Here is a 72,089-nt window from a genome sequence, read left to right as displayed (position 1 = left end):
CCCACATTCGTTAATCTTCTTTATCGACATCGAATTTGTTAGCCAAGACACAGTATCACTACTTATCGCTGTCCTGAAAATACTATATGGAAATTGATCTGGGTTATTGGCTCATAATCTTTCAATTTAAAGGAATATTTCCTGAATATCATTGGAATTTTGTTTATATTGCGCAGTGTTCGTTTTTAATTGCTCATTTTTACTTTCCTGCATGAATTATTTTCTTTTCTTTAAGAACGATTCATATTTTACGATGGCTCATCCTCATATTCAAGCATACATTTATCTCCTGGTTCCTGGAACTTTTTCAGTTTTTAAAAGATATTTTCATTTTTTTTTTTTTTGGAAATAATTACGATTTTACAGCATAATTGGATTTCAACAGTGATAACTGTGCGTGGGACATTTTAGATTTATTTATTGCCGTTATTCAATATGACATTGCTCATTTTGCAACTTTTATGGGAAAATATGTTCAACTACAGGTGACGAAAGTGAGTTATTTAGTGCTCAAATTTCCTAATTTAGTGGAGATTCATCCTTATTTAATTGAGCGTATTTTATTTACTATTGCCCTTTCTGCCATTTTCACCGCTCACATTCAAATTATTAAAAGAAGCTTTTTATTTGTTTATTGCCTTTTTCTTCATTTCTATTGCAACTTGTTTTTTGTTTATTGGTGCACCCCTGTAGTATTTAGTGGCCAATTTGAGATTTTTTATTGCTTGTGCTTTGTTTATTAGGGTACGTATATATTTTAGTCATTTTATAATGTGTATAATTGTAAGCAAATCAAACTAAATGAAAAAGAGTAAATTACTGAAGCCCGTTCAGATTATGTACGGTTGATTCATGCCATCTAACATATTGGATTACAAGTTGCTACTATCAATACAATAAACCCCAAATCTAGTGGAATTATAACCGTCTGAATTAAACTTAGTACGGACATTAATGCATTCAATAAAAAATAAAACAGAATTAATTAAACATATTATTGATACTATATCGAATAAGCTCCTCTGAGAACATAGAGGATCCCGTGCTACAAAATTAAATTGCCTTAAATTTATTGCATTAATTTCCTACCAATATAATTTTGTTACCGCGAAAAGTTTTCAGAATCGAGCATGAATGGTCCAAGCTTATACTATGATTATCAGCCATTAGAACTTATGTTCACCATTTCAGCGAAAGAATGCTGGACGTTGAAAAAACTAAACGAACGAAAGATAACTTTCATCCATGGTTCAGCAAAAAAAACATATACCTATATATTGCATTGGAAATCCCTCTCAATCTCTTCAGCTTAGACCAAATGATTTTCATCGATTTTCGTTTCAGCTTGGTAGCGTTTTTATGCGCACCGAAACCATTCAATGTGCTGTCATGAAGTGCCAGAGGCAAACTCTCATTCCTGCCCGTTCCTGTTGGGTGGTAAAACACTTCAACGCGTGGGTGGTTTAGCCCACTTCAATCGATCTTTATATACTGTATGTACCGAGTTGAAAAAGCAGTGGTATATATTTTCAAAAGCTTGAGCAACCAGAGAGAAGACGTAACAATTTGCGTCACATGTTTGCTACGCAGGAATATTTATGTTGCAAATAAACGGCGTGTGTAGTTCCATAATGTGTTCCGCGATTGAGGTCAAAGAATGGACGATGGCTTCGGGATATCATAGAAATTATTCCTTTGGTGTTGTCATAAAATTATATTTAAAAAGTTTCTCTACAACATTTAATGACTGTTTGATGCGTTATCAGTATCATAAGCAATTTCATCGCTGTTATGAAACTGATGGGTCCATTTGCGTTCATCGAGATTGGAGGACAATGCATGTTGAAACGAACAACGATATCTGCGTGCACTTTGATTTTTTTTTTCAATAGATCGGTCTGGAATAAAAAAGGTGATTAAAGGTTGGATTGGTGGGTATTTTAGGGAAAGACAACATGCAAAAATATTCCTCGTGATATCACAGTAATGACTGGTGTGTTAGGTCTATTTAATAAATAAACCTAACCTATGGTGAGTTTGATCAATTTCCTCTTCACTTTGAGCTTCCTATTCATAATTGCCTAAAATTCTCCAATTGGCCATAAATTAAATCCAGGCTTTTTTCATATTTGATTTTTTATGCTCGAAGGGTGCTACAGCTAACGCTAAGGGTAACAAAAACATGAACATTTGCTTTTGCATATACATAATTTTAAATGTTCCGTAAAAAAATAAAAACGCTCCTAAAACACCCAGATGACCTCTTACAATCGCGGTGAAAATCCCTAAAACGTGTGAATGATCCATAATACATATAAATATGATCCATATTTAGCAACACCATTTTTAAAATGTACCGCTAAATTTCTAAAGAATGGGCATTGAAAATATACGAATTACCCAGTGAGTTTTGCAAGTGATACTGGGCTTGTAGTGATTAAACTACTTTGCTGAAGACTGCATCACGATTCAAGTTAGTGTTATTAAGATATTTGCATTTGCATGTACCTAAAAATTGTGTTCGAACGCATTTTTCTGAACTAAACCGAGTAAATAAACCAAATTTATGATCGCACTCTATCGATCGATGATAGAGATAACGTTTTCTCATACATTTTGACCAAAAACTCCATACAAACTTGGAACCAAAATCGCCAGCAGCTTAAAATACTGACAATTGTATGAGCTAAGTAATGTTGTAATGTTGCATTCGTCTCTGACTTATTGCATATTGCATTGCATATCACATATTGCAGCTTAGTTTATTTTTAAGCACATCCACAGTTACTAATTTAGAGCTTTCAATATTATTGACAATAATCGTACTGTCCATACTTCCGTCAATCACATTAAACGCATAGCAGCACAACCAAACACTGCTGGCCATTGGAGTAAATAAGGGGGACCGTTGGAGGGGGGGCTGCTCCCCCAGTCCAAGAGCTGAGCCATCCAAGAGAATTAAAAAATAAATACCGGTGCAATCTATTTTTGCATTGCATGGCTGAATAACGATATTTTTTTAAGCACTTTTTTGCCATGCGCAAACGTTTCATATAAAAGTTGAATTTCTTCACTCATTTTGAAGATATGTCATAATTTTGAAAACATTTGAAATTCTGCGAAGAAGCTTTACAGATCATCATAATAATACTGAAAAAAAACCTTTACATTTGTCAAGACATTAAAACATTTGAAAAGAACTTTATTTAAACCATATAAAAAATCCATGGATATCAACTAAGTTCTATAAAACTTATACGAAGGTACTTTGACTATATGTTTTAGTATTACTTCTGCGTGAAGTAAACGATTTACATAGTTGAAGATGCTAATTTCAAATAACAGACTAAAGTGGTAATTTTTATACGATAAATGAGGAGATGAAAGTATAGTATTGATAGTTCCGTTAAGAGTGGCAAACATACTTTTGAACATAAAAACCAATAAATGATCCATAAAATATTCGAAAACGTTCCATAAAAAACATCCAAATGATCCATAAAACTTCGGAGAAAATCCTTAAAAAAGTGTGAATGAACCATAAAAAATATAAATATGATCCATATTTAATGTAAAATTTAGCAACACAATTGTAAAAATGTACCGCTAAATTTCTAAGGAATGATCATTGAAATTGTACGAATTACCCATAAACATATTGCAATTGATCCATAATACATTCAGCAGTGAACCTTAAACTAAAGAAAGTGATCCATAGAAAATCATGTTTGCGCACTTAAAAATATAGCCATGTTCGTATTAATGAAAGCAACTTCCTCAGAGCAGTCTCGTTTTGGACAGCTTGAAGCTGAAATAGGTTTTATTAAACTAATATAAAATCAAAACCAATCTTAATGCTTATAATAAAACCTATTTCAGCTTCAAGCTGTCCAAAACGAGACTGCTCTGAGGAAGTTGCTTTCATTAATCCGAACATTATTGAAGAACAACATCGGATATAACCTCAAAATAACACCACCATTGAGTGAAGAACAGAACAGCGATAGAAATAGATGATATGGTCCAGTGTGATGTCTGCGATTTCTGGACCCATTATAGTTGTGCTGGTAAGACAACAGCTGTAAAGGAGGTTCCGTAGACGTGCTCTAAGTGCACAAATATGCTGAAGGTGGCAAAAGGAACCAAGAAGTATGTCCCAAAGAAACCACCTAGCAGAAATAATAGAGCGAGGAGTGATGCCGCACCGAATCTGGAAAAGGAAGTACCAATGAGGTCAGCCTGGAAGAATCCCTAGACCAGTAGGAGAAAAGCGCAAATAAGAAAGCGCTGGAGGAAGAGAAATTCCTCCATGAAGAGCGATAGGAGGCTGAGCGGGAGATATTCAAACCGAGAGTTATCTTCCGTCACTCTTTCAACAAAGATTAGGCTAGATTTAGCATTTAGGGATTCAATTATTATTTTAGTTAAGCACGCAAACGATGTAAAATGAGCTACTTACTAGTTACTTAGGGTTAATCATGTATATAGCGTTTAGGAACAAATTGTAGGTTACCAGATTTTAGGATCAAATTGTAGTATCTAGATTAAGCAAATATAGGGTTATTAAATTCAATATTTGCACGAATTCCACCTCCAACTAACCTACTTCAGTAGCTACATAGAGGTAACATTAAGACCGAAGAAATGTGCTCAACTTTTTGGCTAAGCTCTGGTACTATCTTCGGTCCCAAGCTTATCGATGCACCCCTATAAAACACGAGAAAATCCCCGAACCCCTCATTTTATCTGTCAAACTTTCATAGCGAATCAAAACAAACATAGCGTAGTACTAGAATTTTGACTAGAATGGGGTACGTTAATCGATTTGCTTGGGACCAATAGGCAAGTCAAGTAGTGAGCCAATTTAAAATCGTTAGTTTTGTATTGATTGTTGGTAGCTAGTTCACTACAAATAACTACAATTTAATTAAACGATATGTATATTAACAAATTTAGGCAATTAAAATAATTTAGCTGTAAAACGTTTTTTAGATGGTTGGGAATTGAATCTTCTTTTCCTCTTTTTTTTCTCGTTCATACTCCGACCTATCTAAGGTTTGGTTCAACGGAACTGTGAGTTCACAGTTCCGTTGAACCAAACCTGACGTCTGTCATTTCTGACAGCGACCGTTACCGTAGCTCTCTGAATCTCCCACAGGGTTGTCACTGGGTTTGGCGGTACAGGGTATTCACGTTTTGGACACTGTATTATTAATTTTGATTCATAAACCTTGGAAAATTGCTCCATTACTGCTTAACTACTTAGATTTACTGTCCTGCCGTGTTTTTAGGTAGATGTGCGATCGATGGTCAAGCGTCTAGAATTAGCTTCCAAAAGAAGCTTCTATAATAATCTTCTTAAGAAAAAATGAAAAATAAATGTTAATTTTATGGATCATACCTAGGGTAGGTGTTCCAGTTGTTGGTAGACGTGTTTATTTTGGAGTGTTCCAATTATAGTCTATATCGAGGGGGGCGACACATCCAAATCTCAATTGGGTTCTTTAATTTTGAAAAATGTATCATTTTTTATGCATCATCTGAAAGAACTTGGTTTTTTTAGCACGGCGATATTTTTTTCGAACCCACACACTTTCATCTCGATTTTTAAATCAAGATTTAAAGCAAAATAACAACTTCACTGTTTAACACTAAACTAACAAACTGACAACTCGCTCCCATGCAAAGTGACACCGAGGGGCGCTAGTAAGGTGATTTTTGCAAATGTAATCGTACTTATTTAAAATGTTCCAGCGTACCAAAATTGATGAAATTTTGGGTTTGGGTTCCATTTTTAATGCAGATTACGAATATGCATTTACCTCAATACCCTTAAAGAACCCAATTCTAGATGCTCAACAGATCTAACACTAGCGAATCAATCTTCGAAAAATATTCTTTCATTTCTCGCATCTACTTGCATCGGGCCTCATCTTTTAACAGGAAATCTTCAGAATCGTCATCAATCTTCTTTCTATCTACTCAGCGTGCGTGCAGCTAGCCGAAACAAAACACAATTTTTCCTGCATCGTAGCTAGAGTCGCCCCCCTCGGTCTATATACATATGTTTTTTAATTTGATCCTTTTTTTTTTACTTTGGTTTGTTTTTTCCGTCGATCTTGTTTTCCGTGCTGAGCACCAATGCTACCGACGTGCCAGGAAGGCAGCTCCCACACCTGGACCCTACCTATTGACCCATCAACTCATGAACCGGGGACCAACGGCTTTACTTCCCATCCGAAGGAAAGCGTGATCAGAGATGTTATGCCTCAGATCATCCCGGTGGCGCCGACTGGGATTGAACCCAGGCCTGCTGGGTTGAGAGGTAATCACGCTTACCACTACACCACCGGCGCCGTTTAATTTGATCAATAAACCTTGGAAAATTGCTACATTACTGCGTAGCTACTCAGGTTTACTGTTCTGCCCGTGTTTTTTTCTTGTCAGAAGAGCAGAACGATGGGCGAGCGTCTAGAATAAGCTTCTTAAAAAGTTTTTTAATGAAGCTTCCATAGGAAGCTTCTTAAGAATATTATTATAGAATCTTCTTTTGGAAGCTAATTCTAGACGCTTGCCCGTCGCTTCGCACATCTACCTTAAATACACGGGCAGGACAGTAAATATAAGTAGATAAACAGTGGAGCAATTTTTCAAGGTTTATGGATCAAAATTAAAAATAATATACGTTTAATTTATGGATCATGCCTATATTTTTAAGTGTGCAAACTTGATTTTTTATGGATCGCTTTCTTTAGTTTAAGGTTCATTGCTGAATGTTTTATGGATCAATTGCAATATGTTTATGGGTAATTCGTATAATTCCAATGCTCATTATTTAGAAATTTAGTGGTACATTTTTACAATTGTGTTGCTAAATTTTACATTAAATATGGATCATATTGATATTTTGTATGGTTTATTTACACTTTTTTAAGGATTTTCTCCGAAGTTTTATGGATCATTTGGATGTTTTTTATGGAACTTTTTCCAATATTTTATGGATCGTTTTATCGATTCTAAAGGTGCAAACTTAGGGCTGCCGTTAAGAGTACGGCAGTGTGAAGATTGCATATAGATATTAGAATAGCGAGCTAGGACAACTTTTTAAGGAAGGTACAAATCGGTTCCATCTATCGTATAAAAAATACCACTACAGTCTGTTATTTGAAATTAGCATCTTCAACTATGTAAATCGTTGACTTCACGCAGAAGTAATACTAAAACATATAGTCAAAGTACATAACTCTGGATGGGAGCATACCATCAATTACTGTCAATGGTCGAAAGGTACAGTAGCAGCACATACCCCACCCGTGTCACCTCGAGATCGTCAAGTCGACGATGACAGGAGCACATATCGTGGTAGGGGTAAACAATAGTTGCAATTTCCAAACCCACGACTGGATGCCTTCCTTCAAATAACAACTGAAGTGCGGTAAAAAATCGGTAGAACTGTTTCAAACACACCGTTGGTACTTGAGCGGTCGGCTTTCTTCTCTTTTTGCCAGTGGTGGCGGGAGGGGGGGACACACCCCTCACCATCCCTCTCCAAAGGGAGAGTTTGGTAAAGAGAGATGAAATAACCGATTTGTACCTTCCTTAAAAAGTTGTCCTAGCTCGCTATTCTAATATCTATATGCAATCTTCACACTGCCGTACTCTAACGGAACTATCCACTCTATGCTTTCATCTACTCCATCTATCGTATAAAAATTACCACTACAGTCTGTTATTTGAAATTAGCATCCTCAACTATTATACGGAGGTTCCTTTTTTTATATAATGCGTTTATTTCTCCAGGCTCATTTGCCGTAGCTTTGCGGAGCCGATATTCATTGTTTAGATTACAAAATTACTTAAAACTAACGTCAGTAAAGCGTGGCCAATTACTCACGGCTATCTCGAGGTTAGGGGTAACAAATTGCAACAAATAGATGGCAGGGTAGGGATTGAGAACACAAGGCTTGGAGAGCAATGTGCTCTTGATCTCGAACTAAGCGACCAACTGATGAAAAAGACAAACATGGGGGTACACCGATGGACAGCTAACAACTTGGGGGAACACAAGATGACACTAACTACTAAATCCTCAAATCTATCCGTTTTAAAAACACATAAATTAAATTGCAATAGTCGAGATCTCGGCTCGCCAAGATGTCTCTAACGGGTCGCATAGGTTGTTTTCCTCGGGCCCTGAGGGATGCGGATAACTCGGATCTAGCAACACAATGGAGGGTACATGACCAAAGCACGTGGTCGATATCGTGATAGCCACTACCACAAGCGCACAAATTGCTGCCTGCGAGCCCGATTCCTAAGAAATGCGAGTCTAACGAGTAATGATTGGACATGAGCCTTGACATGACACGCCTAAGTCACGGCTCAAGTCCAATCCTTTGAACCGCGGCTTGTTCGATACCTGTGGGAGAATAGCATGTAACCATCTTCCCAGATCACTCTTATTCCATTTTTGTTGCCAGTTGGTGAGGACTTGCTGACGGGTAATTGAGAAAAATTCCGCAAAGGCGATTTGTCGATCAAAAATATCGCCTTCCATAGCGCCCACCTTGGCTAGCGAGTCCGCTTTCTCATTACCCGGAATTGAGCAATGAGATGGGACCCAAACTAAGGTGATAGTATAGGAGCAGTTAGAAAAAGTACTCAATTTAGCAATTTAGGAAATACGAGGAGTGCTTCATCGGCCTCATTGATCGAATAGCCTCCAACGAGCTAAGGCTATCTGTAAAAATATAATAGTGATCAGATGGTAGTGAGGCAATTTGCTCTACTGCGTAGAATATGGCTGTCAGTTCCGCAACGTATATAGAACAGGGTTTTTGCAGTTTATATGAGGCGCTATGAAATTCGTTGAATACTCCAAATCCAGTGGAAGCGTTTATAGTTGACCCATCTGTGAAAAAACTTTTATCGTTACTTACATGGTGGTACTTGATTGCAGAAATTGAGGGAACAACCATTGACCGATGGTGATCTGGTATTCCATGGATTTCTTGCATCATGGTCAGATCAAAATTTACAAAGGAACTATAGAAGGCTTGAAAGCAATCACGATTGGAGATTAATGAAGAAGGGCCAATCTCTAACGTCATGTACTTGTAATAGAGACTCATGAATTTTGTTTGAGGTTTTCTGTCGAGCAGCTTCTCAAAGTTTTCTATTACCAATGGGTTCATTACTTCACAACGGATAAGAAACCGGAAGGACAGTTCCGCGAAACGATCTGTCAGTGGGAGAACACCCGCGAGTACTTCTATGCTCATTGTATGCGTCGAGTGCATACAGCCAAGCGCGATTCGGAGGCAACGGTATTGAACCCGTTGCAGCTTCAGGATATGTGTTTTCGCCGCGGATTGAAAGCAGAAGCTACCGTACTCTAGAACCGACAAGATGGTTGTTCGATACAACCTGATCAGATCTTCCGGTAGTGCTCCCCACCAAGTTCCAGTAATTGTACGAAGACAATTGATTCTTTGTTGGCATTTTTGTTTCACATACGCAATATGTTTTCCTCACGTGCTTTTGGAATCGAACCAGACACCTAAATACTTGAAAGATATACTTTGAGTGATTGTTCTACCCTTTAGTTGAAGCTGTAACAGCTTAATAGCCCAAGTAGACATATTGTCTAAGGTATCTTGCAATGGTCCTTGCATGTCCGGTGCACTTGGCCCTATAACGAACCCAACCCCGTCATCTGCAAGCTACCTTAGCGAGCAATTTTCATCAAGAAAACCATCAATGTCTTTTACATAAAAATTGTAAAGAAGGGGGCTTAAACATGAGCTAATGTAACCATGTAACTAATTCGTGAAGTTATCGAGTTTCCATTAGAAAAGCTCATATATTTCTCAGGCAACAAGTTGCTCAAATAGTTGTTCATAATTGGTGAAAGCCCACTATCGTGGAGTTTATCCGAAAGGACGTCGATACAAACAGAATCAAAAGCCCCCTTGATGTCCAAGAAAACTGAACCCATTTGCTATTTTTGCGCATAGGCCAGTTGAATTTCAGTTAAAAGCTACGCAACACAGTCGCTCGTTCCCTTGCCTCTCCGAAATCCAAATTGCGTATCTGAAAGTAAACCATTCGACTCGACCCATTTGTCTAGACGAAAAAGAATCATTTTCTCCAACAATTTCCGTATACAGGACAGCATCGCGATGGGATGGTACGAGTTATAATCCGACGCGGGTTTACCTTGTTTTCGAATGGCGATAACTCTTACTTGCCTCCAGTCATCCGGAACAATGTTGTCATGCCGTAGCGTTATATCTCATAATAGAAGTGCAGTTATGAAAAACCACCGTTCGGTTGGAGATGAAGTAAATATCCAACCGTCAACGAGTGGGCAGTAGCATAGTGATGATCCAGGTTCATCAATGAGTGGCCATCAATCCGTAGATGATCTAGGTAAGAACAGTCATACTGATGATTCTATCAACTTTTAACTGCAACCTGATAATCACACTTATTTTTTTTTTTCTTCTTTCCTTGAGATACCGTACACTAATAAAATTCCACACATTTTTATTGACGAATTTCCATGTGAAATTCCACATGATTTTCATGTGACCACACATAAACAGAATCCACCCAGAAGCACACATGAAATTTATGAGTCAAATAAGTAGTATGTGTGATTATACATGGCTTTTATGTGTACACATATTAAGTATGAGTCCGACACATAAATATCATTTGTTGATCAAATTGCAAAAATTCATGTGTGGGACACATAAAAACAATCTTTGAAATTTTATCAGTGTACCATCGGTTCCATCATTGGAGTCAGTTCCATCAGCAGATGATCTGCAACGCCCATACAATGTTGAGAAGTTTAATGGCTTTGTGGAAACGTTGATTCAACAGTTGAACAGTGAATCCTCGTGGAAGTGCAGAGGTGTTCTCGGCTTCCATCAAAGCGAGTGTGACGTCAACACATTCCTTCCCCTTCTTTTCTTGACCTGTGTTCGGGCGTGGCCAGCGCTGGTATTGCCTAGTTTAGGATCACCAGTTTTTACACATTGAGGATGATTGCTAGTCCCAAGCATCGTCTATTGATTCTCTGTGTAATAACAGCTGGTCTGGCAATAACAGAGTAGCAACCGTGGGCGGTCAATCATGCTCATGCTCACGCTCTATTTTTTTCCTTTGGTTTGTTTTTTCCGTCGATCTTGTTTTCCGTGCTGAGCACCAATGCTACCGACGTGCCAGGAAGGCAGCTCCCACACCTGAACCCTACATATCGACCCATCAACTCATGAACCGGGGACCAACGGCTTACTTCCCTTCCCGTACTTCCCGTGATCAGAGATGTTATGCCTCAAAACATCCCGGTGGCGCTGACTGGGATTAATCCCAGGCCTGCTGGGGTGAGAGGGAATCACGTTTACCACTACACCACCGGCGCCGCTAAAAAAAAAGTTGCTCATCGTTTTCTTAGAAAGTTCACCGATGGCAGACACGAAGTGACTGCTGCCAGCCGTTATGGAAGTTTCGTTTTCGTTCGCGTGTACTGCAAAAATCATGAAACTCAATCTCACCACAGTTTGTTGAGATTTGCAGCTGGTGAGTGAGCAGTTGTTTGCTTGTTGATTTTTGTCTATGAAAATCAAGCGTGATCTTGGGCACTGGTGAGATTTACTTTTTTTTAATATATTTTCCCAACACTGGATGCAATATTTAAGAGCAAAATTGTAATTATTCTTTATATATAAGGTTTATCTCTTTATTTACAAGGTTTTCAGGCTCGTTCTCCAATTTTAATTAGATTTAAGTTCAATTCGAATAACCTCCGCACAAGCAGGAGGCAATAAAATCTGGTTTTCTAAATTAAATTTAATTAATTCCGTTAGAACGAAAGAAGAACTTGATTCCAGTGCCATTAGTTTCGTTCATACATCGTTTTTTATATTCATTGGAGAAATCAAACAATAACACACAACGTAAAGCACACCCTAGACATTACACCATTTTCAAATGATAGCCTTGCTTTATTTTTCAAGGAAAATTAATTTACAAATTTGCTTAAATAGACGAAAACTGAGCATCCAAATCTTAAATAGAATTTCGAGATGGTGCTGCCAGCCCCATGAAAGCTTTCGAATGAAATTCGTCCAGAGATTATTAATTTGTTATGCTGCCAAACACATTAAAATTTCATTGTTTTCACTTTGATGTCCCATGCATTTTAAGCCAATCATATGCCTGCTCTTAACTGTTTTCAATCGCTATGATATTCTCTTCCCATAAAAGTCTAATGTGAAGAGAGCCTCGAGCTAGAGTTAAAACCCGCTGCTTCAGCCTGATTTACTGTATCACCACTGACCAGTGAATAAACCCAACCATTTCGTTCTAAAAAATAATCCATTGCATCTATTTCATCTGTTCTAGACCGACTTTGTTAAAACAGCTTTATTATGTTTCGGTTTTCCAATTTAACGGTAGACCAAAACGCATACCATGAGGAGACGGAAATTATGCACAACCTTTACAAAATTAAACACTGGAAGCAATTCCTGATCGGTGGTGACATCGGAAGGTGTTTCAATACTCTTTTTTTTTGTTTGTGAAAATGTTTGTGCACGCAAGGGTTAATGTTTGCGGTGAATCTTCCAAGCTCAGTATTGTATGCCTAAAATAAATTTCGGTGATTCCGTTTTGCCTGCTATTTTAAAGGCATGTCTAATCCATACATAAAAATTTCCTGCTGACGTCAGCAACATACGTGGTCGGGGCATTTACGTTAATATGTTTAGAACATATAACGCAAGCCGTAAAAGTGTACATAGGGTTAACATCCCAAATGTCGCCCTAAGTGTCTGCAATACTCGACCCATACATACATTTCGAGGGAAAGCATTTTTTTCTAAGGAACATTGAAGAACAGAAGATTTTTATCGATGGGCTTAATCTTTAGATCGAACATAAGAGCCATTGCCCCTATATTAAATTTTTGTATGTAGCATTGTGGAGAAAAAGTTTGTTTTGCTAACACCTTTGCACGGAAAAGCTGCCCACGTAAAACGAAATATTTATAGCTGACGCTGGTGAAAAAACAAAGTTCAACATTTCTCTGTTCTCCATCCATTTAAATCCCCACAAAGTACCCGCAATCCACCCACGCAAAACCTACACCAAAGCAAGGCACGAGGTACATAAAATATTCAGCAACCTTCCCCTTAATTTATACAACCGCATAAGCTCCGCCTCTACATGATGGCGCCTTTCATGGTTCTCATTTCCTATTTCCTTTTTACACCCACCAGCCACCCACACCGATTCTTGCGTCCTTGCGCTCTTTGCCGTGTCCTTCAGAAGGATTTTCAACTGCCCAGAGTGGAAAACCCAGCACAAGGATTCATCGATGACGTAATAACTGTGCTCATCATGTGGTCTCCCGAGCTGAATCCAACACATACACGAACGCTCCAGCACAGCCGTTCTTCGTGCTGGATGCTGTGATACAATTTTCCTCTTCGTTTTATTCGGGCCAAAGCTTTGCTGCTCTGGAATCCTCAGCTTTTTCGCATAGCTAGTGAGAACGTCAGACAGCACGGTTTGCTGCATCGAACGATCTTTGTTTGCACTGTCCGTCCGGGTACCGTGTGTGCACTGGTGAAAATTCCAAGATTGAAAATAGTAAAAAAGGGATATAATCTCACTGAATTGTCTTTGGAAACAATCTACTCTAACGAAATTGTAACAATTAATTGCATTGTGATAAATAGCCAATTTTAAACGGAATTATTGTGTTAAGGTTGTTACGTAACGGTTGTAGTTGCAAAGTTTATCCAAAATCTATCAACAGTGAACACATCTAGTTGCTGGTCCCGAGGAGTGCACTAAACAGGTAAACTCTGCGGAAACTGCACAATCAGGAAGGATTCCCTTTAGCTAACCGATCAAATCAAATTTTCCGATAGATCAAAATGACGTCGATAAACGTGGACAAGTACAAGCTGTCTGACAAAACGGCCAAACTCACAGCGAAAGGTAAGTGTTACATAACGTTTTTCGTTTGCCTTCTTACGTCATCAAGATGGCGGCATGGGTGTGGAAAAATGCGAGTTGGTGGCTTGGAGTACAAAACAAGCATGTTAGAATTTTCTGATTATCTTTTTCGCTGAATTTCAATCAGTTCATGCTACTTACAATGCATTAGATGGTTTTTTTTTATATTCTTGAGATCTTATCTGTACAATTATTAGCAATCTACTATTTACAGCAGCGCCACCAAAAAGAGTGGTGAATGAATGAAGCTTTAAGACACGTTTCCAACAAACGTTGTTAATTAGAACAAAATTTGATTTTTTTTAATCGCTTTCTTACTTATGCCAACAAGCAGTACTCAACTACTTAGTATCACTAATATTTTGAACTTTTGGAACATTTTGGTTATACAAATAGGGTAAATGTGCCAGTTATGGCACTAGTGCTCCCCTAATTCACCATGTTTAAAATAAGTTTCCACTATTTTTTAACGTAGTCCTACATAACAGCAGTGAGACTAACTTCCTGTGGAAGAAATTTTGGTTTATATGAAAAAATCAATATTTTATGCTGTATGGCCAATTACAGGACCACTAATGACATAACTTGTACACTTCTCTTTCATTATTTTCAAGGGAAGCGTATCTTCCGAGGATGCACCGTAATTCATAAAAGATTGTATGTAATGATGTACGATAGGAAAAAGGTGGTGGATGAAAATTAAAAATAATGCCTTGTATGAAAATGAGTTTGGATTGGATAAGATTTGGTATGATTTGATAGGATTGAATAATCTTTGTGTCACATCCCCTGATCATTTCTTCATTTTTGCGGTACAATGTGGTTTTTAAACTCTTTCTAAGGCATTTTTTTTTGCCCCGTAACGTGGGTAGATCACCGTTTCGTGGTACGTTACGGAATGTAAGATCTACCACCGATTCCTAGTCCTGACTACTTCAAACTAGGGGAGCAGGATTTTTCAGTAATATGTCCCCCGAGGATGATCTTGAAACAAGGAAAAAATGAGTTAGTTAGTTTTCATCTGTGTGATTCCTAATCTTCTATTCGTTGTTCCCTAGGTTGGCGTGATTAAGACTAGGGTTCTGATGCATAGTCATTATCGGTGTCGTTGCTTAATTTTGTTGCTAAAGAATCCAATTTTTACTGACAAAGGGGCGCGCCTTTGGAGGGTATTTCAACACTCCGAAGGGTATAAATAGCTGGACCTTCCAATTAGAGTCGGATCCTTGCGATAAATGCAAGAATGACAACTGTAAAAAAAATCGAATACTTCATCATTTCTCAATAGTGATGGAGTAATATGACATGCACTAAACTAAGGACACGGAATATACTACAATAGATCAAATTACTGGTCGCAGTGGTGTCAGGTCCCGAACAGTGGTAAAAAAGGCTTAGTTTTTTAACGTACCCCCACCCGGCGGTCAAGCTCGCTCAATATCGTTTTTGTCATGTGCTTTTCGCATAGTGGGGGTTTACAAGCCCCAGATTGAGTATCGCTATTCAAAGGGATCATTCATAAATGACGTAGCATTTGAGGGTGGCGGGGGAGGTGTGGCTTCAGTTAGTGTGCCCAGCCATGTATTAGGTGTAGTAAAATACGCTACGAGGGGGAAGGAGGTCTAAAATTAATCAAAAATACACTACGTCGTTTATGAATGGTCTCTAACGAGTGGTAGTGATAGTAGTGCATTTTTAAGATTATTTACATGCTGTTGAAAAGAGTAGATTCTTTACAAAAACCGTTCCGTTAGGTTTTTGAACAAAAAGTTGAAAAAATTCACAATTTCAACAATATATTTCTTAATCTATGATTTATTTAAAAAAAAATCATGTGAAGTAAGTTTTATTCTCCTAGAAGCTACGTAAATAATCTGAACAAATTTTGTCGCGATTTGAATTTGTGAATAAGGTACATAGTTTGTATGGAAAAAAAATATGCGAAACGAAAAGAAACTATAATTTGCATGTCAAAAATGTTCACATTGCTCAATTTTGCCAATCCCTGGAAAATACATCAGGCAAAACAACCGTTTGGCCAAATTTTTGATGGATATGCGGCCTTGGACGAAGTTATTACGCATAGTTTTCCCAATAGAGATATACGGAGTGATTTGAGATTTGGGCGTAATTGCATTTGTAAACAAATACGTCAATCACCGGAATGATTTCTCTATCATTTGGTATAGTTTGTTTGTGAGATTGAGCTCTTATTCAAGATAAATCAGTAATTGACGTGTTTGTTTACAAAAGCAATTACGGCCAAATATCAAATCACTCCGGATATACGTAATTCTTTGACATGCAAATGATATTTTAATCGAGTTTCCCAAACGTTAATCCCAAACTTTAAAATTCTCCCGTAAATTGAAATCAAATCCAAAATCATTCAAATTTGGTACAGTTTTTTGATCTAAGGAAATTATACTGCATGAAAAATTAATAAAATGCTGGTGCGATTATTATTATTATTGAACGTTAATAACATACGACATTTTGAAAGAAAATATCTTTGGGTTTAGAGAAATATTGGTTTAATACAAAAAGTTACAAGTTGGTGGAATGGTGGTGGAGTTAAAGAGCGAGTGTTTTTTGACGTATAATTACATCTCTCGACAACATATTGGGGGTGCAATTTCAAAAAACCAAAATTGACCGTATTACGAAAAGTGGTCAAGTTTTGACCACATATAAATCTGTCAATAGCGGATGGATTTTAATTCTAAACAAGAAAATCGATTAGAAATTTTGCTACAAATCTGCTAAATTGAACACTTAATCAATTTTCAATAGGTCATTACTGAAAATTACACAAATGTCCAACTGTTGCAATAGTGATCAAAATTAGCGGTGCCGGTGGTGTAGTGGTAAGCGTGATTACCTCTCACCCCAGCCGGCCTGGGTTCAATCCCAGTCGGCGCCGCCGAGATGTTCTGAGGCATAACATCTCTGATCACGCCTTCCTTCGGAAGGGAAGTAAAGCCGTTGGTCCCCGGTTCATGAGTTGATGGGTCGATAGGTAGGGTCCAGGTGTGGGAGCTGCCTTCCTGGCGTCGGTAGCATTGGTGCTCAGCACGGAAAACAAGATCGATGGAAAACAAACCAAAGGAAAAAAAAACAGTGATCAAAATTACCACCGATTGCCTGAAAACAGCGCATTCCCTAACACATATTTCACAATCGAATTCGATCCTGTCTTCCTGAACGGTGCTTATTTAATCACCATGAGTGGTGGTACCCAGTCGGTCGTCAGCATCAGCAGCAGCAGCAGCAGCAGCAGCATCAGGAGTGCTTACGGCGCGTAGCGTTGAACATTGTACACAACGAAAAGCAGCCCGCAAGCAGCGAGCTGCAGCCGACATGAGCGTCCATTCACTGAAGAAGGAGGAAGAAGCCTCACCGCTACTGATCGGGATACATCGTCGTGAGTCGCTGTGGGCCATCTATGCCGAGCGCGTCACCCTCGTTCCAAACAACATATAGCTCGGCAACTTCATCCGTGTTGAACACCTTAATAGCTCAGCATTACTCAACCATCACGACAAAACAGTCCAATTCTAGACCAATATAAATTTGGTAAAGAGTATTTTTGGACATTTGTCAATGTCATAAATAGGATGTCAGTTCCCATATGTTAAAATCTAACATACCATATATTTTAAGGCAACATTGGCAGAATTCAAAGTCGGTCGTGGCATGAAAATGTCTGATTTTCAATTTTTGATCAAAATTATATTGCCTGCAAAAAGCGATTTCCCTAACATAGATTTCAAAATTGAATTCCATTCGATCTCGCCAAACGGTGCTTATTCGATCGCCGTGTGTGGTAGTGTCCGGTCGGTCGACATCATCAGCAGCAGCAGCTTAGTGCTTCCGGCGCATGGTATTGAACATTGCTCTCCAGTACACAACGAGAGGCTGCCCGCAAGCAGCGAGCTGCAGCCCACATGACTCCGTTCACCTAAGAAGGAGAAAGAAGACGCACCGCTACTGATCTGATTCAGTAGCTCTTCATGAATCGCTGTGGGTCATCTATGCCAAGCGCGTCACGCTCGTTCCCAACAACATACAGTTCGCCATATAAATTTTCCCTTTTTTGAATAATCCAAAAATTATGTGCGTTTTGTGATCGAAAATGCGTAATTTTGTCATCAGAAAACGAAGCTTTTCCGTGATGGGAAAAGGGGTTTCTTCAAAACAGTCGCCAGATATTGATGCCGAGTACGTAATCCTACTTCAAAGCTACGGTAGTGTCTTGGATACAACCAATTATCTATTGAATTAACCAAAAGTTCTGTTTGTTTGGTGTACGAAAATGCGTAATTTTTACATCAGAAAAAGAGGCGTTTCCGTGATGGGAAAAGTGGTTTTCCGAACACAGTCACCGAATATTGATTCCAAGCACTGAACATGCCAGACCGTACCTATCTTTATGCCTTTTGTTGCAAATTTTAAGTCCCTCCTATTAAGAGAATTATGCCATAAAAAATCTTGCACAATTCTGCTCAATTGCCCAAGGCTTAAAATTTGCATCAAAAAGCATAAACGTAGGTGCGTCCGGTAGGCTCAGATTCTGTGATTGATGTGTTTTCTCTAATACATATTTCATTTCCGCACCACTATCATCTCCAAGAACATCGAGGACTAATTTCCACAGCATTGTTCTAAACTGGCTTCCATGCTTCCAACTCGTCCAGGATTGGCTTATACTACATGGACGTCTACAGAGCACCTCACAAACAGAACTCTCAAATTGCTTCCGCATTTCAACCTATCGAACTTCTTAACTAATATCGAGCTAAGAAATCAATTTAATATATACTATACTTTTGCTGTGATATCAAAACTACCTTTCGTAATCCTACGTCAAATCTATGGTCTTATCTTGGATACAACCCCTTTTTTTTATTTTTTTTATTTCATATCAAATTTGTATTTATGACAAATACACGTATTTCATGCCAGCTATTGTTGATTATTTTCCAACGTTTAAATATGATTACTGAAAAACATCTGCAGAAAACAATATGTTTCTAGATTATTAGATTACCAGCTTCCCGTAAACAATCGCGCTTCAAATTGTGGCTATCAAATTTCAACCATACATAATCTTATAAAAACATTTTGCTGTTCTTGTGTATAACCTGTGATCAACTGTATCGTAACACGGGGTCAGCGGATATTTCTCATTACATTATTACGTCTGTAGCTATGTGCATAGGACTTGATACTTATTTATTGAATTTAATTGATTAGTTAACTTTTAGTAGAGTAGTCGATTTACAGTATTCAAAAAAGTTATTCTGTGTGAGTTGCTTAATCTACATAAATCTCAACTATGCCCGATGTTGAGAAAAGTGTGAATTTGTGTCAAGCAAATGTATATTTTCATTCCGATTTCCTTTGTTCACAGACTCTCTTTAAAATCCTGATGCAATTTGAGATCGCAATCAAATTTTGTACAGCTATTGTAGGCCTCAATACAAATCGAAATAGCCCTAAAGAGTCGGCCTAATCGCCCATTTTGGGCCTATCGAGCAGAAAACATCAAATAAATCCATGATTTCAAAGTTAATAAGTCAATTATGGGCTTGATACGATACTTTAGTTAATAAACTACCGAACGAAGTCAATAAGAACGCATGATATGAAGGTTTGCACCCATAATTCACAAAAACTAAAAAAGCGCTCCGACCGAATCAATTTTTAATTTCATCCGATACACAGCAAAAAATATATTTTAATATCGCATCAAAGTGGATGCACTTCAATTGTATCGAAAATATGGTGTAATTTAATTGCCAAAAAGGACAATATTATCATTAAAACAGTGCATGAACTGACATTACGCTGCTTTTACTGCATTTGTTTATTTTTGTGGCCATAAAAATTACACGAGATTTTCGACATGACTGAAGTGCATCCTCTTGGATGTAATATTAAAATTTATTTTTTGCTGTGTAGGCCGAAGTGAATTCATTGGCGTTTCAATGCGTTAGGCCGAGTTTGGCATCAAGAAGCAGTGTTAGACTTTTGAAAATATCTCAACGGTTTCTCTTTATCAAATCTATCCTCTGCCTTCATCTAGAGGTATTTTCTAAAGATTTTCTTTCCAACATTAATCGGTTTTTTTTTCGATTTCCGCTGGAGGTTTTTTTTTCAATTTGATGTTTCCCAGAATATTTATTTCAACATCTAGCAAAAGCTTCATCCAACATACCATGGAAGTTTCTTTCGAAGCAAATTTACCACAACAGTTTCCGGGATCAATTTTTTTGTGAAAATTTGTATTTAACATCCCAAGTAACAATCTAAATGCTTGGAAGATTTATTCTTATTTTATCATTGTTTTATCATAGCATCCCTTCCAGCCTGTGGTTGTATTACGGTTTTGTGTGCTTGTCATAAAATCAGGCCGTCAAGTCGTCTATAAAACTGTTTTATGACTACTAAATTAAAACTCAGACTTCATAGTTTTAACGGTAGCTGTAAGGTGGTTCTGCATCACTACTTATAACTGAAGAATAAAACCAAAACAAAACATACAATTATGTTTTATGGTACATTTTTTATGACCGATATAAAACTTGAAGCAGTCTTAGACCTTCATTAAAGCTTCATTACAACTATCATCTTTATCAGAGGCCTAAGATTCACAGATAAGAAATATACTGCTACAACAAAAAATACTCTGAAATTTTTTGTCATTATAAAAAACAAATCTATTCAGATATATGAAATGAAAACCCCTTCAGTGCTTCTGAACACGATGAAGATGAGACGATATGACAATATGAAACTCCTGGAGGAACTACAGTTATACGATCCCTACATAAGGCACAGTGCGGTGAAGGAGCTCTTAAAAATATTGAACAAGCGGCTTTCCGATACACTTCCGAAAGATCCACGAACCCTTCTTAAAGCAACGCCGACAGTTTCACTAAATCCGTTTGGAGATGGCCAGTATTGGCATCACGGCTTTAAACCTTGTATTGAAAAAGCTTTTAGTGGATCCAATAAGCATTTCTTACATCTTGATTACAAACGAAAATAGGAGGATCGCTTGGAATGTTGACTTTTTGACAGGTGGTCATGGTTTTTGTTTTGTTTTGATTCGCTGTACCGAATAAAACCAGTAAGCTAGTTATATAGCTTAAATCTAACTTAACGCTCTCAATTTGGACTACGAAATGCTAAGATACAACCATTAGGTTTATGTTATGCTATAGAATTCCAATCTAGGAGAATATGTTATATTGAGGTATTTTTAAGGAGTAGCAAGTTATAACGAAAAAAAATGTCGCCGTATGAACAAATTTCACACAGTATGAATAATTACGCTTTAATTGATAGGCAATAAAACACTTTCATACATCTATGTATAATTAAATACTATGTGACTGGTTATTGCTCAACAGTAGTAACAGTTTTGTACTAAATAGATAATCTTTGAATGACTCTTTAATGTATGGTGCTAATGCAGACAAATTAAAAATATCCCTATATTTTAGTATTCATATGGCGCACTAAATTTATGCTCCTATTTGGTATAATAATCACCATAAATATTGCACGGCATGCTGTGAAGCATATACAGATTGGTTTAAAATTATAATAAAGTCGTCTTATTTTCAATGTACAATAATATCAGCCATTATTACCAACTGACAAGGATCATGATTTCACATCAAACATCGAAAGAATAAAACCACAATAAAATATTTCTCAATATTAACTATCATCCAAAAACCCCAACTTAAAACCTTCAAAGTTGTCAAAATGTTTTGCGTATCATGTTTTATCAACTTCTTCAGGAGCGATTTATGCGGTTGTAATATAGTTTTATAGTAGTTATTAGAAGGCTGTTAAAACTTTCTGACCTGGAGGAGGTTTTATGTTTTCATTTTTAACAATCACGTCTAGAGTGTGATAAAACTGGCATAAATCCTATGCTCCTAAAGTAGTTCGCATATCAAGTTTTAATGACTGCATTAAAACTGGGCCAATTGGCCATGACATGGCTGTATTGCGGTTCTCAGGAGATTGTTAAAGCAATGTGGTCGTCAGTGAAGGTTTTATAATTTGGTTATATCAACTGCTATAAAACTTAAATAAAACAAAAATTGTTGCTTGGGATATGCCCTTTCCTAAAAATTTAGGTCCCAAGGAATACGCATATCCAGTTTCTCTTACATTCAATGTAAGGTTGGATTTATTACATCCTCGGCATATGTTTCATACAACTAATGTTATGGCAGTTCTTGCAATAGACTGCAGCGATCAAGCATTTTTTTCAAGAATGCATCTATGATGTTTGCATAAAACGTTCACGAGATGATTTTATGGACGCAATGTATTTTTAAACTACGGTGTTAACCAGACCTTATCCATTCATCCACTTGGTATTTCAGGGCCACAAATCTTATCATCAAAAAAAAACCCTGTCGATTTGAAAGTTTTGCAGCAAACACATAGTAGGGTAGATGTACCAGTTTTGACTGTACGTTATGGTGTGATTCAATTATGGCCTATGGGAATTTCACATATCATCATTTGAACACTCTATAATAGAATCGTATGGCCACAACTCGTACATCTACTCTATCACTTTCAGCTTCGTCCATCTATTTAATAGTTCACAGATTGTCAGTTATCTGCGAAGATGTAACTTCCATGAATCATATCTTTTTTATAGTCACTCTTGGGTCATCGGAGACTTGTCTGTAGATGAGATTTGAACTCGTGACTATAGCTTATGGATGTAAATCAGAACGCCAATACCGTTGTCCCATGAATCATATCTTTAAATTTTCATCGTCCCATTACATCTTATGCAATAACACGAACCTTGAACTATGTCGATTATGGAATAAAGCGGTATGTATACTAGGGCGGGTATGCTTTACAACCCCTGGCTCTCCACAGCTCTTTCGATTCGTATTGAGCCCCCCAGCAACTGTGACAAATTTAAACGAATTTGATTACGATCTGGATTTTCTGGAGAGATTTCTTGTATGGCTTGTAGCGAGCAATAGGTCTACAGTAAAAAATAAAAACTTTTTACGCAGATGTCGAATCGATTTGTGGTCTTAGACGAAGTTGTTCTGCATAGTTTTCTCAATATAAGTCCCAGTTTTGGTAAAAATAGAGCAATTTTTGAAATTTGGACTAGAAAATGAAAAGATGTGTTCCGTTTTCCATACATTTTCCCATACAAACTTTGAAGATCTCCAGATCGTAATCGTTCAAATTTGGCACAGTTGCTGGGGACTTCAATACGATTTGAAAGACCTGTGGGGAGCCGGGGGTTGTAATCCGCCATATCAACTTAACCCACCCTAATGTATATACCCTTCTTTGCAAGAAGAGTAAAAGACAAAAACATCATCATGATTTCATGATAAGAGATGAAATTACAGAACTTTTACCAGAACCCGGTTCGTCAATCGGCGCACACTTTTATTGTCCTTCGTATTGACAATTTTAAACCATCATATCTACTGCCTGTTGGATGGTGATCACTTTGCTCTTCACATTCCCCTGCATAATTGCCTAAAATATATCAATCAATCTGAACTGGGGACAATTCTCGAGTAACATTTGAAATGGGCCTATGTCCAAAACGTAAACAAATCGGGTTTTGATACCATTCTTTAGCACCGCTTGATAGCTACTAATCGTGTAAGAAAGTTCCGCAAAATCGAGAAAAATCATTAAAAATAACTCGATTTTCGAAACGGCCGATCAACGAAATTTTTCGATTCAACGGCCAACCATTCATTTATTTCATTTCATTGATAAGCCTAGTGACGTAGAAGGGCCGATGATTCAAAAATTTCAAACCAAAGCTAGGCCCTACTGCTTGAGGCAGGGCCGATGATTTGCTTTGAATTTATTTGACGTTGCGAAAAGGCTTAGCAAAGGGCCTACCATTTCTGATGACAAGCACAACGGCTTAACAAAAAGGGCCTATCCATTGAAAGATTAACAAAAAAGGCTTATTAATTTTTGAAATTATATTGTTATCGATTTTCATATATTTTTAAAACTTTCAGCATATTTTGGATGTTGTATACTGAGATACAGTTACTATTGTTATTGTGAACAATATAAATGCCTAAAATACTTCAATTTTCTTAAATATTAATTGAATAGTGGCGGTCAAAATTTAAAATTCATTTTCTGGTTTGTTTACGTTTTGGACATAGGCCCATTTCAAATGTTACTCTAGAATTGAGGTCTTTTGGAATAAGCTGCCACTATGTCCTCGTATCATTGTAGCAGATTTTTGCATGATCTGGCTATTCGGTAGGATTTTGGAAGGAATATTTTCCCGAGTTGTATACTTGGCCATATTATATCTCGGAAGCAACCTGAAATCGGTTTTAAACAGGTTTCTACACCCATGAGAAGACATCTGTTTCATTTGGTCATACAGCTTATGGGCATGGAATAATGCCACATTGTTGAATTAATTAATTATTTAATTATCACCAAAAGACAACGTTCAGTTTTGTTTCCGTATTGATTCAAAACGAAATGATGAATGAGCTTAAAGTATTATGCGTCACTGCTTAACTTGACTGAGTTTACTCAGAAGCAAAACAGAACTTGATTCGTGTTGCGCTGAAATCGTTTATCTTGCTGCAATGCATCGTCACTTTATGAGGCTAATGCCTCACAACATGTTACAAGGGTGTTGTTATTATTATCGACGAGAAAAACCGCATCTAGATAGCGTTGTAACATATTATTTCTCTGTAGTGCGAGCATGACATAAGGCAATTAGTGAATAAGTAGGTTGTGGTACTACTATAGGGTTTGGGAGTAATAAACCGTAATACGTTTGAAAACAATGATGACAAACAGCTACATCCAAAATTCATGCATTAAATTCAATAATAACAAGTTTAATTAAGACTGCTGAAAATAAAACTTTACGAGGCTGTCTGAATACGGATTGATGGGGGGCTTGCAAAAACTTCTAGTCGAATTCAGGTTTGAGAAGCATCCGTCTTCTGCATTAATGACGGTATCTAAGAGGGATATTCTCATATTACTTTATGAATTCACCAACTTTGATCTCAAAATGTTTTGAAAAAGATACTATTTGCTTAACCCACTATGTATTATTGTCACCAGTGCCATTATAATATGTATAATAATTATCGGCAAAAATAAATCATTAACAATCTTGTAATAAGAAGCAACGGCTCAGAGCAAACATGAAACGCAATTTTGCCGGTTAGTTGTTTTGTGCTTTGAGATGAACATGTCATAAGCACCAACTACTATATAAAGTGTAGCAGCTTAATACACTGACAGTGTGCGTCATCTGCAATAAAATTAAGAATGCATTTAGTCTACGTAATGCTGATGAAGCAAGGAGATGTATTTAAAAAATTACCATTCTCGTTAAGTGTGTCCTCAGTGCTAAGGATTAGACCTGTTCATTTTAACAGAAATGATAGGAATGTATCGGGTCAACCGTGATTACTTTTCGTCATGACAATCCTCAGTAGACGTGTTTTTTTTTTATCTAAGGCAAAGTATCACTCGAGCCATAACAGTAATTTATAAAACAACGAACATTTTGAATGCATTTGATAAAAAAAAACACGTCTACTGAGGATTCATATTTCTAATAAAATCATCTATTAATAAAACAGTCATCGGTCGTCATTGAAAAGCAATGCAACTATGTTCTGTCAATCTAATTGAAACTGTTATTGGCTCTGTTGCCTTGTGAATTTTAGCTATAAACGGCCTCTTTTCTAATTGTTATCTCTCAATCTATGGAATCTACACGAAAACTATGTTTGAACGAAATTTCAAGAACAGTATGAGGAACATTATGCCGTAGATTACACATTTTCATTTTAGATGAGTGGAAAGTTCGTAGAACAAATACTTTAAAATTCTTCACTTTTTAAGATATCTTCGAGCATGAAACTAAGTCAAACTTCAATAAAATCACTTTTAATGGTCAACCTTTGGTCACAAAGATGGTAGATAACACATTAAGCTTTGCTATGAAAGTTGTTACAGCAGTTTTCGTTGTTTCAGTTTCAAGATACAAATATTATAAGCCGTAAATTACATTAAAAACATAAAATTAACTTGAAGCACCTCTAAATCATCACCAATTTTGCTGAAAATGTGCACAGAAGTTCAAATTAACATGACGAACAGTAATCATGGTTGACCCGGTGCATCCTGAACATGTCTGTTAAAATGAACAGGTCTACTAAGGATGTAAGGGAGAACAGCCCATAATGCACCCCTGGGGTAAAATGCCCACTTATAGAAAAACAGCGATAACTTTTCCTCAGATGCATTTTCCGGGTAACGGATTGTGTTTGTTTTCAACTAGAGGTTTCACAATTGATTCTTGATCATAAAATCATATTTTGACCTACTGATTCCCTTAGAAAAAAGCATTTTGTGCAAAATATGATACAGTTGTTAAAATCGTCGACTTCAAATTAAGCTTTTAACAGCATATATCGCAAAAAATTGAACTAATTCACTTTTCGTATTTTTTTAGATGTTTTACTTAATGAATCACAGCTTAACACTCTATTGCGACCTTATTTCTGATGTAACATAAAGGAATAATCAACAGGCGTCAGATCACCATGAATCAGGCGTTTTGCCCCGCTATCATATTGGAACCAATTTATAAAATACCTTGAAAATCATGAAAATGCATCGTTCTATAGTTCGAAATCACTTGATCTTCGTAGAAAACATGGTAATGAACCAAACACCATTACTTTCTTCTTGATTTTAGCTTCCATACGCCAGCAATTGACGATTTTGCTTAAACGGTGCGTTTTGCACCATCCTACCCTACGTTAAGTGGATTGCCTCCTACCAGGGAATAAAAAAAAGAATATCATAACAAAATGCAATACCTACCACATATGAGTCAAATAGTAATGGGTGATCAGTAGCGGCAAGCAACAAACATAAAATTATTGCCGTACCTATCTGAGAAAAAATATTATTTTAAAAATTATCAGCTTTAATAGCATGGTTGCCAGTTGCGTTGTATTTTTTTTTTTCGAGAAATAGCAATATTAGTAAGTTTGTATGTATGCAACAAACGCGGTTGATGATATAGCTTGATTGGAACGGTGGAATGACATAACAAAAACTTTCCCATTAATTTACGTGTATCATCAACCGCATTGCAAATAAATTCTTTTGCTGCAGAGAGTTTGTCATGACAATCGTCGCTAGCATTTTGTCTATATGTATTGTAGCTTGCTTTTTCTGTTTTGATACCCTGTCTCCTCCATACAACCATGAACCAGCGCTGAAGTGATTTAGTTGACCAAGATGACCATAAAAAAAAAACGTTTGAACAGGCATATTTCAAAAACCGTGTAAATAATCGCATTATTTCAAAACCCGAATTAAAAATACCGCGTTCTTTCAAAATTCATCGTAAAAAAAAAACTCAACAGCGTGCTTGAAAATTTTGTCTTTAGGGGAAACAGCCCTATTGTTGCGGTACGTTGGGCAGCGTTAGAAGCCTATTGTTGTGTATGGAGACCTCTATCTAACGCTGCTAACGTACCGCAACAATAGGGCTGTTTCCCCTACTTCTAATCCCTGATTACCTAGGAAAGGTTTCGATCATGATAAAGTTCTTCTTGCTCAGTTCAGATCATTTCGGAGTTTTCTCACAACGCAGACTTTTCTTTGAAGACCATTATTAAAATATTGCCAATTCAGAGAAAAATTAGCATTTGGCGTCAGATTATCAGCTTTAATAGCATGCTCTGGCTGTCAGTTGCGTCGAATTATTTTCCCGGAAACGGTAATATGCACGCAGTAAAAGATTCCCTTCTAAATCCTTAAAAAACTGAGCAAACCATGCTTCTTGGGCATCATTACAATCAGATGCTGAAACCGAAAAACGGCAAGACTTAAGAAAATTGTAAGCAACAACTTTTTAAATAACGTTTATTTTCGGGGGCCTCCCTTAGCTCAGTCGGTAAAGGCGGAGCTACAAAGCAAGACCATGCTGGAAGTGGCTGGGTTCGATTCCCGGTCCGGTCTAGGAATTTTTTCGGGTTGGAAAATTGTTCGATTTCCCTGGGCAATAGAGTATGATTGACTTGCTACACAATTATACTAATGCAAAAATGGCATCGAAAGCTCTCAAGTAATAACTGTGGAAGTACATCTAGAACACTAAGTTGAGAGCACGTAATAAGATAAAATGCGATAAGTATTAAGCTTGAAATACGAAAAAGAAGAAAAAGTTATGATAATCTGTATTGCGCATTTTGCACTAAAGTAGACTTCTGCGTAAAAAATAATCCCTCAGATTTTTTTTTTCGCTCAGTCCGATAAAAATTAACATTTACCATATCAATGTAAGAAAGTGTGACATTTTACAATAGAGTATCGTATTGACACACTAATGGTAATAAAACTTTGAAAATTATGAATTTAAAATATTTCTAAGACGAACAAAATAAAATTGAGGGATTGTTAGTAACGCAGGAGTCTACTTTGAGTGAAATACGCAATAATCTTATTAAATTTACAGGAATTGTATACATTGAATGTTTAACAACAAGTGATACCAGCGACTTGGTTGTGAAATGCATGTAGACCTAAAGGTTTTCTAACAAGTGCTAATGACTGAGGTGATTTGGGCGATGAAAATAAAATAATGAAATAATTATTCAAAATAATGTAATAATATTTATCAGTGTATGCTATTACCATCCCGCTCTATTACGAACGCACTGTTTTCATGCTGTCAGTGAGTATAGAAACGCTATCCCTTACCGGAAAAAGGCTACCGATCGTATAATTGAAGGGGAATGATCGGGAAAAGAGCTCGTGTATGGTTATTGCTTAAGGGGGTATTCCCGATCTTTTTTTTCAAAAAATCAAAAAATTTTTTTTCACGTTTTTTTGTACTTTAGACTATATACTTTCATCCCCCCAAGCCGTTTTCCGATCAGCGAATTCGGTGTCCAGGCATAGCTGACTAATGGTAAGAACCCCCAAATGGTTTTAACTAAAGTCAAAACTTTAAACGCGTTTTTCTCGAAATCTTACCACATTTTTTTTATCGGGCGAAGATTTTTCTCAGAAACTATAAGAGATATTGACTTGAATCTTTGCGCATTTTGTTCCTTATTAAATTCTTTGGAGCTTCTCCCACTTTCAGCCAAAAATATTAACATTTAACATTGTTTGAAGCACCTTAAAGCTGCAAAAAAGCGGGCTAAAAATCGCCTGTTTTTTCATCTGGCCGCCATTTTGTTAATTTGCAAGATTTTTTGCTGCCAACGGGAGAAGCTCCAGAGAATCTTATGCAGATTATTAATTTCATCACGAAATCTGTTTCAGATGAAGCCGTTCCGAGAAAAGTCTTCGCCCGTCCAGGCGTTTGCGGCGAACAGGGGTCTGTTTGCCGCCATTTTGTGACGTCAATAATGTCTTTTTTTATGTCGAAAATTTTTTATTTGTAAACTTTAATGTTCAATAAACAAGAATCCCAAAGAGTTAGGCGCATTACTATTCATTTTCCTTGAAAAAAATTAATTGAAAAACAGGCCGAAAAAAGGCAAAAGATTGGGAATACCCCCTTAATACGAGCAACGAGTATTCGGGATTTGTCAGCGCCTGTTGGTTGAGAGGGGAATGCGGAAACCCGATAATGACAATCAGTGGCAGGCATGGAAAATCATTTGCATTCATTACGTACATTCATTGTCTTCCTTCGGAAAAGAAGTAAAGCCGTTGGTCCCGGCCCATGTGTATGTGGGTGCGATATCCTACGCTGGTGTGGAAGCTGCCTTCCTGCACATTCGATTGCCGTCAATGGATGGCAATCGGTGTCCGTCGGTGATTGGCACTAGATTGCGAAACAGAGACCGACGTTAAATAAAGGAAAGTATCTACGTACATTCATTGACATTCATTTGCCTCTAACTTTTTTCATCAACAGAATTCCGTAAAGTCATGTATGAAGCTTTTGTAGGTTGTATAATCAACTACAAATTTTGTCAGTAACTTAAATCTGTATCTCTTATGCATGATGAACTAGAGAGGGCAGAACATGTTATTGTTTTTCGGTAATGTAATTTACATTCAGTAAAAACAATGGTTGGTTCAGTTTGCTCTCGTTCATCATGCATAAAAGATACAGATTTGAATTGCTGACTAAAGTTGTACTTACTTTACTTAAGGGTCCTGTGCACCACCAGCGGTGCAAAGGGCCAACGTGAAAGACTTCCATCCTGGGCGGCTGCTCGCTTTTGCCTTGACCTGGGCCCAGGTCAGATTTCTATCGACTTGCTTAATTTCCTTATTGAGGCTCCGCCGCCATGAGCCCCTGGGTCTGCCTCTGCTGCGATGTCCTGCTGGATTCCAATCCAGCGCTTGTTTGCAGATTTCGTTTCCACCCCGTCGAAGTGTGTGGCCGACCCACCTCCACTTTTGCTCTCGAATTTCTGTTGCTATCGGCTTCTGATGACATCGATGATGGAGCTCGGCATTCGAGATCCAGTTGTGAGGCCACCAGGCACGAATTATATACCGCAGGCATCGGTTGATGAAGACCTGCAGCTTTTGAGTGTTCTCCGCTGATACACACCACGTCTCGCTGGCGTATAACAACACAGATTTCACGTTCGAGTTGAAAATTCGGATTTTGGTGCGTTGACTTATCTGGTTGGATCTCCATACGTTTCGTAAACTCGCAAAGGCAGCCCTAGCCTTCTTGATTCGTGCACCTATGTCGCTTGGACCCGCCGTCCGACGCTATTTGGCTGCCGAGATATTGGAAACTTTCGACCTTCTCCACCGCTTGTCCCGCTACCGTAAAGTTGGAAGGGTTGCCCGTGTTGATATCCAACGATTTGGTCTTGTTGACGTTGATGGTGAGACCCGCCGCAGAGGAGCGTTCGGCTAGGTCATTGAGCTTACTCTGCATATCAGAGCACCGTTGTGCTAGTAGAGCAACATCATCAGCCAAATCGAAGTCGTTGAGATGCTCCATGGTGATAGGCTGCCAAAGCAGCCCACGGTTCGGTACACGGTCAATTGCACCTACCATGATCTCGTCGATTACGATGAGAAACAGTAGCGGTGATAGTATACATCCTTGTCTCACACCAGCGACTACCCGGATAGGGTCGGACAAGGCTCCGTTATGCAGAACTCTGCACGTGAAAGCCTCATACTGCGCTTCGATGAGGTTGACGATTTTATCCGGGACTCCCTTGCGTCTCAGGGCGCCCCACAGATTCTCGTGATTGAGACGGTCGAAAGCTTTTTCGTAGTCAATGAATACCAAATAAAGGGACTCTTGGAATTCATTGACCTGCTCCAGGATGATGCGGAGCGTGACAATATGGTCCACACAAGATCTTCCGGCACGGAATCCTGCCTGCTGCCGTCGAAGAGTCGCGTCGATCTTCTCCTGTATCCGATTCAGGATAACTTTGCACAGAACTTTGAGAACAATACACAGTAACATGATGCGCGGTGTCCCAGATATTACAGAATAGTTGATGCAACATTTGTGCGGATAGCATGGGGTCAGCTTTGAGCATCTCTGCTAATATGCGATCGACCCCTGGAGCCTTGTTGGATTTCATGCTTCGGATAGCTGCTTCAATCTCCTGCAGTGATGGGGCCTCGGAATTGACGCGAGTGATGCGCCGCACCCTACGCGGATCATGCCGAGATGTTGATGGCTGGTTGGCCGTCGAAACTTGAAGAAGTTGTTCGAAGTGCTCAAACCAGCGTTTCAGCTGGTCAGTGGGGTCGGTAAGCAATTGTCCAGTCGTGTCCTTCACTGGCATCCTCGGGTTCATCCTTGCTCCACTCAGGCGTCGTGAGATATCGTAGAGGAGGCGTATATCGCCAGTGTTTGCGGCTTTCTCCCCTTCGTCGGCCAGGGAGTTCACCCACGCTCGCTTGTCCCGTCTGCAAGAGCGCTTGACTTCCTTCTATAGAGCCGAGTACCGTTGACGGGCTTCGTTCTTGGCTCCTCTGGTTCTCGCCCGCTCTATCGCGGCTTTTGCTTCTCTACGCTCCTCAATCTTCCGCCAGGTTTCATCTGTGATCCACTCTTTCCTCTGGATGCGCAGCTCACCCAAGTTGTTCTCGCTTGTTTCTATAAAGGCATTACTGATGGCCGTCCATTGTTCTTCTACGCTGCCACCTTCTGGAACGTCCGCAGCTCGAGTCTCAAGTTCATGAACAAAAGACCTTTTTACCGCTGGATCTTCAAGTCGGCGTGTGTTGAACCACCGCCCGAGTCTCTCCTCCCGTCGCTGGATCCGCGCCATGCGTAGGCGGATTTCACCGATTAGAAGGTGATGGTCAGACGCGATGTCGGCGCTGCGTTTATTCCGGACATCAAGAAGGCTCCGTCTCCATTTTCGGCTGATGCAGATGTGGTCGATCTGATTCTCGGTATGTCCATCACGGGAAACCCACGTGACTTTGTGCACTGGCCGATGGGGGAAGAGCGAGCCCCCGATCACCATGTCGTTATTGCCACAAAATTCTGCAAACAGCTCACCGTTCTCGCTCATTTCGCCGAGACCATGGCGTCCCATGACACGCTCATAGTCCGTGTTGTCGGAGCCGATCTTCGCATTGAAGTCGCCAGTGTAGATCTTGATGTCACCCTTTGGAACTTTATCCACGACGGCATTCAGTTGACCGTAAAAATTCTCCTTGTCCTGTAGCTCGGCAGCATCGGTTGGCGCATAACATTGGATTATGGTAAGGTTACGAACCCGTGTTCTAAATCTGGCAACGATTATCCTCTCATTAACAGGCTCCCACTTGATGAGCACAGCACTTGCCTGGACGCTAAGTAGGAGACCAACTCCACGATGGTGGGGAGCGTTTTCACCTCGAATACCAGAGTATAGTAGTACCTGTCCCGACGGCAGTTTGTGTTCTCCAAAGTTTGGCCAACGAACTTCACTCAGTCCCAGGATTTCTAGCTTTATGCGTCGCGCCTCGTTGGCGAGTTGTGCCAGTTTACCCTGCTGGACTAACGTCAATACATTCCATGATCCAATTCGTGTCCGTTGTTTTGCGCTAAAAGTCATTGCCGTTAAATCAGTTCGATGTCTTTCTCTGTGAACATCGCAGTGGATTTTAGAAGTTGACCTTGCAGACGATGCAATGATTTTGAATCTTTTTTATTTAGTGTTCTGTATATGCTTTCACCTACAGCAGAAAAGCAAATGAAGTCGAGTATACGAGGAAATGAGCCCTCTTGTTTGCTTTTAGCGTAGCAGTGTAGAAAGTACAGGTCTTATAATCGCAACGTTCGTGGTTCGAGTCTGCACTTTTTCGTAGGCACTTTTTCTTTCGACATGATTAATTTCACTCACTAATACACTCCACATATTTCTTTATCCATTTTCTTGCATTGGACTGTAGCTCGGTATATAGCATCGTCGGTTCATGCGATCTCCACTAACATCCCCTGATGAAGAATTCCACATAATTGTAAGCGAATCTTACATCCCCGGTTGATTGTATCTTTACTTAAGCTTTATCATGCTCATATCAGCAAAACTTCACTTTACTTGAATGACAAATAAAATGGGACATACAGATTCTATTTTTCTCAAAAGATAATACCTTATTTCAATTGTAGTTCTTACGTAATTGTAAAACAACAATGACCGCTAGAAGGAAGCAAAAACTGAAAACCAATTTACCAAAGAATAGTCGCGTACACAATGCGGGAAAATCAAAAACATTCTATCGTACCGCACGAGTGCTTTCGATTTAGTCTGCAGTTAACGATCCGTTAAAGTGTGGATAATCGTATTACTCGTGTCCAAATATTTGCACTGCCCGATCACAGGAAAACACAGTTCTTTGTATGTACGTTATGTCATACTGGGATGTGAATGTCAAAAATAGGCTCCTTCTAAATTTTTATCTCTTGCTCCAGTAATTGGAAAAATTCGGGGATAATTTAAATTCCACGCTACGACATACTTGCACAAAGAAAACATGACAAACCTACTGAAAGAAGCATTCGCCTCGCTCATGGTCATTGTACTTTTTTAAGATAAATTTAATAACGGACAGCATTCCACGCATACCTTTGCACAGTTCCGCCACGGCATCCGGGCTGGAATGATAAATGCAATGTTAAATTAAAACCAACCCTCTCTAAAACTTCCCTTTTGCCAAGTTCCACACCACATTGCGTTACGCCAACCATCGCACGGTTGGAATTAAATGGACATATAGGATTAAAATTGCCGTCTACCGTTGAAATCCTAATATGAACTATTTTCGCATTTGGATAAAACAATAATTTTCGCACTAGTTCATTCGCCGCATGCTATGGTAGCACTTGTTTGGAGCCTATCTACATATATTTAACTCCATATTATCCTATAAACTTTTCAATAGTTTCCCAATGGTCACCTATTGTTCAATAAAGTTCAGTATTATACGAGAGCAATGAATGCCAAAAATCGTACTTACCGTAGCGTGAGCGTGTGCAAGCGGAATCGATGTCTTGGGTTTTTCCCATTAAGAAATCATATATATATTTATATATCACATATTTGGGATTACAGCGGCAGCCAATTTTAATCTTTTTTCTTCCTAAAATTCCCACTATGCATCGTAATTTAGGGTATAGGTAGCTTCAAATAGGGGTAGTTTCTTGTAGATACTCAGGCGAAGTAGCAACGTTCGTCGCCTGCATATGGTACAGGGAAGGTTTGCAACAAAAAGAGGGATAGCAAATATTTCAATATCAAAAACATGCTGCTGTTTGTCGTTGGTACACAATCTGGTGGTGATTGGCGACACTTGTTACAGACATTTGGTTGTACATTTAATTTCGTGTAAATAAAAGCAAATTTTATGGAAGCTAGGTTGGAATATGCCTTGCGTTCAATACTGGGCTGGAGTGCTTTGAGAATAGCAAGTTAAAATGCTTCAAAAGTTTCCGAAGATTTCAAAGTGCTGCTCATTTTCTGAGTTTAGGCTATGCAATCTATCTAACATCTAACAGCCAAAGTTATGACTGATTTCCAATGGAAAATGGATGATGGAGATAACATGTTTTTAAAAATATAAAACCTATTACGAACAGTTTAACTTGACTGAGTTTTGGCAATCTTACGATCCGTAATTAGAACTGATTATTGCCATTCGTCTCCATGTTTCGGTGCTCGTTCTATTTTAGTTTTTCTTCTTCTCTTCATAAACGAGCCTTCACCTGCTCTCAACTTAGTGATGCAGTAATTGAATGCTGTCCATATCAGCCAATACATAAATTTGTATATTATTGGGAATCACAATGATACTCAAATCCCAGGGAAGTCAACTGGACCAGAAATTGAACCGTCGACTCTGGTTTGGTAATACCGTACCTTTTCTGACTAGGCTATCTGAAGTCCCTTCTATTTTTGTTGCAATTTAATTTCTATTAGCTACGATAACCTCTAAACGATAAATAGATTATGAGATTATCGGAAACTAACGATAACCGCTAACCACTAAGCATTTCCAAACTAGTTTATGTTCTGGAGTTTATTTTTGTACAAAATTATATTATTATTCAAAATATGGTTTATATTCATATAGATCCCTCCAATTTCTCCATTCTGATTTTGTGTTTATATTTCTGATAATTACGATCATGCATGACTTCCACTCGAGCATCCTTAGTTTATACTTAGCTTCATAAAACCTTCAAATATCAAGTGGTTTTATACTTTTAGTATAAGAGTCGATTTGATTTGCGGTCTACAAAGTTGTTTTGCACAGTTTGTTCAATTCAAATCTTAGATATGGGTGGTATTGTGTGTATTTTAAACAGGCAAATATTTATTTTATATCATTTTTCCATCGACGATCCCTTAGTAACTTTAAAAATATGTTACAGATCCAAATAGCAACCAAATTCCGTAAAACTTGACCACGTATTTGGGGACCTCAAAACAAATAGAATGAGCAATGAGGCATTCGATTATTTATTCAGCAATTCCATTGAAAAAAAGTAAGAGTGGATCTTAGAATTTCATAACAATTGGGTTCTTTAGGGGTAATGAGGTTATTACATTTTCGAAATCTGCATTACAAATGGAAACGAAATCCAAAATTTCATCACTTTTGGAGCACTGGAACTATTTTAAATAAGTGTGATTACATTAGGAAAAATCACCATCTTAGCGCCCCTTGAAAGCACTTTCTATGGGTGCGAGCTGTCATTATGTTAGACTTGTGTCAAACAGTGAAATGATTATTATGCTTTAAATCTTGATTTAAAAATCGACATGGATGTAAATGGAGTCGGAATAAATATCGTTGTGCTCAGAAAACGAACTTTATGTTTGCTTGATTCTCACTTTGTTTATTTCAGAAAATCAGTACATTGCGCGCATTGAGTGATTAGATGACAGCTCTGGTATTACGGAATCACAAGATATTACAATTATATGTTGAATTTGCAAGTAATATTAAGAGGTTGTAAGAAATACGTTGTGCGCATAAAACCTGGCCATTTTGTTTCCGAAGAGTCACAATCAGCGATTTCCTGATCGCTGTTCGTGAAAAATGAAGAATGGGAGATAGAAAATGATAAAATCGCTTATTGTGACTATCATAAAGAGAAATTGGCAAGTTTCCACAACTTCTTGTTAATAACAAATGCAACCTCTCACCCTGCAGGCCTGGGTTCAATCCCAGTCAGCGCCGCCAGGATGTTCTGAGGCATAACATCTCTGATCAAGCCTTCCTTAGGAAGGGTAGTAAAGTCGTTGGTCCCCGGTTCATGAGTAGTTGATGGAGTCAATAGGTAGGGTCCAGGTGTGGGAGCTGCCTCCCTGGCGTCGGTAGCATTGGTGTCCCGCACGGAAAACAAACCAAAGAAAAAAATTACAAATACAAAATATCATCATAATAACCTTCAATCCATAATCCCATAAAACAATGTTATACGAAATTAATGGAAGTAGCCCTGAATGCAATAATTTCGTTCTAATTTTGAATCGTAAGACTGCAAAGCCTGAGTTTCGACAGTGAATTGAATCTTGCAGTCGAACACTCCATTATAATAGAACAGTTCAACTGTTATATGTATGGATTAGAATTATATTCGACAATATATTCTACGTGTGTAAATTTTCATGGAACTTTTTTGATCATCCTTCAACTTGTCTTCAGATATCTAGACTTCTCTGTAGAATCCTTTACTAATCTAATCGCATATCAGTCCTATATGGATTTCCGTCAAATTTAAGATAATAACGCTATCTACTATCAATAGGCACCTACTTTCATGTTACGTGATAAAACCACCGACAAACCGACATGACACTTAATTCTGACTTATGCCCGAAAATCGAAAACGGCTGATTTAAATGTGCAGTGATCCGAACCGTCTTTTTTTTTTTTTTTTCCTTTGGTTTGTTTTTTTCCGTCGATCTTGTTTTCCGTGCTGAGCACCAATGCTACCGACGTGCCAGGAAGGCAGCTTCCACACCTGGACCCTACCTATCCACCCATCAACTCATGAACCGGGGACCAACGGCTTTACTTCCCATCCGAAGGAAGGCGTGATCAGAGATGTTATGCCTCAGAACATCCCGGCGGCGCCGACTGGGATTGAACCCAGGCCTGCTGGGGTGGTAATCACGCTTACCACTACACCACCGGCACCGTTATGATCCGAACTGTCAAAGCCATAGCATTGTTTTATCTAGATAAAAAATAATTTGTTCAGAATAGATCAGAACCGAACCACTTCATAACTTTTGCATGCGGGTTCATGGCTTAGCTAAATATCTCCCGCGAACACGGAGCCAGTTGTCAGTAGTGTGCTTTGGTCAGAAATTTTATTGTTTTTGCTATGGTCATTCATGTCGGTTTGTCGGTGATAAAACTAGGAACTTTGATCATGAAAAATGTGAAAACAACATCAAGTCAGTTTGTCCCATCAAGAAAGGTAATTGCATATCAGTCCCATGCTGAAATTCAATCGTCCAGAAGTCAAGTAATAGTTCTGCTTTTTGAATCGCCATATGTTAATCAAAACATTTGAATCGCTGATAGATCAAAACATACAAGCTTCATGGCAACTGATTTTAACTTGACAAAATTTTCGATTAAATTATTATGATTTTTTAAATATTTGCATGGAAATTGCACTTCTTAACTTCAACTGCCATTTTCTCAATGCCTACTTTTTCCATATAGGACTGATATGGGATTATAGGCAGTATAGTTCCATCAACTTTTCTTCAGCTATCTGAACTTTTCTGTAATCCTCTGCAAGTTTCTAGGCATCTGTAGATGCAATTACAATAAATTCTTTTTGGTTTTATGAGCTTCTGTGTGCTGAACTTTTCCTAAGTTCAGTACCTCCTGATGGCCGATAAGCTTATTTTTACCGAAAAAATTGGTAAAATGATCATGGTTTGGCAAGCAATATGAGTGTGTGGAATGTTTTAAAAACCGATTTATGACAATGGAGACGATGCACACTGATACTTACGCTCGGGAGTGTTTGAACCGGCGTCTGCTGTCGATGATGCATCATCATTATGCCATAGTATTATTTTGGCTGAGGGGATGGTCCGACATAGTGGTTAAAATCCATGCCTCTCACGCTAAAGGTCACGAGTTCAAACCTTATCCCTGGACAAGTTACGAATGACCGAAAATGTGTTAAAGTGACTACAATACAAAAAATATATTTTGCTTACATTTGGCATCTTGCGGGGCTGAAATTTGTCCACCTGAAAAATTTAAACAGTTTATACAAGGATTTCGAATCAATTTTTGTTCATTGATTTGCTTTATGTCGATCTTGTTTTCCGTACTGAGCACCAATTCTATCGACGCAAGAGAGGCAGCTCCCACACCTGGACCCTACCTATCAGCTCATGGACCGGGGATCAACGGTTTTATGCCTCAGATAATCATTTTTCAATTGTAAAGATTACTGTTCCTCATGGTATTCTAAAAACATGGCATTTGTATTAGAAATCAAGAGTACTCAGTCTTCTTTATAGGTTGCCTTCGTTAAAAGTATAATATGTATATGCTCTAGGAACTTGTTACTCTTATCTTAATAAAGGACTAAATAATCAAGCCGTCAATTCCTTATCATTTATTCAAAATATCTTGATTTTTGATGTGATTCACTTTAGCTGGTGATGGTCCATTCAGATTTATCCTGATATAGTTTAATGGATTCATTTAAACCGTATTTGCAAAAAAGTTGAACTGATGTCATCTACAGATAGAAATTCCCTTCAAATATTCGTATGAATTCCTAGCGATCAAAGAACTTTGGCCTCATTGTACCCTCAACTCCACTTTTACCAATTGGCGACCATCAAGCACCATTTATCTTGCTTATTGACGAAAAATGTAATGGCACAAACACAACGGAAAATGGGGATGTGATATTCAACTTTAATTTTCAGTGGTCTGATTTTGGTCGTTTCGACAACGTGCTCTCAAAAATCGAATGGGATGCTCTACTGCGACAGAAAACATTTGACGAGTCTGTATCAGCTTTCTATGATAAGCTTTACGCAGTGCTTAGGAACTTCAAAAGAGACAACGAGTTTCTTCAGTCTATTACAAGCCATGGTGGACTTCTGAACTACGCCATCTCCGAGACGTTCTTAGAAAAGTACGCAGCCGTTTCTTTCTGATTAAGTCCGATAGTGAGCGGAGCAACCTTCGGGAGGTGGAAACCACGTAAAAGGCACTTATCTTATCCAGGTACGAAAGCTACACGGTTAAGATTCAATCAGATGTCAAGCAAAATCCTTCATGTTTCTGGAATTTTGTGACAAACCAAAAATCGGCAACTCGCGTAAAGTAAAGTACGACTAATTCGGAAGCGGCAAGCCTTTTGCCCAAGTTCTTCGACAGCGTATTTAGCAAATCATCGCCTGTTCCTCGCTTCAGCCCCTTTGCCCATGTTGCTTCACACGACATACATCTACCCGACATGCAATTTTCCGTCGTCGAAGTACTGAAAGCCACCGAAGAACTCGACGTTGATAAAGTCCCTGGAATGGACGGTATTCCACCCTTGCTGCTAAAGAATTACTCCACCGCACTTGCATCTCCCATAACATCTTTATTCAACCGTTCGCTGCATGACAGGATGTTCCCAGTGGCTTGGATACAGCTTCTATCATTCTTATCTACAAATCCGGCAACTGCAATCGAGTCATGAACTATCGTAATGTTTCTGTCTTGTATTGCTAGAGCAACATTTTCGAAAAACTGGTGCATAACATTCTGTATAACGCCGTATCTTCATTAATCTCCATGTTGGTTGGTTTCATGAAACAACGCTCCACGATTACAAATCTGAAGTGTTACGTCAACACTCTGTCCCGCAAAGTCAATCCTGCAGTGGTTGTTTTCTACCTGACGGATAGAACTGGTTGTGTAGTAGTGAATGCGGCACAATCCCAACTTTTCAACATCACGTCCGGTGTACCTCACGGAAGCGTTCTCGGGCCGTTCAATACTTTGTGAACTTGATACGTGAACAACTTGTGTATCAGGATCTCTTCTTTTTCCGACGACTTAAAGATTTATCGTGTCCTCACTTCTTCAGAAGGATCTGAGCTGTGAAAAAAGTGCTATAATCAGGGCATACTAAAGGAAAGTTCAAGTTTGTGAAGGTATTACAGACAGTACTCCACGAAGCACTTAATGCTTCACCACGTCTCCAAAAGTTTTCCGTAAATCATTCAAAAAACATGAAGATTTGTGCCGAAGAGTTTGTTATGAGAGGTCGAGAAAATATGTGTGGTGTTGTTGATGTGTGTTATGTGTCAGTTGGCTTTTGTTCAAGTGAGAGTGTTTTCGAAGAAAATAGAAACCATGGTTTATCAGCTACATAGCAATGCTATGCTGTATTTTGTAACAGTATCTTGCATCCGACAAAAGTTTAGATGGAGAATATAATTTTTATATACAGAACAAAATTGCTAAGTTGATGGACAAATACTAATGCGGAAAGGAATTCCGCATTTCCTTTTCCCAAGTCCTTTTCCTCTCCTTCCCTTCCCTTCTTCTCTTTTCAGAAAGCGAGTAATGGCGCTATAACCATATGCCATATAGGGCTAGGACAAGAGTTAGTGCTCAGGTCCCAACCGCTAGAAGAAAATGGTAGCGAGCAAGGGCGCTATAACCTAGGCGAATACAGCATTCCCTCCGTATAGGTTACGTCCGCACACCGCTCTCCGTTGTCCTTCAACTGAGGTCGGCTGGATCGATTGAGGGATGGCAGTGGGTTGGCGGTGCCGTCCACGCTTGTACGGAGGGAGGACTGTACGCTCGAACACAAGGGGTAAATACCTGTGTTCCATCCCAGGAGATCGGACAACCAAGGAGTGTACATTAACTTTCTTAGCTCTGTCACTCCCAACGATTTATATAGCCCATTTTCAAATCCTGCATACGGAGCGGTTGGTACGGTATGTCCCCGCTCTTTGATTACCTGTGGATTAAATGTTAACCACTGCCTATACTTATTAAGTAGACATGGTAAACATTCACTTCCACAAAAATTAACTAAACGCTACACAGTAGGCCTGGCCGCTTTATTGTTTGTTTCACATCCTTGATGTGCAGCAGGCATTAATAATGACAAGAAAAATGATAGATGTATCATTTTCCAGGATTCTTTCAAGTACTGGCTGTGTATGTGTAGACTAGACTAGACTAGACTATCGTGTCCTCACTTCTTCAGAAGACTGCATGTCATTGCAAGAGGACATAAACGTTATGCTCTTTTGGTGTAGCGAGAATGGAATGCGCGTTAACATAGAACCAATTTCGCGCTATTAAATCTAACCAATTTTTTACTCTCCCGGGGTGATGAAACGAATTTAAGTATTACACACTTAATTTTGCACTTCTTGTGAAACACATCCATTTCATGTGTGAATCTTATGATTTGAACCATGCCTCAACACTTTTGGTTCGAATTATGAAACACTTGGAGTCTATGTGCCTCACATGGTGATATGAATAGCTACCATATTGTACTTTAACGATTCCAAAATTGAATCGACAGATATATAAACAATGCTGCCAGAAGGCAGAACATATACATGCCTTTTTTAATGGGTCTGATTTGGGAATTGATCCTGCAATGTTTGGGTGTGCTACTGCAGTTGTCTTCGTTCGATCTCACTGGGCCACGATTGTTCTCAGATATGAGGCAAGAACAAGCATTTCACATCTCATAGAAATTCAAAACACTTCAAATCCATCTGTTTTGAACAGTAGTGTGATTCGGTGTGCAATACACTTGAATTGATAGAGAAATATTATCAACATTTCGAAGTTTGAAACACTAGAAATCAACGTGTAGAACACATTGAACCATGCCGAAATACACTGTTTTGCATTCCAATGAGATGTGAAATGCTTGTTCTTGCCTCATAGTTATTTGATAATGACATGTGGAATTTTTTGAGTATATGACATATTGAACCATGGTGAAATGCAATTAAAATAAATGTGATTGTGCATATGAAATATCAAGTGTTTAAAGTGTTTTAGTGAACTATGTACGGGAAAACAAGATCGACGGAAAACAAATCAAGGAAACAATAATTTCACATAACTGTAATCCAAAAACTTTCACATTCATTTTCTAGATATATGTTTAAGGTATACTTTGGAGCAATAAGACATCTGAAAAAGCGCATGGGCTTCGTAAAACATTCCAAAAGATTTCGAGTCATAACTGTAGTGCGATGTGATGATAATGTAAGCCACATTTTTTTTTTTGAAATATATTAAATAACTTTTAAACATTTTGCATCAAAAATTTTTCCACTTTGCTTGAGCTTTCGCATAATATTGTTTTGCTGACAGCCGATGGCTGATTAGTGCTGATTACTACACTGAAAAGAAGCCATTACCGCAGCACCCAGATTCCAAGCGCTGTAGTTTTTCAATAAATAAAAAAGAAGTGTTGTTTTGTCAATTTGACAAAGATTAATCTTATATCAGATCGATGATAGTACAGCTAAGACTAGACTCAATGTACTTCATCATCATCGAAACTACATAAGTTTCGCTGATGTTGCGACAAAAGAAAAGAGTTCTTAATTTACTTTTGTCATTTTGAACCTATTTCGGACATTTTGTGTAATTAAGAACATTTCGAGGCTAAAGTCAAATTTTGTGGCATTCGTAGCTCTGAAAAATCACGAATTTACACTGCCACTAGTTATCACTACAAATGTCTTTTTCGGTTTACAAGACTATGCAGAGTAAATTAGCTTCTGCCAGCTCTGTATACACTCAGCAATAATTTATTTCACCACAATAAAATCCTATTCCTTGGGAGTCATTTTCAAACCTTAAAATCTTCAAATGAAGTAGAATACCTTTTGTTGAGTCAATGTGATATTGTCATGTCCTGCAAAAGGACAACTTAAGCTCTTTCCAAATCCTCAATTAGCAATTATTCTGCAACGACGTTGAAGCAGGCACCAACGCGAGAAAAGACTAAGTTCTGCCATGCGGAATAACACGACCTTTTTATCTTTCTTATACCTGCAACGAAAATTTTGAAAATTAAGGAGTTTGTGCGTTTGAAGAAAATTCTTTGAGATCGGTTAGTTTTGAGTTACGGCAACTGATTTCGACACACCGGATAGGGACACATTTAGGACCGCACCACTAGGTGGATCTATGAAGTGTGTTTCACCATTCTGCTACAGACTACTATTCTCCCCCTCCCCCTAAAATGTCATGGTGGAATCAATTTGGGCATCAGCTCTTCAGTTTTTGCCGGGCCCCGTCATTCGTTTCAGTGAACGGGAAAATACCTTCGCAGATAAGCGTATCTTGCACAGTGAAGGACCAAACCGGAGGGTTACACTTCCCCCTCGTTTTGACGTGTGTATAGATTTAATAAAATAGCTCATTCTTGAAGGGATCTCGATATTAAAAGCCACCCTCCGGCTTGTTGGAGTGCGCCATTTATTCTCCCATTTTCGGTAATAAACGCTAAATAACGCAGTGGGAATTCCAACGGGAAAGGGTGGGAGTTTAATTGTGACGAGTAAAATCATGGGGTCATTATTTAAACCTTCCCAAACAGTAATTTGCTGGGTAACAACAATTGATTAGTGCCGTTTGCTAATTTTTTTAAGTCAGGCGTCAGACGAACGCATATCTTCTTTTTCTACAATGCAAAATGTCTCTTGTACATTGAAAAACCATAAATCATGAGCACATACTTATCGTAATCCTATGCTGTATTGAAAGATGCTCCCTTGGGGAACGTTTTCTTCCGACTACAATACATAAACTATAAAAAGCATACATTGAAAAGATAACTGTGGTGATATTTACTCCCATGCTTCATACCGTAGATCTTAGCGTAATCCTAAAAAATGGGTTTGGAAAGATATAGTTGGTCATTTATAGTCATTTTTATCAATACCGTAGTTAAGTGATGAAAAATTAATGAAAACAAATCCAGTATAAGTACAAAACTCAAAAGAAGTCTGCACAATTTAGAGAAAATACGCATATCGGTTATCAATTATAGCAAGAGGAATTAAGCGGGCATTAATAATAATTTTCTATTTACACGTCATCTATGTTACTAACTTTTAACACATTTTCCAATCTGATTTAATTCACAGACATTATTCCCGTGATCCAATCATCGGATTCGGTGGAAACTCGAGAGTTTCTGCAGAAGATAACGGAGCTACTCATTGACTATGTCAACATCCAGAATGACCGCAAGGAGAAGATCCTTGATTTTCACCATCCAGAGGAAATGAAGATGCTTCTGAACTTGGATGTTCCGGAGCATGCTGTTACTCTACAACAGCTGGTGAAGGATTGCGCCACAACGCTGAAATACCAAGTGAAGACGGGTAAGTTTAATGCCTACCGATTTTCAACCTCCAATCTTCCCACAAGGTATCCCCATTCCACCCTTTTCGGAAAAAAATTACAACTCTTCACTAGAACTGAGTGGTGATGGTAATTGCAGTATGATGATCTCAAGGGCGACTAAAAATAAGGACAAGCACACGCAGGGCGGGAAAATCCTTCCTACACTGACAGGCCCTTGAATGGTTCCGAGAAGATGGATCAATCTCCCCTTTCAGTTTGACATCAGCGGAAACAAAACGGGAAGTTTCGCAGCCTCCCTTCTCTGGCCGTAACATTGTCAGCCAGAATGAAATGCTAGCTACGATACAGAGTAGCAGAGTGAGAGGGATTACAGTCAAAATAGCACAACAGACGTATATCCGGATCAGCTCGCACTTTTCGCCCCCCGATTGATGATAGCAGATGGTTCCAACGGAGAGCAGACCTTTCCGGATGGAGGGAAAGCATTTTGCTGCTGTCTGATTTTGATATTGCAAACATTCGTTCTGCCGATTGTTCTTTTCTCTCGTTGAAACGAGTGCTGTTTTGTCACGATTTCCATGTAGTCTTTATAAAGATGCTTCAGTCAGGAATATGCGTACTTTTTTTCTGTTAGTAATGGCACAACTTTAAGCTGTAACCATCTTCTTTTGTCAATACATCATCTTGTTTAAGCACTACTTATGATTATCACACGCGTGTCAGACACAGATTGCGAACCATGTTGAGTTATGAGGTGGAGCTTCGTATTGAAATTGCTGAATAATCAGGAACTAATTATGTAAAAGAAATGCTGAAAAATCGAAAAACACATCCGAGTTTCCCACCAATATCTATAATTATGGGTTTGAATAATATTGATCATAACCAGCAAATATTTGGATAAATCCGTCTCAAAATATTGTTTTTACTACATCAACGATACTGAAAAGTGTTATGCTGTGCTGATATGTTCAAGTGGTTTAATTTGACAAACTATGAGTATCGGTTTTACAGTCTTGCGAAAAATCCAGCTTTGATTAATGTGTGTTGCAGTTGTCCGCTATATCCAAGATTTAAAACAATAGTCTATCCAATAGTTCGGATACTTGTTGTAAGTTCAAAATCTTTAAAATGATTCAATTACTCAGAATGTGTTTGAATTATTTCAGAATCTCTAAAAAAATATGGAAGGTGCTGTTTGATAAATTGGTTGCTTTGTTGAAAGCCCTTAGGGACCAGGTAACCCAGTCAGTAAAAGCACGGTTATTCCAAGCTGGAGGTGGTGGGTTAGATTCTCGGTCTAGTCGAAATTTGTTCAATCAAAATCTGTAGAAAACTGACGAAATAGTAGTAGTATCACAGACAAACAGACGTAACTCTTTGAAAAAGTTATCCTTGAAAACATAGTATCTCAAAACATAGAACCTCAGTAACGACATCTCTCGGGCTTCTCGCGGAAAACAAGCTTGCTCGCTAACTCGCAAACAATATTGCATTAAAGTTCTATAGAATGTATAGAAACGTCAAAGTGATCCGATGCCAGCGCTGCAGCGAGTAGTTCGCGGAACTCATAATATTCAAATCAACCGTTAAATGCGTGCACGAAGACACACAATGAAGAGTTACGTCTGTTTGTCTGTGGTAGTATGTTGGCTAGACTGATGCAAAATTTGAAATTTCCGCTCCACAGTGCTCAAACGGTTCCAAATTGGGTCCTGATTAGCCTCCCAAAATTTGAACTCATTTAGTGAGAAACTGACTTGGCACAAACCATTTGAAGTTTATATGGGAATTACTATGAAGAAAGCATAATTTTGGTTCATATCTAATTCAAAATTCACCACTTAAATCTACTTTTAAAAATGATAGCTAAGCTGGTTGAAAATTTTCCCAGCTACAACTTTGTTCCAGATCACTTTTCGATCAAATGTAAGGAACAAAAGTTATTAATGATTCAAGTCACTGATGTCTTATGATTATGCTCAATCAACTGTTCAGCAGGCAACATTGGTGCTTATGACGCGTAGAATAGAGGACAAAAATCATGGCTACTATGTCACACTGCAGAATACAGTGTTGTCCACAATAGAATAGCAATAGACTTTGTTAACAATACAATATGTAAAAAGGCTAGAAGACAATGAACAAAAAATTTGTTTTTCCATAGTAATTTCCATATAAACTTCAAATGGTTTATGCCAAGTCAGTTTCTCACTAAATGAGTTTAAACTTTCGGAGGCTAATCAGGATCCGATTTGAAACCATTTGAACACTGTGGAGCGAAAATTTCAAATTTGCATCAGTCTAATGTTGGCCCTTTGCAACATTTTTGACGTCATGTACTAAAAATGTTTTCAAGATTCTATGGCTGTTTTAAAAAGTTTTAAAGATCCAAAAGAGAGGAAACAATGTTAGAGATACAAAAATCCGGGTTTTAAAAAATTTCATACAATCTTAAATTTAAAAAATTTAAGTTTGATTTGGAAATAATTTACAATCCTGGACCAGAATTGGTAACGGTCAGTTTGGTCAGTGACGTTTGACGAAAACCAAAAATAAATTGTTATGGTACAAAAATCATCTTTTCCATACTTCTTTCGTCAGTGACCAAGAGAATCCGACAGTAATCACTAAAAAATAACCTATCGCATCGTTTCCTTCACTTCTCGTTTCTCAATCATGCATGGACAACAAAAATAGCAAAAACCGTTTATTTTCCTTTAGCAGTTCAATTTTCCTAAGAATTGAAAGACCAGTGGTGAAAACACAGGTTTGATAATCACAACAGTCGTGGTTCGAATCCGGTTTGTACCCATTTTTAGTTTTTATTGCTTCCATGATCATTATTTTTTATCATGCAACTTTTAATCATCTCCGAGTAACCGACTGATCTAAGAGAGAGAGCACTTATCTAAGAGGAAGGGAGACAACTGGCTTCTTACTCTTTTATCTCTATCTCTATCTCTATCTATATCTATTGCTATCTCTATCTTACTCACTGCAAATCGGCCAGTCACGAGCTGGTTCGTGTTTGACAGAAAAGTGGTTCGTTTTCGCCCCCGTATTGTCTTCTCTTCCTCTTAAGTATTGATATAGTTTTTTGCATGACGTAAATGAAAGATGACTGTGGTCATACGGAAATTGTTATGCAGTGTTTGGAGTGCGACGAACCCTAATATAAACAAATACCATAAATGAACGATAACCCACATTGTCGAACTTTTCCACAAATGGTTTGGATGATACCCCAAACATGTTGTTAAGGAAAATAACAATACCAATTTTATTAGGAGTGATGGTAATACAATATTTATCATCACTGACTTTGCTCTCTCCACATTGATGCAAGACAGCCCTGTCCTGGTCTATAGAAATGTATCTAAATTCTTGGAATTGAAATAATTTTCAAAGAACTCATAGTTAATCGATAAATGGATGATGCTTTTTATATATTTTTTTTTGTTTTAAACCAATTGTGAAATTCATGAAAAAAAAACAATTAAAAGAATATATGTATATGAAGAGTTTTAAGATTTTTTTTTTTTAGATTTACAGATACAGAAAAGATCTTGTTTTGAAAAATAAATAAGACTACGAGTCTTCTGATTATTCTTATATTTTCATACTAGAGTTTATACTTGTATGATTCAAGATTCAAAACTTAAAGAAATATTCAAAATACCGGAGGATTTAACACACTAAAATAATTTAAATCAATTATCGGAGACATCGAAACATGATATGATTGTTGCAATTAAATTTTCTTTCAAGATATTGGTTTCCAACAAAAACTCGATACTATACACTAATAAAAATTCAATACTAATTTGCATGTGTCCCACACATGAATTTTCGCAATGTGATAAACAAATGATATATATGTGTCAGACACATAGTTCTTATGTGCACACATAAAATTCATGTGTAACCACACATACTATTCATTTGACTCATAAATTACATGTGTACTTCTGAGTGGATTCTGTTAATGTGTGGACACATGAAAATCATGTAGAAGTTTACATGGAAATTCACCAGTAAAAATATGTCAAATTTTATGAGTGTAGGACATTACATTTTTGAAGATCTGAAATTTAAAACATGTTGCGATATTCTGAACCAAGTAACAATTTAATAATATTTTATAATCAAACAAATGGCTCCATTGGGAAAAATCACGCAACATCGTGTAGGCCACAAACCTTCGCACAAATGGTACTTAAGTGTACCTTTTTCGCAATTGACTCTCGCCGTAATATCTTACGGATACTTACACCGAGGCAAAAGAACGTAAGAATTCCATAAGAACTACTTATAAATTTTAGCTACCAGAAATCGATATGAATTTCATAGATTTGCCTTATGAAAAATAATGTCGACAAAAAAATTATTAAACGAAGCAGACTGGAACCGAAACCATGGACGTTGAGATTACGGGTTCTGTGTCAGAACCACTCGTCTGTCAACGGTTGGGAAAATGGAATGGCTACAGGCGTATAAGAGCTACCTTAAGTTAGACAAAAATCTTTCATAAGTCGCGAAATTCATATGTAACTTTCATGACCTTTCATGCCTCAGTGTAGTACGGCCCTCATGATCGTGTTATGGAGGACGCGTATGCACACGACAACACATCAAAATCTAATCGGCTAAGGGCCAAACCTACATGTTCGATTGCGATCGCATCACACGTACCCAACCTTACAATAACAATGAAAATAAACTTATAAGAACATTTTCAACTGAAACGTACCCACCAAATCAATACATCACAATCAGTGCGCAAAACACTCAGGTTCAATGAGTCATTTTCATATGAATATAAACAGCCATCTACCTCATCATTCACTGCCTCGTGAGCGTCTGAATGATTGGAAAGTAAACGAGTCACTGACAGCAGAGCACTCAGTCAGCACGTTTACTCTTCCGTGATGGTATCCAATTCTTGTTTTGAATGACTACAGCGTACATTTTCTATGGAAATATGCCTCAATTACATGCTGTGCGAGCGAAGGCAAGCGGTATGAGTCACCTGTTTGTGAGTGACTGAATGTTTTCTTGGCTCTTTTATTGCCTCGTCCTTTACGGTCTGGATAGAGCAATGAATTGAGTAGATCAGTGCTTTCAGACCTAATTTTACGCTCTGATCACAATCACATACTGTCCGGAACCTAGGCGGGTAATAGAAAGGTGACACAGTAGGAAGAAGTGTTAGTTTGTTTACTAAAATAAACTATGCCCATTTTGTTATGGCAAGTTTTACTATAAGAAATGCTCCTCGTGTTTATGAACGAAATTCACATCAAAGGTTGATTAATTGCGTAGGAAATCAGTTTGGCACGGTATTTGTGACCAGCATACACCTTCCGGTCGTATGAAGTAGGTCAAAAACTGTCCAAATCCGCCCATATTTTTTGTTTGTTTTGAATTTCTGTATGGCAAAATAGTGAACTCGTGAACATTAACGGCAAAGAACTTACCAACACTGGGAGACCGTGAGCTCCTGCCCACCTGTGATATTCACGCCTAGGTCCGGGACTGCATTGCCGAAGCTTCCACGTATATTCAAGCTGAACATTGCATTAGGTCCTAAGTAACATTGATCGATTCTCTTCGTTAACTTTCTCTTTCGTTAATTACTTGAACACATAACCGTTTCTTGTTGTGTTTGTCGTATTAGATGCGAGATAAAAACTTCTTTTATCGATCTGTGTACTGAAAATACCTGGGAATGTCTTTACATGAAGAGAATCTGTCAATGTTACTTAGGACCTAATGATATGTTCAGCTTGTATTTTCCTCTAACCAAACCTAAAATTGCACGATATGGGAAGAAGGGACATAGTGAACAGGTGGGGCATGGTGAGCTTCCTGTGCTTAAACCTTGGATTTATTATGGTTCGACACAAATCTCGATGAACATTTCAAAAGGTCCTATCTGCTTTGATCGATTCTCTTCATCGACTTTCTTGTTGGATAACCACTGCTATGCAAATAGATTTTGTGCTATTTTTACCACATAGGTTCACATCTAGCGTCCTCAACGTTAAATACAACAAGGAAAACTTTTGCAACTGAGTTATTAACGAAAGAGATTGTCGATGAAGAGAATCGATCAATGCAGATAGGACTTTTTGAAATGTTTATCTAGAAGTGAATTGGTCATGAATCATTGCAATCGAGATATTGAACCTACTACCAATTAATTTGTTTCGAATAATTAGAGGTTTATGACTAGAGGGCGGGATGCTTTATAAACTTATGACTACCCAAGTAACAATTTCCAGTTGAAGAAACGCTTTCGTTTTGATTTTGTTCAGCTGCATGTTGAATAATAATTGCACGATGTGTTCACCACAACTTTTATAAAACCCTTGTTTACACTGGTTTGGAGAGCCTATACAACTGCAACACAAAGGTGTTGTCTAACGTATTCAGTACAACGTTTACCCAAAATCAATTTCTTGTTGAAGAAACGCTTCCATTGTGATTTTATTCAACTGCATGCTGAATAATAATTGTAAAATTTGTTTATTACAACTTCTGTAAAACTCTTGTTCATACTGGTTTGGAGAACCTGTTCAACTACAGCATTATATGTATACGCGGTATAGGAGTAGAAGCAACTTTTATACAACGTTTATAGATACATATTTAAAGTCAAGCTTTATTGTTTTGGTGAAAGCTCTTATACAACGTTTGTAGACACTTCCTGACAGCTGCTTTGAAATTTAGTAGAGAGGAAACCTGAGAGGCGTTTGTTACACTCTTTTATGACTCCTAAATATTAATTGAACAGCAAGCGGTGAAAAGCGTTTATAACACTTTTCAATGACTCCTTAACAACCGGATAGAAGCAACTTTTATACAACGTTTATAGATACATATTTAAACTCAAGCTTTATTGTTTTGGTGAAAGCTCTAATACAACGTTTGTAGACACCTCCTAACAGCTGCTTCGAAATGTATTAGAGATTGATCCTGAGAGGCGTTTGTTACACTCTTTTATGACTCCTAAATAATCACTATACAGCATGTTGTGAAAAGCGTTTATAGCACTTTTTAATGAATCCTTAATAACCGTTGTGTAAGTACTCACAATATTCACAGATTAAAATTAGTTTAACAATTGTCGTGGTACGCCAAAATAATTGCTTGTACAGTTTTTATTAATTTAATTTATTTGTGCACATTGAAAAAATATGTAATTATGCCATAATTCACATTCTGTGATCATGGAGGAAGTAGTAACAAGCATCTGTTTAATCTTTGATTGATATTCTTTCAATTAATCTCTCTAATCATTAATTGAGAGAATTTATCTAGAAATGTTATCGTTGATTATATGATATATGTCTTCAATTAACGTTTGCATTTATTAATAACACCTGCTGCTAATGCTGCATTTTGCTGCATAAAATGCTGCTTTTCAAGCCACAGGTACAGATGGCCAAACCAGATATTTCTTTGCGAACTTTGACAGTTTCATGTGCTTTAAAACATCTGCTACCTTTCCCCTTCCTTTTGCCGTATAAAACTCCTGTCCCGGAAGCTGCTTGTAGTCGGCTTTGACGTAGGTTTCGTCGTCCATTACCACGCAGTCAAACTTCGTCAGCATCGTCGTGTACAGCCTCCGGGATCGCGCTTTGGCCGTCGTATTTTGTTTATCATCGCGATTTGGAGTCACTACCTTCTTGTAAGTCGATAGTCGTTTTTTGGCTCGATGCACGGTTGTAGACGATACACCCAGCTTATTTGCGGCATCTCGGAGAGAGAGGTTAGGGTTTCGCTTGAAACTACCGGCAACTCTCTTTGTCGTCTCAGCGGCTTCCGGTTTTCGATTTCCCCCCGATCCAGACTTCCTGGCTGTCGACAAACGTTCCCCAAACACTTTATTTACATTTGTAACGGTTGATTTGGCAACTTTTAGCGATTTTGCCAACTTTGCGTACGAGTAGCTCGGATTTTCGCGATGTGCGAGCAAAATTTTGATACGCTGCTCTTCTTGCTTGGACGGCATTTTGACAACTGAAAAGTGAATTCCAAAATCAAAATAGGAGCAACATTCTACACACACACACCTTCAAAATGAGGGGTGTTCAGGTTTTTTAAATGCAAAATTGAAAGAAATACGTCAAGTTGATATTGACCAAATTTTGACCGTATCACCCTTTATATATAAATTTACCTCTATTCCCCGAGGGTTTCTCGAAGCAAGATTCGAACTCATGATCCCGGATTGCCAGCCGCTTCTGTTTCCATCTGCTCTATTCTTGAATACATATTTTGATCATATGAGAGAAGTATATGAAGCTCATCTTGAGTGACTTTTCTTGCAGTCGAATAATCATTGCCTTATAGTCATATAAACGTGCCTATCACTTGTGCTATTTTTAGCAACAAAATTGTGGTCGAACGTAAACAATCATTTAAGAGTGCTCCAAGCAGCTTTTGAAGCTTTTAACCAAATGGCAATACAACTACATTCTTGTACAACTCTGGAAGCTATTATTCAATGTTTGATCAACTGAGGTGTTTTATAAGAGGTCCCAATGGTTTGTTTTGATGCGTTTATTCCACGTTCTATATAGCTCTTGTCAATCAGTTTAACTAAGGTGCTATAAAAGTTATCGTAGGTCTTATAAAGCATATAGTTTAACCGAACGTAAACAATCATTTAAGAGTGCTCCAACAGCTTTTAAATCTTTTCATCAAATAGCAATACAACTACATTCTTGTTCAACTCTGGAAGCTATTATTCAACGTTTGATCAACTCAGGTGTTTTATAAGAGCTCTCAATTGTTTGTTGGGTAGTATCATGGTAAGTTCAACATGGCTCATCCAGAAAAAAAAACCCGGGGCTTATTCTAATAATAATTCTTACGACGAAGGGTCGACTGACTACCGAAATAGTTAGAATCCCTAAAGAAAAAAAGAGGGAAAACCCAATCCAAATCAGTCCCTCAGGTTTAGTAAAACATATGTTCTAGGAAGTGAACATTGTAACACATCCTTGAGACCATAGTTTTGGAAAAAAAAAATTGGATCCCATATTTTTTTAAGAAGACCTGATTTTCGAAATCTTAGCTTTAAGGGCAGTTGTTTTCTATTTCATCAGCTCTCGCCAGATTATTCGATAATGTTAGACTTTATATTGTTTGTGGTCTTTTTCATAACCTCACTTCTACTGCACGAACGTGACAACAATAACACACAATCAATCATATAATCACAATAAACAAAAACATTAATCTCTGCAACACTTTTCAAAGCCTGAAGCAGCTATCAGGACGAGTGCTCTTGATTGCCCTGCAGGAGGGAAGCACCATTCACCGCCGTTTGGCGTCAGGAATAATAGTATTAGAGGTAATAAAATGCAGCCCCTAGGCAAACACTGTTCCCCTCCGCATGCCTTGAAAGTGGAAATTTACATTGAAATTTAATCCTAATTCATAATACATTAGCATTTCGCACTGGCTGACACTGACGTTGTCCGCCACGCATCGGTGGACCGGAATTCGAACCTGCTCCTAGCAGAAGCAACTTCCTTCTACAGAAGCGGAGATTGCTTCATTGCCGTTACAGAGGGATGCAGCGCGTGGGGGTTTGAAAGAATAAGTGTGCTTGATTAAATTCATCAGGGGAAGGAAATGTTGGTTTTGCTTCTATTTATTGCCACTTATTGATCTAATCTCGGTCACGTGTCCGCCTGACTTCTGATGTGCAACTTTCTATGCTGTGTGGGTGGAAAACAATTTCGAACACAGATTCTTCCAGTCAGATCTTATACAGCGAAGACAGGATGTGACTTTTATGGGTAGATAAGGAAAAAATTGTAGAGGAGTGTCGAGTTTCTAAAATATTTCTGTCTCCTCGATCCTCAAAAAAAAAAAAAAAATTGCCTTCATGGTGTGTTTGATGTATTTATCTGTGCATAATGATAGTGATGATTGTCTCTCCCGTTTAGAGGGAAGCCAGCAGATAAGAATTGTAATTTCCGATACTATTTTCTGGTTTACTGAGCAGAAGTAATGTGCTTTGATGTGTTTTTTGGTTTAGGGTTGTTTGAGAAACCGTTTAGTAGTGAAGTGAAATAACAGGAGATCCAAATCTTTGTTGGAGTTTCGTGTTGGCTGCTTTAGAAGCATGAGCAAGATTGACCACCCGTCATATCTTTGATAGATAAAAGATATTGAACATTTCAACTGAAAATGCTCGAAAGTTAATTCTCACTCTTGGAGTTCATTTCTTCATCAAACGATGGATATTTCTTTTACAGATTAAAGCTAACTACATTTCATACTAACTACGTTTTTATTTTTCTTATTTTAATCTTTTGTACATTCTATCTATTGTCTATGTGATATTTAGACCCTTTATTTGATTTTTTGTCCATTAATGGTCGTCATTTAAATTTCATTCCATGTTTTGTCCATTTGACCATTTGTTCCTTCGTCATTTGTTCATTCAACCTTTTGTACTTCGACCTTTCATCATAGATTCAAAAGTTATTTTTCTAAAGAACATCATTTTTGATAATAATCATAAAAATCCTGCTTTCACTGCAAACAAGAAAAAACATGTTGTTAGATAATATTATTTCTTATAAAATTGCACATCTTCCAATATTTGATCGACTTGTAGATAATTAAGTTAAGTTTTGTAAAAGGGCACAACTTTTAAAAAAAATAATTAACAAATAGTTATTACTCAAAAAATGGAACGAACAAAGATTTGGTCAAAGAGTAAGTTTTAGAAAGTTGACTGAAATTTCATTAAAAATCTTCAAAGAATATATAAATGTTGTTCCATGGCAAACATTTAAATACTGTGGACTCAAACCTGACATTTAGAGTGAGAGTCAAGGATGCTAACAAATGCCAACCAGCGGCGCCGGTGGTGTAGTGGTAAGCGTGATTACCTCTTACCTCAGCAGGCCTGGGTTCAATCCCAGTCGGCGCCGCTGGGATGTTCTGAGGCATAACATTTCTGATCACGTTTTCCTTCGGAAGGGAAGTAAAGCGGTTGGTCCCCGGTTCATGAGTTGATGGGTCGATAGGTAGGGTCCAGGTGTGGGAACTGCCTTCCTGGCGTCAGTAGCATTGGTGCTCAGCACGGAAAAGAAGATCGACGGAAAACAAACCAAAGGAAAAAAAAAACAAATGCCAACCACTACGCCGAGCCTGTCCCCAAATGTCGTCATATTTCTTTTTCTACGAATTCTGCTCATAACTCATTTACATTATTGAGATGCTGCTGACATCCCTGATTGCACCCGATTCCTGCGGTTATCGATTAACAACCCTGTTAAAAAGTGTTTATAGCATCTAAACGATTAAAGTACCTGCATGTTTATTTTATGGAATACAAATATGCCAAGTAAAATACTCATGTACATATGGCATATTTTAAATATAGCCAAATAAGAAGTGATAATACTTCATGCATTGCTCGGGCAACCTTGCTCTCCGACTTTTGCGCAAAATATTTCGATTAAGTTAAACTGTGATAAGCTGCAACTTGGCTGAAGACCACTTTTCGATTAAATGTAAGGAACAAAACTTATTAATGATTCAAGTCGCTAGTGTCTAATGATAATACTCAATCGAGCTGTTGATTGGTGTCTTTGAGCAGGCATCATTGGTGTTTTTGGCTCATGGAATTAATTGGCTGACTAAAAGTAAATTGGTACGCACAAAAAGACCTGTAATTCATGATTCAATAAGTTTAAAAAGTCCATTAATGGTTGCTTTACAGTACTTACAGCGAACCTTCCTCTTGGTGGAGCCCATCAGTGGTCGCACAGTGGAAACGGACACGGAATCAGCGCATTTCTTCTATTTTGCCCGCATTTGCTGGATGTTCTTGACTGCCCCGCCGCTGCGTCGAAGTCGCTGCTTTGAAATTGCCCAGTATTTTTCGGTTGGTCCAAATTCCGGGCAATTCGGAGGATTCATTAGCTTGGGGACAAAATCGATCTTGTTGGCAGCATACCACTCCAGAACCACCTTGGAGTAGTGGCAGCTGGCCAAATTGGGCCAAAAGATGACTTTGCCCCTATGCTTGCGGATGAACGGCAATACACGCTTTTTCAAGCATTCTTAGATGTAAACTTGGGATGTTATCGTCGAGGATGTAACGAATGGTTCCGTTTTCAGGTCGCAACTGCAAATCGCTTGCCAAATTATGGCCTTCTTCGCGAACTTGTCGGTAAACACAAACTTGAATCTTCCCGGCAAATCCCCACGTCCAGTCGCGATGTAAAACTTTTGACCGGGAAGCTGCTTAAAATCGAGTTTGACGTATGTTTCGTCATTGATCAAAGTGCAGCCCTTGTGTTTCGTCAAAACATGGTTGTACAAGAGCCTTGCACGCTTTTTGGCCACGGAATTCTGCTTCATGTGCCGGTTCGGATGTTTACTGGCTTTGCACGACTTGTATCCTTCCCTGGAAAGGATTTTCCACACCGTTTGAAAGTTAGCGTTGTACCTTCTGGCCATATCTCGGATCGAAAGACCGGATTGGCTTTAACGCACCTCAACACTGTACAGTCCTCTTCGGGGGGTTTTAATTCGCCGACCAAATCCGCAGTACGTCCACTCATCACGACTATTTGTATATCAATCTCCCTCACTGATGCTCAGTTTCTAATACTCACTAGTCTGGTACTTGGTAAGGCAACATTAACACATTCATACTTATTAGGGTTGTATCCAGGGGTTCATATCGTACATCATAACTCTATTTAAGTGTATCAGACAAATTGGACAGATCATAACTTTTATTATCCAAGTAATCATTACAAAGTAATAACAAATCAATCTACGGACTGTAATGTCTGGGTGTTCTCTTGATCCTTATGGGCTGCTCTGATCCTATTGCGTGATGCTCTCTTGACATACGTTTGGCTCCTGCAATCTGAGAAGACAAGTCAGGTGTCAGTATTTGATCGGTATCTTTTGATGAATCCTGGGGTCTTGTAGATGAATCCGTAGATGTATTTCTTTGAATCGGTCACTTTCTTAGGTGTTCGACTGGTCGACGATATTTCACATCCTCCTCGTTTAGAAGCAATAGTGTCGCTTCCTGCCTTTTTAATCACTTTGAAACGCTCAGGTTGAAAATTAGGTTCTAGTTTTCAACTCTCATAATTTCTGATCATCACCGAGTCTCCGACGGTAATATCGGACTGTTTCGCGTGTCTCCGTTTGTCCGCGTATATTTTACCAGCCATCTTTTTTATTGCATCGTTCTCTCGAATTCCTTCATAACGCAAATCCGCCTCAGTACTAAGGCTAGGCAGCAGGTCTTTTACCGGTCTCCCCATTAGAAGCTCCAGTGGAGCCTTTTCAGTGACGGAATGTGGAGTAGTATTGTAGATGTATACATACTCAGAAAGTGCCATACGCCAGTCGCTGTTCGTCACTTATGCAATACGCAGAGATCTCAGAGTTCCTTGGTTTTGTCTTTCCACCAGGCCATTCATCTGAGGCCAGTATGGAATCGTCCTTACCAATCGAAGTTACCTGTCTCACTCGCGAACAACTTATTACAAAACTAGCTTCTACATACCATCAAGTTATCCGTATCTCATCCGGTCTACTACCATCCACACCTGCAATTGCAGCTTGCGTCGAAAGTGGAGTACATACTACCATTCAAACTTTTAGTTACTCAGGCCATCTGCAACCGACCAATTAGCTTCGAGGAGAAGACAGCTGGCTCAGATGAAAGAGTTTTCCTCCTTACCTAGGCTAAACAGCTCCTCTAAGCCATCGCCAATCTGGAGCTCCCCCCGGTGTCTAGCATACATTAGTATGGAGCCAGAGATTGAAACCAGCCCGGGCCCATTATCGACTTGGCGATAAAGAAGAAGTTCAAGGCACGATTGTGAGATCTGTCGTGGAACTCCAGAGAACCAGATACTGCAACCACACTATCCGTTACTCCGACGGATCGGTTTCCCGTGAAAGGGTTGGCATCGGCATCACGGGCCCCCAAATGTCCGTACTTCATCGACTTCCAGACCATATTCTCGGCAGAAGCGGTCTCAGCTTTTATTGCTGCTACCACACCCTCAAACAAGCCGATTGCCGTATTTACGGACTCCGCAAGTGTAGTTTTAGCCCTCAACTCAGACTCTATCAAGCACTCATGGATCCAAGCCATTCAGCGGTATGCCCCCAGAAACACTACGTTTGTATGGATTCCGGGTCACTGCGGCATTCGTGGTATTACAGAGGCGGATCATATAGCGGCTTCTGGAAGACAAACCCAACTGTTTACCAAGGAGGTTCCAGCGGGGGACCTGAAAAAATGGGTTGCCAACAAAATCTGGGACTTATGGTCACATACATGGTCCCAATCAACAAGCATTTTCCACAGAAAGGTGAAGGCTGATACACGAAGATGGGAAGACCTTTCTGACCACCGAACTCAGGTTTTACTGGCAAGACTCAGAACAGGCCATATCAGAGTCTCGCATAACTTTTCAGGGGGGTTTTGAGCACTCGACAAACTGTTGTTTTCGACACCTTTAGCACTTTAGCCAGCTTGGCACCGGACCACTCTGGATTTTCCAGGTATTTGTGCACAATATTTTCGAGTTCCATTTGGCGTTATTTCTGAACGCGATCGCCTACTTTGATCAATCTTGCACCAGTTGTTCTCTTTAGAAGTATAAACAAACCACTGTTAAACATTTTCGATTCCCAACACTAGAGGCGTGCTAGCGGCGTGCGAAAGGGTTTACCAATTTACTTTTAGTCAGTCTTTAACACCAAAAAACTGCACAATGCCGTGTCTCTCATCAAACAGCTACTTAATCATGCTTTATATTATAAGCTTTATAATTAACATATTATTACGTCCGTACTGAGCACCAATGCTACCGACGCCACGGAGGCAGCTTCCACACCTAGACCCTACCTATCGACCCATCAACTCATGAACCGGGGATCAACGGCTTTACTTCCCTTCGTGATCTTTAATAATGCATAACTATTTCTCGAATCTTTTTTAAAGGGACGTATCAGCTTTTGTAAACAATGCATTTGATCGTCGATTTGGCATAACTGGTAGCACGCACACGCTTACTAACACCACTAGCAGGTAGGGGAAAATTTCCCCTATCTGATTGTAGTGTTAGCATGCGTGGGCAAGCTACCAGTTACGCCAAATCGACGATCAAATGCATTGTTTGCAAAAGCTGATACTTCCCTTTGAAAAAATTATCGAGTTTTATTTCTACGTTTGGCTGAAAAACAATCATCCGCAAAGCTGTAGCTGTGAAAATGTTCGATAAGAATAGCTATAGAACTTTTTATCAGAGTAATATGGAAAAAGACTAGAAGACAATGTACAAAAAGTTCAGTTTTACCATAGTAATTTCCATATAAACTTCAAATGGTTTGTGCCAAGCCAGTTTCTTACCAAACATGTTCAAATTTTGGGAGGCTAATCAGGACCTAATTGAGCACTGTGAAACGAAAATATCAAATTTAGCATCACTCTAATGCTCATTGTATGTCGATTGTTTAGCGTAAGTCCAGGCAAGTAGAAAAAACTGACCAGCACTTAAATTCAACTAAATTAAATAGTATTTGTAGGGCAGATGAACCAGTTATGGGTATACGTTCCAATTATGGTGTGTTTGACTATAAAAATATCTTTGTAGAGTATTTATATTTTTTTAATCACCTGGCAAAGCTATGACAAAAAAAAAATAATTTAAATGATGCTACACTTAAAACTCCACAAATGTCCATAATCAAAGCAACAGATAGATACCTAAGTGGTGTATTCAGCAAAATTGTATCTAACAATATTTTCTACAACTTTGTTGAATACATCAATTCATGATTTGCCCTGATGAATGCGGACGTCTTAGTGGAAGACCTGTATTAAAAGAGAGAGAAGGATTAGTAATTTACATTTAATTCCACTACCTTATTTGCTTATCCTGGACAGATACGCGTATTTCGTCTACAATTTGCAGTTCTTCAGTGTCTTATACTAATACTCGACTGAAGGAAAACATCGCATTGTACCGGTTTATCGGTAAGCTGCGATGTTTTTCTTCAGTCGAGTATTAGTACAAAACACTGAAGAAGTCTGCACATTGTAGACGAAATACGCGTATCTGGCAAGGATAAGCAAATAAGACAGTGGAATTGAATGGAAATTACTAATCCTTCTCTCTCTCTTTTTATAATCATGATTTGCGTTTGTAAGAAAAAAATATGTTTCTCACTTTTAAGGAGAAATATCACAAAACCGCTTACGTTATAAGATGGAGATTATTTGACTGGCTATGAATTTGATGTAGAGCAAGGTTGGTAATGAAATTATCGTTGTTAAGGGGAAGTTTAACGGCCCGAAAATAAAAAATATTTTTGGTACGTTTTTATTTTTCCAAAAATATTGGGAAAAATTATCAAAAATCCAATAAAATCCGTTTATTCCTTAGATTTTTGTCGAAAATTAAATGAAATTTTTTTTTCTATCTCATCATGAAAAAGTTGGACCCTCAACAAAACCAAACAATCGATGTTTTGTGGTTTTTTGAGTTCAACTTTACGCCATAATGACTTATAAAAACTGTTTTTGCATGTGAAATTTCTTTGAAAAATTAGAAAAAATGTGATTTTTTTAGATTTTTGATAGCGGTGAACTCCCCCTTAACGTCAGCGTTAACGTCTTCAATGAAAATTCCCATTGAAGACGTTAACTGCGTTAACGTCATTAACAACCCTGCTCTAGAGACACTATGGTTCAAAAATCAACTTTTCGTGGAGCAATTTCAATAACGTTTTTAACATTAACGTTTTTTTTTCAATAATGTTTTTACTTTGTTACATAGCTAAAATAACAAAACATGATGGGATTAATTTCTCTCCATCTTGTTTACCTTTGCCAACTATCCTCCTCTTATCAAAATTGTTTTCAGCTGGCTGCTTCGATAGAGATTGACTGACTTAATAGGGTTACCTTGTCAACAAAAAGATTCGTTTGCCGTCGATAATATTATGTATATCCCCTGAGATCACGTGTGTTTGGTTATATTTCCATTTCAATAGAATTCGATTCGACCCAAAGTTTGGCTTCTATCTCGTGGTTCAGTGATAGCAAATCATCAACCACATCCGGCTATTGAGCAATCCTCCAGCAGCTCTATTCTACCGGCACGGAGGCAACATAAATCTGCAGGCCGTTGTAATTGAATAAAAATTTGCTCATTCTTTCGTCGGGAATCCTCTGAAACGATGGATGATAGATGCAAGAAGCGGGGTGGTGTTATAATGTCAACATGAGGGTGGAAAGATTCGCCCTTTATCTGTGATTTTCTGATTGTCAAGTGAATGGGGGATGTTTGCTCACACACTTTTCCTGTCTAATGCAATCTGTTAGGTAGGGTTAAAACACTCGTCCAAGTTTTAATCCCTTGTTCAAATAGAATCTCTGGATGGAGTGAATTTATTAGCGATTTCTGGGATTGAAGGCATATGCTCGATGAAGATTGAGTGTTGATTGGATTTGCATAAGTCTAACCAGTGGTGCTATAGGAGCTGCATATTGTTGTCTCATTTCCAACCGAAATCACATTGCATTCCTGTGCGGATGTTTGTTGTTTGGAATCAAAATCCCTCATTCAGTAACTGCCAGTGCCACAACTTGGTGGATTATTACGCTACATTTCGTCCAATAAATGATCACAAGCTCCCAGTGCAGCTCACGTCAAGAGCCATCAGGAAAATCCTTCGGTATCCCCAATCTCGTTCAAACGAGACGGAAAATTGCGATAGATTTTCCTCTACCATAAGCGACTTGTGTTGTGTGCCTGTCTATAAAGTGTATAGAGTAGGGACTAAACCAGAGGATTTTCTCCAATAATTAATGATCAAGATTACGTTCAGTTATCTCGGATAGGGTGCATTTCGAAAACCCCTAGCAATCCCTGTACTATGATGGATCGATAGTCTAACAAAGCTGCTTTATCTATTTTTTCTAGGTCATCCCCGCTTCTTCAACCAACTCTCCAGCGGTCTGGACGTAGTTTCAATGGCGGGAGAATGGCTTACCGCGACCGCCAATACCAACATGTTCACGTATGAAATTGCACCGGTGTTTATTCTGATGGAAAACGTGGTGTTATCGAAAATGCGCGAAATCATCGGATGGAAGGGTGGTGATTCGATTCTTGCCCCCGGAGGTTCAATTTCCAATCTGTACGCTTTCCTGGCCGCTCGGCATAAGATGTTCCCAGGCTACAAAGACCAAGGAGCCCGTGCCTTACCCGGTGAGCTGGTGATGTTCACCTCGGATCAGTGCCACTATTCGGTAAAATCATGTGCCGCCGTTGGTGGACTTGGAACGGATAACTGTGTCATGGTTCCATCGGATGAATATGGAAAAATCATCCCATCAGAACTGGAGCGTCTAATTTTGGAACGAAAAGCACGTGGACAGATTCCATTCTTCGTCAATGCCACAGCAGGAACCACGGTACTGGGATCGTTTGACTCGTTGAATGCGATTGCCGACATCTGCGAAAAATACAACTGCTGGTTCCACGTCGATGTAAGTTGAAAATTGCACTTCCGTTCGAAAAAAGGTTGATTGATTTTCTCCCCTATTTTGTTCCTCTTTTTCTTCCATAGGCCGCATGGGGTGGAGGCTTATTGTTTTCCAAGAAGTATCGCCATCCAAGATTCTCCGGAGTTGAACGGTGAGTTTATTCATTGTGATGATTATTCTCTTGAAAAATATAAAACCGTCATACAGCCTTTCTACTGATGGGTAAAAAATACTTTCAATCTCAACCCGGGCAGCACGCTTCACAGCAGCAAAACAATCACAAGCCAGAATTTCTCAGCTGTTCATTTAGCCTTTGGGTGTAGGACTTTAATCATTCATCTTTTGTCACTCCCCTATGACAGAAAAGAGGAAGGAACGAATTGATTGCAGCTTTGAAGGGTGTAGGAGTCAAATTTTCCCAGCACAGATTAGAAAACGATTTTTCTTCAGCTCGTCAAAGTTGAAGCTGGGTGCAGATAAATGAAAACAACATGATAAATTGATGACTGAGAACGAAAAAGGGCACAATGAAAGTTAAAGTTAGTTAAAATATAAAATAAATTTCTTATTGGAATATGTATGTATTTACCTTATGAAAGTGTTGCATAATGTCCCAAATATATATTGAGGAATGAAAATTGATCATTCTCTAGCAGCACACTTTTTACAAAACCGGTGAGGCAACTTTTATGTAACTTATTTCAGTCATAATCAAGTTGCTGTCAAATTGTAATTCCTTGTGTAATCGAAGTAATCTTAGTAATCCCAGGAATCAAAAGGAACAAAAGTATTCGAAAGTAACAAAACTAATCTAAAAGTAACAAATTAATTTTCATAATTGTATAATAGTCAAAGTTTCATGGCCATTTGATAGACACTGACTGGTAATGATGATAGAATTCCCTAAATAATATTTATATACGAACTGCACTACAAACTGTACATTATCGAACTTAAATATTCGCCGAATTACGTTTAAATTATTTTCATGATTATCCGATTATTTGCGAAACAGCATAAGTTATTGAAGTTACCCATAAATTATTGAGGATTAATTTGGATTACCTAGCCATTCAAAATTAAATAATTATTTCGAAAAATGCAGTAATCATTGACTAATGGTCTTCTTCAAAGCTTGATAGATACCTCTCTTGAAAAACCTTGTAACAAAACATGTAACAAAACATGTAACAAAACATTTGGTTTTCCCATAGTAATTTCCATATAAATTTCAAATGGTTTTTGCCAAGTCAGCTTCTTACTAAATTAGTTCAATTTTTGGAAGGCTAATCAGGACTCAATTTGGAACCATTTGAGCTCAGTGGAGCGAAAAATTCAAATTTTGCATCAGTTTAGTGCCTTGGTTGTAGCTCGTCGAAGAAAAGAAAAGTTTACAACTAGAATCGAAGGTTGGCAATCACGTTACAGAGCCTTATGCGAAGCTTCATGTATGTAATGATGTCGATACGTCCGGTCAGTTCTAAAAGCAACCTGGTCATCAATATTGGATCGCACTGATGTGAAAAGTGCGCTACTTTAAGAAAAAAGTGACCTAGTGAATAAATAAAAAAATCAAAAATGGTTTTCTCTGAGGCATCACTTTAGATTGGAAAAAGCTCTCGTCGTTTTGTGCGAAATACTAATAGGAAAATATTGAGAAGAGCTGTTTGAAATCTGAAGTGATGACTCAGAGAAAACCATTTTTGAAATTTTTATTTACTCACTAGGTCACTTTCACCTTAAAGGGTCGAAGAATTTGATGTTGAGACTAAAATAGAATGACCAAACAAATCCACTACTCGGATATGCCGAAGTAGCTTGGGCTACGGACACTGCCGATCGCAAGTTGGTTACCACATCATCGAGCGAGGCTTAATACGTGGAGTTGAGTTCTGCAGCTGCTGAAGCTATTCGGCTCACAGGAATCATAAGGTACCTTGGGTTGAAATATGTCGAGTCTGTTCCGTTGTTCGATGACAGTTCGAAGAACGTTATAACATTTCGTTCGAGATCATGTGAAGGCGAAGTAGGCCTCGATTATTTGAATCGATCGTAACAGTGGAAAATATTCATTAATCGTTAACAACCGGTTGAAGCAAACCGTCGCTTTAAAATCGTTCCCAAAATAAAATTTCCTTTGTTCTCTTTATTCCGTGATCTTTCTATGGAGTTTCTGTTGTAAATTCCTTTACATAATAATGTTGGGAAGTGTAAAGGCATCACGTTTACGCATGCTTGGTTCCAAATTATGTACCACACGCTGCTGCTCTCGCCATTGGAGAGGGTCAGTTCGATCAAGGATTTAGAAGTCATTCGTGAAAGCAAGTTGCGTTTCCATGAGCACAGCTTGGTGGCAGTCGTCAAAGCTTATGGGATACTTGGATTCTCACACTGTTTATGTACGAAAAATCTTTCAGAAACGCTTCGTCAGGTACCGTGCGGGACCGAAATCCGTACACCTAAGCACGAGAGAATCATTAACGGTCAATACTAAATAATGCTATCACATTATGCTCTGTATCACATCTTTGTCCTTTACATTTATCTTTATTTTTCCAATATTTGCAAACACCAGGTCTTAAAATTACCTTTAATTATTAGAAAAAAGGATTTAAATTGCACATATCTTGAATCAAAATCCGTACAGCGTTTTACGATTGAATCAAAATCCGTACAGTTTTGAATCGAAATCCGTACACTGTGTTGAGGATGAATCAAAATCCGTACAGTCATGAATCAAAATCCGTACATGAATGTAAATCGATCCAAATCAATGAAAAAAAAAACGTGTTGCTATCTTGAATAAAGTATTTTTTTTTGTAGTTGCTTGGCTAAGAGTCCAAAACAGCTATATTCGTTTAAATCCACTAGTTTACAGCATATTTGAACTTTGTACGCTGATGGTCATTTCCCATGTAAAATCGTGCGCTGAATCCAAAAGTGTAGTCCAAAAAAATCTCGGTAGGATAGTTTTGGAGATATACATAGGGGTAAGAGAGGCATAGTGAACAGGTGGGGCATAGTGAGCATCGCGCGTGCTCCAGCTTGGACTTCCGGCCGTTCAGAACAAATTTGTTGGCTGTAGGATCAATATCTTAATGATATTGATCCTACTACCAGTTGATTTGTTTCATGCAGTTGGAGATCCAGAGCAAAAGTACGGGATGCTCACTATTCCCCGCCTATTCACTATGCCCCTCCTTCCCCTAGCTAAAAAAATGAAATCTCACGTTAAAAAAACTAAAACACAAATATCTCTGGCTGCAATGAAGTGATATTAATTATTTTAACGCCAAATTAAACGTGATAAAATTTTATTTCGATCGTTATAACACTATTTTTCCGTGAGAGTAATGGTAGAACCACCATAAACATTTTAATTTACATTGCTTAAAAACTTAGCAGAAATTCAATTTTTCTTAGGAAAACTTAAAAAACAAACTATTAACTAACAACAATACCATCAATCTCACTGACAATTGATGTTCAATTGATGGAACGAAAAAATTTCTTACCTCTAATTTAGCGTTAAAATAATTGATATAATCTCATTACAACCGGAGATATTTGTATTATTTGTACTATAATAGTAATCAAACTTGTTTAAAGTGAATTTTCATTTTTAGCTGTATCTCAAAAACTATCCTACTGACATTTTTTTGACTACATTGTTGAATTCAGTGCACGATTTTACATAAGAATCATTCGTCAAAGGTTCAAGTTCATTTTTTTTACTTTTACTTTTTTAACTAATGATATCAGCGTTAGATTAATTGATGCTCCAATCGATTCAAAGGAGAGGTAACTGAATTCTTTTTATTTAAGAAGGTAACTGTTCTGGATTTTTATGCTAACTAATATCATGTTTAAGGATTAATTTCTTCCAAATTTTATTCTATACCAGTGCTTTGGGTTAAATATTCTTACTGGAGTTTTCCTCCGATCACAACTTCGAGGTTTTTGAAATTTGACATGTGATAACGTGCAAAATGCTTCCAACCCTAATAAAAATAACCATAATAGAGAGCTTAACGACGTGTTCGGGGTATCATCCAAACAATTTGTGGGAAAGTTTACCCATCCGGGATAAAGTTCGTTCATGGTATTCGTTTATTAGGGAACTTTCTTTGCTCTTCTTCCTTTTCTTCCTCCTCTTCCTCTCTCGCTAAACCTTTTTCTTTTGTCGTTCCTCAATCCTTTGTTTCTTTGCGTTCTCTTTATCAATTTTCGCCCGCACTACTTTCATGTGTATTTCCGGTCATTCCTCGCTGGTAGCTGGGAATGCTCTCTGGCCCATTTCTGTCTGCTCTCTGTAAGGGAGCATCCAAAAATGACGCAGCATATTGTTGATCAATTTTATACTCCTCCCCCCCCCTCGTAGCGTATTTGGCTATATCCAATACATGGCCGGTCACAAATTCTGAAACCCTCACCTCCCCCCTCAAATTCTACGTCATTTATGCATGGCCCCTAATTTGTATATGTGTGTTGGTGATATCCTGTAGGGAAGCTGCGTTGTTTTACTTTTCGGCTGGTTCTTGACGCTCTTCATTAAAAGATATTAATAATATAACGTTTACAATACGAATAAAATAAGAGAGTAGCGATTCAATACGGCATCTCTTATGGTGGTGAATTGAACGGCAAAATCCCTGGATGCTTCTCGGTAAGATTTCTCCGCACGCATCATTGCCACAGTCTTCTCCAAATCCTCCGGCGTGTATTTAGTTTCCATGATCTGCTGAAAAACATTGGATAAAGTAGAATCGTCATTAGTGATGCACAAGTGTACGGATTTAGAATCAGCTGTTATATATGGATCGAAATCCGTACAGTACTAATTTTGATAAATAAATACCATATGAACGATCCATTGCTTAGAATTGAGATATAAAACGATAAACACTAACCTTTTCGATCGACCTTCAGGAAACTACTTGCAAACATCACTAAAATACGCTTAACAAACTAAAGTAAATCCGAGAGATTTTCTTAGAAAATCGTTAAGAACGCAACCGATTGACAGAAATGCCCGACACGTGTTAAGGTTTTTATTTTTCTTATTTTAATTGCATGACATTCTGCTTAATTGTTGACGTAAACATTAAGCTAATGCATGAATGAACATGATTATGTATTCATGTATAATATTTACATTGTTATGATGCATATAAATAAACAAATTCAACAGGGTGTACGGATTTCGGTGCTGTACGGATTTCGGTCCCGCACGGTATACTTTACGTGGTCACCTTGGAATAATCCCTCTAACCAACAACCTTATGAACAATGATGTGCCCTTATTGGAATGAAGACTTTAGGAAGCAGACGATTGATACTACAAAGGTTGTACATTTTCATAATTGGAACTGGCAACATTGAATTTAATATACTTGAGAATGTGTGCTTATATCATCGACAGACATGATTGTAGTACCGTTATACCAGTACAACGGTACTACATACAACCATGTATGTCATAGTATTATATGCACCAGCCTACCAGCTACGATATCAACAAATCCTGTATAATTTAACATAGCTTATACTAGTTCACGTTTTCCCGGTAATAGGTATAAAGACTGTACTCGAAAAAATGCAACAGACAAAAATGATCATGGTGGGATTTGGCCACCGCATTCTGTTTATCAGTTCGGTTGGGCGCCTTCCTTACCTTGAAGAAATCAATTCCAGCCCGCTTCATTGTCTGCTGGAACGGAAGAATTGACCTTCTTGGCCACGTCCCGAATCAAAAGTTTCGGATTGCGCTTGAAGTAATCCCTCACCTTCCTTGCGTTCACGGGGTCGGTCCTCTTCGCTTTTCTTCCGCTGCCAGCTCACCGCTGGGTTGTCTGGGTCTCCTTGAACTATTTTACAAATTTTACCACGGGCACGGTCAAATTGTCGATTCCAAATTGTTTCGCAATCCACATGTGGGGCTGGCCTAGATTTTAAAAGACCGCTCCCATAATTTTTGGTTGAAGCACTTCTTGCATGGAGGCTATGTTGTTAACCACTTGACAGATTATGACGAGATTTTTCACATGTAAACATTACACTCTAAACTAGTTTTACTCAAAATTTCATCAATTTTTACTAATGCAATAAAAAGTTATACACATAAAAAAGTGTTGCATTTTTTTCGAGTACAATCTTTTTCGTTATAAGTTAACACAGTACCAGCTATATCACTAGACACTTTAAACCTGAAATTGATGGTTCAGGCACAAACTATCTATTCCTCCCTAACACGGTTTTGGCCATTATAACAATGCAAGCTACATACAAACGATAATTTATGAAAACTGATAGTTCACGCAAATCAACATCCCCATCAGGAAGGTGAAAATTTCCCTTAGGGGAACTGGGGGTACGACGGATTGTGTTTGTTTTTAAGTCAATAAATTTAGCACTTTGCAGAAATTATTCTGTTGATTAAACTAATGAACGTATACGCAAACTTTTTTTTTAATCCAAAATGGTCAAAAAAATCGCATTTTTCTTTTGAGCGGGTTAAACGAATATGTGCTGGGGATGTTCAATGGATTGAATATTCAATGTTTCTATATTATAAAAACAACTAAACCGATTGTGTAATTATTGTAGATCATAATGAGGATCCAAGAACACATTGGTCACGTGGTACCCCCAGGGGATGTCCCGGTACCCCCAGAGGAGGAGGCCAACAAAGCCGGACCCGAAACTCACCATGTGACACATAAAGTCACATGTGAATTCAAGAACTAGATCATTATGTGGATCTATTTAGCACATATTCAAGACATTCACAAAATTCAGGAAATACGAAAATTTAAAACTGTTTCTAATGAATTATTGGCATTGTCCGTCTGACCCCCATGGTAAGCTTTTTAGGAAAACGCGTCTACACTACACAAAAATCAAATTGTGATGACTTATTTCAACAATCAATCTAGGAATAGACCAGGCACAGGATCATAAAAATTGTTGTAAGCATTTCACTGTTTTGGTGCTGTACAACCTTAGAAACTACACGTCTAAATTTAAATCACATCGCCACAAGAGCAATATTAATTGTTTTTGTTTATATTTTCACATTTGACAGCTCCCTGAAATTCTATGATATCGTAAACTAAGAGTGGATGTGATAAAAACCTTTAAATCAAATATCAAAGCCACCAAAGGATCAACTGTCCATTTTACCCCACTGCCCGTCTTACCCACAGTTCCCCTAGTGGTGCTAGTTTGCTTGGTTGAGTTATCAGTTTGAATAAATTTAAGTTTTAAGCCATTATTCTTTACTAAAGTACTTTCGACGCATTTAATATTTGTCTCGAAATTTCTCTCCCTTGATCAATTTGCTTAAAACATTATTTTTTTTTCTTTTTTTTTATATAATCACTTTAACACACCTTCAGCGTGAGAGGCATGGACGCTAAATCAACGTCAGACCCATCCCCTTTGTCCAAAATCTTCAAACTTAACTTTCCATTCAATTATGGGTTAAATTGTCAACTTCGCAACATTTCCTACCTTTAAGTAATAGAATAGATCTTTTTAATCGCAATCATTTATCATTTTATTTTGATGTTAAAAATAATACCTACTTAACGTGGGGTATATTCAAACCGTTGGAAAAACACCATCATATGTAACTGAACGATCAATCAAACCGCACTAAACCAATACACAACACCAAAATTGTCAATTCACTTTAAATTACTTTTGGAGTGTGGCCGTCACCACAAAGCCATCAAGCTAAAAGCATTTCCACATCCAAGCGCATTTTCGGAGTATCATTACATTGCAGAGCCCACGGTTAATTCGTTAAATTTCGGTCTAGTGAGGATGAGTTTGAAATTTATGATAATCCTTCCAACATGCCACAACCAATTTGGGAAATGGAGTCGGAAATTCACTCTCAGTCTGAATTTTGTTTTATTCTTCCCTCGTGGAATGCAAATTGCTTAACATGGCACATTTGAGATGAAGTGATAATTAATTGCACAGGTCAGGTGTTGAGAATTTGTGCACTAATTTGAAAAACATCGATGTTGTAATGGAGAATTGTTCTTATATTTTATTATGATTAAATTCGCTGCGGACGATTGGAACGCAGATGGGAAATCACATTTTATTAATCCCATCGTCGCATGTTTTCTTTCAATCGTAGGAAAATCATTGCTACCCCTACAAAATATAGCCGTACATTTGCGTATTACGCACGCTCTATAATACACGGTACATAGCAAATGCATTACGACAAGCCGGCTATGGGTCTATGTATTGGGACCGTATTTTCTCCTTCCATTACGAAGCAGTAGCATAGTTACTGGAATACTTTATAACCGTGAAGCATGGACTTTATCACTTTCGCTGGTGAAAAGAAACACCTGCGCCTAACTGCGGTTGAAGTTTCGTGCGAGTTGTATGAGGGCACTGCCGATTACTCTTCCTTATGAAGAAAGTTGGTCAATACATCATGTTTATGCCGCGGATACACTTGTATGGCAAATTATGAGCATGAGTATTATTTGTATGATAATTATGAGCACTATACAATAGCTATACACAAACTATA

The 72,089-nt window shown here is 38.2% G+C and overlaps 1 protein-coding gene across 1 annotated transcript; it reads left to right on the top strand.

Moving 5' to 3' along the window:
- Nucleotides 1-13,510: 13,510 nt before the first annotated feature.
- Nucleotides 13,511-63,684, top strand: LOC135715417 (glutamate decarboxylase-like). The gene is made up of 5 exons (XM_065238697.1): nucleotides 13,511-13,873; nucleotides 13,947-14,016; nucleotides 44,730-44,969; nucleotides 62,964-63,532; nucleotides 63,613-63,684. Exons 2-5 carry the CDS (start codon nucleotides 13,953-13,955, stop codon nucleotides 63,682-63,684), a joined length of 945 nt encoding a protein of 314 aa, XP_065094769.1. The 5' UTR covers nucleotides 13,511-13,873; nucleotides 13,947-13,952.
- The last annotated feature ends 8,405 nt before the right edge of the window (nucleotides 63,685-72,089 follow it).

Source organism: Ochlerotatus camptorhynchus, unplaced genomic scaffold (assembly GCF_037179485.1).
Source record: "Ochlerotatus camptorhynchus isolate MF236.1 unplaced genomic scaffold, CSIRO-AGI_Acam_v1.1 ptg000895l, whole genome shotgun sequence".
Classification (NCBI taxonomy): domain Eukaryota; kingdom Metazoa; phylum Arthropoda; class Insecta; order Diptera; family Culicidae; genus Ochlerotatus; species Ochlerotatus camptorhynchus.
The sequence above is the reverse complement of the archived record's forward strand: the minus strand, read 5'-3'. Positions and strand labels throughout refer to the sequence as shown.

Excerpts from the sequence above, each read along its gene's own strand:
- LOC135715417 (XM_065238697.1), top strand. The coding sequence starts at position 13,953 with ATGACGTCGATAAACGTGGACAAGTACAAGCTGTCTGACAAAACGGCC. Across the intron at positions 44,970-62,963 it reads GAAATACCAAGTGAAGACGG|GTCATCCCCGCTTCTTCAAC; the intron begins GTAAGTTTAATG and ends TATTTTTTCTAG. Across the intron at positions 63,533-63,612 it reads ACTGCTGGTTCCACGTCGAT|GCCGCATGGGGTGGAGGCTT; the intron begins GTAAGTTGAAAA and ends TTTCTTCCATAG.